Source organism: Olea europaea, unplaced genomic scaffold (assembly GCF_002742605.1).
Source record: "Olea europaea var. sylvestris unplaced genomic scaffold, O_europaea_v1 scaffold1185, whole genome shotgun sequence".
Taxonomy (NCBI): Eukaryota; Viridiplantae; Streptophyta; class Magnoliopsida; order Lamiales; family Oleaceae; genus Olea; species Olea europaea.
The window spans coordinates 192,400-243,399 of NW_019229260.1; the positions used below are offsets into that span (position 1 = coordinate 192,400).

Below are 51,000 nucleotides of genomic sequence, written 5' to 3' on the forward strand. Positions count from 1 at the left end.
GAATGGGTTGATTAGAGAGGTTGATGTGACGAGGGGTAATCATGATATTTCTTAAGTTTACGGCGGCAAATCCGATTTGGGGGTCTTAGCTGAACTCGCATTTGCTTGAGGTGGGCCCTGCGATCGTTTCTCATGAGGTCAGAGTTCGATGGTGAACAGGTATAATTTTTATCACAGTTTCTATCTAAACACAAAGCAGGTTCTATTTAAACACAAAAAAAACGCTTGATGGAAATTAAAATATTGTTTAAATTTGGCTGTCCATGATTAATAAATTTCCAATAGACCCTTGTGCTGTCTTTCAGATTTCAAATGTTATACGACCTCAAATACCTTCTGTCCTATTTCGTGACTTCAAATATTGCATTGAGAAGCTAGTAATATACGGGGATTACGATGGAGCACAAACGTACTGTTACATTTCAATTTTTATTAAAGTAAAACGTTTCTTACACTGAAATGTTCATTACACAAGCAATTGCAAAAAATATGGCCTCCAACGACCAATGAAATTGGTCGATAAAGGTACATCTTTTGGTTGCTAAAAATCTTTGGTGACCAAAATTCTGTTGTCGCTGCATGGTCACTAATTCACTGTCGGTGAAAATCTTTAACGACCAAAAAGAAGAAGTCGCTGAATGATATACCTTCAGCAACCACCAAATGGTTGGTAAAAGGGCTCGGTTTGGTGTAACAAGTTGGATAATGTGATGTCACATTTGCTTTCTGAAGAATGGTTTTTTTTATATACACAGGGGATATCACCTATTGCCAACGTACATTGTTTAGTGCATAATAATATTAAATATTGTTTGGTGGTGGTGAAAGTTTATTTCTATTATGACCGTGACATTGTAATTCTTGGCTGCTATATATGTAACACAAAAATAATTTGAGCTACGCTATCTGGAAACGTGTAAAGTTAGTGATGGTACCGGAGAAAAAGGTAGGCTCCAGAATGACGATATGCTCAACATGTGGCGGTAGAGGTCAAGTTATGAGAACTGAATAAACACCTTTTGCTCCAGTGATCATTTGCTTCTAAGATCATGATTTGTATGTCACCAACAGGAGTAGTGGACAACATTCATGCTTTACTTCATTTGATAAAGATGAACAATTGACAATCCAACGGAAAAGAAGAAAAGAAAAACATAGTACTTTCTTATTGAAGTATATGCTGAAATCTAGAGACTGTGGAGCTAGTAAGCAGTTTTTATTTTGGTGCATACTGTTTTGATGTTCTGCTCAATGAAATCTTGGTTCTCAAGATTTATATCACGTGCTACCTTAAGTGTAGGTCAATGTACATTCGTGTAAGAAAGGCTCGTTTACTACTCTTTAGTATCATTTTACCAGATAATTGAGGACGATGCAATGACCAGTGACATGCCTTTAATTTGTTCAAAAATAATGTTTTCAACTTCTCTCAGCTGGTAATATAATATATTAATAACTATTCTCTTAATAAACTGCACTTGTTGGATGCTTTAGATCTGCCAGTATAAATTGCTTAAAGAAAAGGTTTTTCATAACAGTTTTCAAGGTTCCAGTTTGCTGATATCTAAAAGCATAGCAATCAAATGCATTCGCAATACCATTAAAACCAAAGTAGACATGAATGTAGCACCTATTTCTCAAAGGCTTCTGATAATAAGAGTGAAAGGTAGACGTTTAATATGACTTCCAAATTGAAGATCTCACTCTTGAAGCTTTCATAATCTAAAAATTTCACCCCAGTCCAATCATAATATGATGCCTACTCCTCAAATATATTACAAATCAAATAATCTCTGAATACAATTTCATCCAGCATATTCATGAAGTCATCAACCAAAACCAAAAACGAAACAAAGAAATAAAGATCAACAGTGTTTACACAATTAGATCAGATTTCTTAAAATTCTTACAAGATCAATCAATCCAGTACAATATGGATAATCAACAATTACTCGACATTTGCATTACATCAAAAAATGAAAATAAAAATAAAAATATATCCTTTTCTGTGTGATCAATTAAGTTCCAGATTACGATGTCTAACGATGTGAATTCTTATTTTGATTAATCAAAATAAGATAAATTAAAACACCTTTTAATTTATCATTAATTTACCTAAATTAATTAATTTTGATCCATCATTCTGGATTGACATCTAACAATGTGTGGGGAAATCACATGTGACAGAAATGTTATGTGGTATGACAAAACTAAACTTGTTCGTTTACCATGAAACTATAATCCATTTCTCAATATGATTCGATCAATTACGAGATATGAAGTGTGCCAATTTCGTTTATCGATCATATCTTTCATCCCACTATTAAGTCAATTTAAGTTAAAAAATATTTTTGACTTATGAGTACACGTTTGCCAAGATCTTTATCAACTTAACTAAACCAAATGTAGATCATAATCTCCCAAGGTTAGGGAAAAATTTCGGCACATGATGGCATCACTTGTCCTTTGCAGCTCCATCCACGAAGTGTACTTATCAAGGTGGCTAAGGGGATCTCCCTCTCCGTTGTATGCTGTCATATGGGGAATCTTCGATTTTTTTGGTAATGGCTCGATGAGGACATTTTCAGTGAAAGGGGAATGTCGCTTGGTGAGGTAATCTTTGAAGCACTCATTTCGGGCTCTGCTTGCTCCAAGTGACATTTAAGGTCGGTTTCAACGTGCCTTCGCATAGGGGTTAGCGAGTGCTGAGTTCCTAACTTATCAAACACATTGCCAGTTCTTCTAGGGACGGGCTCCGTTGCAGAGACCTGGCTTCTGACTTCGTCAATTCGATTTCTGGAAAATTCTCCTCTTGAGAAGTGGAGGATCCTCCTGGTGGGAGGATGTCTGGTCCTTGTCCTTGCTGGGGATTCCACCTTAGTGTCTGGTGGGGACAAGTGGGCTTGATTTCTTTCCAATCGATCAATTGCATTTGTTAGCTTTTCCAAGGCTTCCCTCATGGCAGTCATTTGCGGGTCGTTTGTCCGATTTTGATCTTGCCGTCTTGGGGAATTGGGTGGAGTATCGGTCTTATAGAGGCGAGTATGAGACTGACTTCTAGTTCTGGAACTACGAATCATGACTCTCGTGTTTTTTGTGGGGATGATGGGGCTATTTTTCACAATACAGGACCTCCTTCTAGCGCCAAACTGTTGATGTCAAAATTTGTAAAGATTAATCTCGAGTCAACTTTAAGAAAAGGGGTAATCTTCATCTATTATGAAGAAGACCAAAATGTATGTTTAGAAGATTAAATTGTATATTGTGTTTGTAAGAAAGTTCACCCATCCTTAGGAGAATTGTCTCCCTACTATTTATACATGGCTACAGCCGAAATTACATCAAATCAATTAAATCAGTTATAGGACCGAGCTTGAAAATCAGGTCGTCGAATTCTCCTGTGATTGGTTGACGAGGTCGGTTGTCATTTGCTAATGTTCTTCTCAGGTAATGATGACCTGCAAGAAGTTGGGGATTCGAGGCCTTGAATTGGTGGCTTTGGACAGTGATGACGTCACCCTTTACAAGTGTATATGATTGAGAGGGTGATATGACAAGACATAAGGGATCTGCAATCATTATGTCTTTTGAGATTACGACAGCAGTATGATCGAGTTGATCTCCCATGGCCGATCTCACATGCGCACGAGGTGGAGCCTGCAAGCCACAATTATGAGACCGGAGGTCGGTGGTCAACACCAAGGTATGCCTACTCTCATATAGGGCATTAGGATGACCTCAAGTCGAAGGATTAATTTCACTACCAAACTTTATCAACTAACCATTGGCACATAGATAGTTATCCATGTAAAATCTCTCCATCGAGTCTCCAATATTTTGCTCTCTTAACAAAATATCTACATGCTCACATAAGTGTCACCACATTTTAGATTGTGATTTTAGTTACTTACTTCACAAATAAGAAATGTTACACGTAATGATCTATCTGTAATAACGATATCTACAATTCACTATTACTTATGATCCCGAATGATTTAAGATTCAGTTATATATAATTAGTATCTCACAATTATAACTTCTTGTGATTAACAAATTATTAAGATATAAATTTACGGACTCTATTATTAAAATTAATAGAATATTCATTCAATTAAATAATAGATCTATCATAAATAAACTACATTAGTCATATTAAAAGTATTTACAATCTAAATTGATTTGACTTAGAGCGTAATATTTACAAGGTGGGAAGAAAATAAAGTTTTAAAGGTTTGGGATTGTGGGTGGCACATATAGAAAATTGAGTATAATTTGCAAAAAGAAAAAAATAATAATAAAATAAGAACTTTGGGACTGCAATCGCAATTATTATTATTTTTTTAATTTTTGCAAATTTACTGTTTTCAATGTTTAAACTGATGAAATTAAATGGTACGAGGGTTTTTCATAATTAAAAAGTTATATTTCGCACAAAAAGCTTCAAACAAGGACCTTTTCTACTATTCCAATAATTATGAGTTTCGCACAACGTCTAATGGATAAGAATGTTTCCTACTATTAAGCCTTAAATTTTCAGAAAATACACATGTACGCATATATTTAATTAATACAAATTACAAAGGAATTCGAATGAGACAGAATGTGACCTTTTCATTAAAAATAAATAAATAAAAATAGGAGTGAAGGAGAGTGGCACTTCTCTCATTTTCATTTCACACACCTGAATGTCTTACTTGAATTGCTACAAAGTTGATTTTTCATATATATTAACTCAATGCAATTGATACAAATTTGAATTTTACTATATACAAATTCAAAATCATTAATAAAAGATGAAATTTCATATGTGCTAGAACCCAAAAAATAAATAAAAATCTCAATAGCATTAAAGTCAAACAAAATATGAAATAATTGAATAAAAAAATAGAAATAATACAAAGATTTAGATTTGGATTGATTATTTACAGATTTGGAGAAGAAATTTTTGAAGAAAAAGTAGTTGAAGCAGCTCCTGATTTTGTTTGCTTGATTTAGAGTTTGGTGGATTCAGATTTTTTTTTTGAATTTAGAGCTTTATCTTTCTGATTTCTACACTGGATTTCTTACTATTTTTGAGGTGAAATATTAGTATTTATATTTTAGCCTATGTTTATAATGATTCTTAAAAACCACCCGAAAATTTAGGTCCTTTATATAAGTTGCCCTTGCATCAAATAGCCATTCGATAGAATTATTATTATTATTATTATTATTATTATTATTATTATTATTATTATTATTATTATAATTGATTTTATAAAGATGAATTTTTTTTTAATTTTAAAAAATCCGTGGTTAAAAAATAGTGTAAATTTGTTGATTCTTTTATCGAAAGAATGTGTTGTTAAACATGAAATTGAGAAAATAAATTTTAAAGAATTCCTACCAAATATGGACTAATTTTAACCGATCATATAACATTAACAAATAACTGAAGTAATGGACCAATTGTCATTCCAATTAGGGTAAAGTTTAGTGGCCTGATTGTAACTGGATTGAAGGTTGAATGACCTCTAGTGATATTAATTTTATTGATTTGCATGGACACATTAGTGAATTCATCTAGCACGTTAACAAAAATAAATAGAATAGCTCAAAGATTTTAAATTAAAATTTAGTGACTCGATTGCTTCAAGTTGAAGTTCAATGATCCAATAGTAATTAGGTTGAAAGTTGAGTTACCTCTTCGATGTAATTAACCTCTATATTATCAGATTCATTGATTAGACTTAAAATTTAAAGTACGGGCCTCGATGTGAAAGTTTACTAGAAAACTATAAGGCACGATTTTATTGATTTAGATGTAACATAATTGGTTTTGGGAGATTAGATTTTGTAAAGAAAATTTAATAAAACAATGATATCAAAACTGATTGGTGCAATACGACATATAAATTTTGATTTGTGAGGTACTTAACTCAATTGGTTAGAATTGTGACGAGTGTAGGAGATGGTAACATTTTTATTTATATAGTCATAATTAATAAATTTTGGTATATTTATTGCATATGACAATTATTTATGAACTAATACATTGAGATTATTATTAGTATATTTGAAATAACTATATATTAAATGCTCGCATACTCACTCACGCTTGATTAATAAAATATTTGTCCCTAACTTCCAAATTAGTAATGCTAAAGGGACAATTTATGTGGCATACTATAATTCATTTGGACCCTATTTAATTGGCAATTTTTTGTGTGATCCATTAAGCTCCAGATTATGATGTCTAACGATGTGATTTATTATTTTGATTTAATCAAAACAAGATAAACCAAAATACCCTTATAATTTATCATTAATTCACCTAAATTAATTAATTTTGATTCATCGTTTTGGATTGACACCTAATAATGTGTTAGGAAATTACATGTGGTGGAAATGTCACGTGGTATGACAAAATTAAATTTTTTCGTTTATCATGAAACTATGATCCTTTTCTCAATATGATTCGATCAATTACGAGATATGAAGTGTGCCAATTTCATTTATTGATCATATCTTTCATCCCACTATTAAGTCAATATAAGTTAAAAACTATTTTCGACTTATGAGTACACATTTGCCAAAATCTTTACAACTTAACTAAATCAAATGTAGATCATAATCTCTTACTATCTAAAAATGTCGAATCATCTAATGATCGTTCACAATCTTGATATGATTCTTGACATACTTGAACGATGTCGTATTAACGACTCTTGACAAAGCAATATCCAAAATACCAAGTGTTGAAGTCAAAATTTTGTAAAGATTAATCTCGAGTCAACTTTAAGAAAAGGGGTAATCTTCCTCTGTTATGAAAAAGACCAAAATGTATGTTTAGAAGACTAAATTGTATATTGTGTTTGTAAGAAAGTTCCTGTCCTTAGAGAACTGTCTCCCTATTATTTATACATGACTCCAGCCGAAATTACATCAAATTAATCAAACCAGCTACAGAACTGAGCTCGAAAGTCAGGTCGTTAAATTTTCCTTTGACTGGTTGACGAGGCTCGTTGCCATGTGCCAATGTTCTTCTCAAGTAATGATGGCTTGCAAGAGGTTGGGATCCGGGGCCTTGGATTGCTGGCTTTGGATGATGATGACATCATTCTCTACAGGTGTATGTGATTGAGATGGTGATGTGACAAGACGTAAGGAATCTGCAATCATTATGTCTTTTGAGATTATGGCAGTAATATGATCAAGATGATCTCCATGGCCGATCTCACACGCATACGAGGTAGAGCCTGCGAGCCACAATTATGAGACCGGAGGTCGATGGTCAACAGATTGCCCCCCAGGTTAGTGCTGTTTTAAAGGAGGATTGGCCTCTGCTGTTGGCCCTTCTTTCTAGAAATGTCTTTAATGTGGTTCCAGGTGTCACATTTCTGCAAGGGGTGAGCTGTACAGCATTCTTGGTGGCTTCCTTGGGAAGCCTTTATCAAAATGACGTAGTTTTGGTTGGGTGAATCTGGTTTGTCCATTTTCTTTCATTTCTTTCATCTAACAGCTAAAATGAAGTCCTTTGATATTCTTTCTTTTTAAATACCTCTTGGCTTTTCATTTCACTTTTTACTTTACACAAATACTCTCTCTTGCGGAAATAAGGAACCTTCAGTACGCCCTTTCTTCCATTTTTGAATGAGGTCATCAGCTCCCAATTCCCAGATATTCTTCTGTTTGCCTTTTTCATGAGCTCTGACGAGTTTAGAGTACACTTCTGGAGAAACCAGCAAGAAGTGTTAGTACCTCTCACCCTTAACCCTTGTCCCTATTTTGATTGTTAACCGAGTAGATCTAGAATGCCCTACGAATATGGAGTTAGGCGAAGAGGGGTCGAGGGAGGAGGTCGGATCCTATGGGGAAAGTGAGGGGAATGATTCGGAGTATGGAGTGAGCACGTATAGGTCGGTATTAACTGCTGATATGTTAGCTAGCTGGCGTGCTAAGCATGACATTCTGAGCTCGATAATAATGATAATCCCTGAACACTCTGACTTGGCAGACTCTTTCCCAGTGGGATGCGTCGCCCTGAACTCTGCCATCTTACATGCCTGGCTAAGACTGCGTGTTCCTAGAGTAATCAGCAAGTTCCTCTCCTTCTAGGGAATAGCTCCCACCCAATTATGCCCCAATGGATGGTGAACTCTAATCGCCACCCTGGTCCTGTGGAATAAGCTAGGGAATCCCGAGCTGAGTATAGAGCAGTTTAATTCTCTTTTCACATTCAAGGAAGACGGGAAGAATTCAAACTGGTGGTATACCAACATTAGGTCGAGGACGGGCAGTCTCTTAATTTTAGATACCCCCTCCTCAATTAAGAAGTGGAAGGAGGAGTTTTTCTATGTGTCGGAGGAGTAACAGTTTTACCCTGTAGAAATGAACAGGGTATGTCATTCCTACACTCTATCATTCTTTGTGTAAGTAACTATCTTTAGATGCTTTGGTCGAGGTGACTAGTGAAGTAGTACTTAACTTTTGTTGTGTTTTGCAGATTACAAGAAAGCAACCTTGACAAAGGACACTCAAAGGCGAGCTAAGGAGACAAGGACCTTGTTGAATAGACAAAGGTCGTGTAAGTATGTGATCTCTCTCAAGTCTGTCCACAGTTGGAGTGTCTACCTCCATCCTAGCTAGCTCAGGTGAGGAGTAATTTAGTTTTCATAGAAGAACTAGTTAGTATTATTTATTTATTTATTTAGAGAATAAGTGTTGCTCTAATCTTTTTTTTTTTTCAAAAATGCTGGGCTACAAGGCTGCTAAAGGGAAAAAAGAGGGAAGCTCTAGCTTAGATTGTCATCCCTTCTGAGGAAACGAAGGAGGAAGTTTAGCCTCTGAAGAGGAATCGTTCAACTATGCCAGTTCCTATTGCGGTTCCGAAGGCTGCATCTTTGGAGCTACCGAGCTCCTCCCCATCAGTTCTTCTTGTTACACTGTCTCTATCTTCGACCTCACCTCAAATCAAAGCTGCTGGCAGCTCAACTAGGTCACAAGAGAGGTGCCCAGACTTACAAAGGTCGAGCTTAGATGGACTTTTGGGACGTCGGCCTGAGATACTGTTGGATTACCTCTATGCTTCTTTTCTATTGAGGGAGAAGAGAGCTATGCTTCCCCACCTCTGTGTGATTTTTCCAACCTACTGACTAGGAGGTAGACAGACAGAGAACAAAGCTTTTTGGCCAAGATGCCAATTGGAGAGGCTATAGTCACTGTTCAGCTTCATGGCCACTGATCTGTTTTGTACATGATGGCAGTAGCAGATAAATTATTTTTCTATACCAGTGCATTGTGATTGCGTTGGCACCTCATGCCTCATTTGTGACTTATCTTTTTCTATTTGACTAGATGAAGGTTGAGCCGGAAAAATGCTGAAGGCCAAGGATCAGGCTGTCGCCCTTTACGAGGGTATAGAGGTGGAGCAGGCTAGGTAAGCAGCTAATGAGAAGGATTATAAGGACAAGCTTAATAGGATGGGCTTTGAGCTAAATGCTAGCTTGTCCTCCGAGCATAGGCTTAAAAAAAATAGAGGCGTTAAGAGTCTAGGGGAGAAGGCCAATCAACTGGCTAAACTTGAGAAATAAAGGATGGATGAGGAGCGTGCTTGGGCTGGAAAGGTTGTCCAAAAAGTTGAAGAGGCCAATGGCAGGGCCAAGGAAGCTATTTAGAGGGTGCATAAGGCCGAGGCTAAGGCTATCAAAGCTGTGGAGACATGGAGGAAGTCTCCTGAATTTAACGCCTTAGCTTAGAACGTTTATGTGGTGGCCCTAGAGGAGCTCGTCAAGCATATTAATAAGGAATGTCCTAACTTTGACGCTGCTTTCCTTGAGAAGGCACTTGACGAGCAGAAGAAGGATTTGCAAAGGCTATCTGAAGCTGCAAGAGTTGGGGTGTCCCTTTCTAATGAAGATGCTGAGCCTAACTCCCTAGTTCCCCAGGAACCTCTGGCTTTCTAGGATATCCTGTCCCTATTTTTGAACCTATGTACTTAATATTCTGAGCTTCGGTGAATATTTTTTTTCTTTGAACTTGTTTGACAATGGTTTTACATTGCAACCTGTAAGTCTTTGGTTAATGTAAGGAAGCTTTTTCTTGAGATGATTCTATCGAATGCTTTAACTATTGTTTGATTGAACCGCCTCCTTTTGAATGGTTTTGGGATAATTTTGCTAACTTAGTAATGAACTCATCTATTTCCATCGTGGTCATGACGTAGTAATACAGGGGTTACAGAAATCTTTTAGGAGGGGCCTCATCTAAGTGTCGCAGGACTTGCGACTTTAGCTCGATCTGCGTATGGAGCAGGGGTTTCAATAATTCCTTAGGAGGAATTTCGCCTAAATGTCGTAGCACATATGACCTTAGCTCGGCCCACACAAAAGCACGAATTTGAATAATTCCTTAGGAAGAATTTCATCAAAGTGTCATAGCACATACAACCTTAGCTCGGCCTATACAAGAGCAATGCTTTTAAGAGTTCCCTAGGAGGAATTTCGTCAAAGTGTTGTAGCACATATGACCTTAGCTCGTCCTGCACAAGAGCAGGGCTTTGAAGAATTTTTTAGGAAGAATTTCGTCTAAGTGTCACAACACTTGCGAAATTAGCTTGGTTTCGCGCAAGACATTCAGAATAAGGGGTTTCTTTTATTGATGCAACCAACATTACAAATAGTTTTACATGCCTTGAAAGACTTTTCGTGTTCACTGATAGTATTGTCTCAGGTGTTTGACATTCCAGCGGTTGGGTAGAGGCCTACCCACAGGTCTTCCAATTCATATGCTTCTTTTGGCAGGATCCTTGTTATCAGGTAAGGACCCTCCAGTTAGGGCCTAGAGATTCATATCCGGCCTCTCTCGTGGTGAGGAATACCTTGCGTAAGACTACTTTGAATTCTCGTTTTTGCAATTTTTGATTGTAGTATTTAGCATTTCGCTACTTGTACACAATGTTCCTGAGTTCGGCGTCGGTCCTCTTTTCTCCCACAAGGTTGAGTTCATTGTGAAGAGCCATCTGGTTTTCCTTTTCATTGTAGGTAGCCATGTGAAATGATGGGATGTTGATCGCTATTGGAATCACAGCTTCCACACCAAAGGCCAATGAGAAGAGTGTTTCACTTGTACTGGTCCTCATGGTGGTGAGGTATGACCACAGAATACTAGAGAGTTCTTCAGCCCATTCCCGTTTAAGCGCATCAAGTTTTGCTTTCAATGTGTGCTTGATGATTTTGTTAATGGCCTCAACTTAGCCGTTGGCTTGCGGGTCGTTTGGTGTGAAGAAGTGTTTCTTAATACTGAACTCTTCACAAAAATTCGAAAGACGAGCGTTGTCAAACTGTTTTTTGTTGTCGATGACGAACGAGTGAGGTATGCTAAATATGCATATGATATTTTTCCATATGAAATCGATTATTTTTTGTTCTGTGATTTTGGGGCACTCCTATGATAGAGAACTTAACTCTACCTTTCCCCGTAGGAATAGGTGGTTGACCCACCACTTTGCAAAGGGCCTGGAGATAACTAATGGGTTCAACTCGTATGGTGGCGTTTTGATGATAGGGATGAGACACTGGCATTTATCACATTTCTTCACAAAGTTTAGGGTGTCTCACTTTATTGTGGGCTAAAAATATACTTCACGTATGATTTTGTGGGCTAAGGATTGTCCATCAAAATGGTTTTTACACATCCCCTCAAGTACGTCTCACAGGGTGTACTATGCTTCTTCTTCATTCAAGCATCTCAGCAGAGGGGTTGAGTATACCCCTTTGTAAAGGACATCGTCCATCAGGGTGTACCTGACCGACCTAGTTCAAAGCCTTTTTGGTTTGGTCGGATCTTCAGGGCATTCTCCTGTTTTAAGGTGTGAGATGATTTCATCCATCCAGGTCGGCTTATGGTCTATCATCATAAGAGTCACCACGACTAGTTCGGTGGTAGGCCGTGTTATTCTTTCCACAAGAATGCTATCAAATCATTCGATCCCTTCGCTAGTGGCTAAACGAGCTAAAGCATCGGCGTGATTGTTCTGGGATCGAGGAATCTGTTTGATTTGAATAGCTTTGAAATTTTTGAGTTCTTTTCTGACAACTTGGCGGTAACTATCCATCCTATCTGCTTTGCCCTGATACGTTCCGTTGATCTGGTTGATCACCAGTTGGGAGTCATTGTGCAAGATCAGGCTGGGAATTCCCAACCCAACTGCCATCCTTATTCCAGCAATGAAATCTTCATATTTGGCTTCGTTATTCGAAGACTTAAAATCAAAAGATAGGGCTTCACAAAATAGTCATCGGTCCAGACTAATTAAGATAACTCCTGCTCCAGACTTGTCTCCGATTGACGAACCATCAATGAAAAGTTCATAAGGGGCTTCTGGTGGTGATTCTTTTCTGGGTTCATTGCTGAATTTCGCAACGAAGTCTACGGGGGCTTGACCTTTAATAGAGATGCGGGGCCTATTTCTTATGTCGAATTGTCTAAGCTCTATTGCCCATCTAACCATTCTTCCGGATGTATCTAGCTTTTGCAAGGTCTGCTTTAATGGTGATTTGGTATGGATCTCTACGGAGTGCTCCAAGAAGTAGAGCCTCAGTTTTCGGGCTGCCACAAACAACGCATAAGCTAGCTTTTCCAGTGGGGAGTAACAGAGCTCGACATCCTGGAGTGCCTTGCTTGTGTAGTAGACGGGGTATTATGTTCCATCTTCATCCCGAATTAGGACAACACTAATGGCGTGTTCTGTAACGGCTAGGTATTATGTTCCATATGCTTTCGACTTTGAAAGCACAGGGGGTTGAGCAAGCTATTTCTCAAGCTCGTCGAAAGCATCCTAATATTCCAAAGTCCATTCAAACTTTTTTCCTCCCCGTAAAGTATCGAAGAAAGGTTTGCATCAATCTGTAGACTTTGATACGAATCGACTGAGGGCAGTGATTCTCCCCATTAAACTCTACAATTCATTTAGTCTAGCTGGGGCTTTCATATTGATAATAGCTTGTATCTTTTTCGAATTTACCTCGATTCCCCAGTTGATCACCATGTAGCCCGGGAATTTTCCCGAGCTAACTCTAATGGCGCATCTTCTTGGATTCAGCTTTATTCCTTACTTTCTTAGAATATGAAATATTTTTGCTAGATGCTGGCAGTGGTCTCTAGCGCAGGTACTTTTGACCAACATGTCGTCAACATAGACAGCCATGGTTTTTTTCGATATGTTGGGTAAAACATAGAGTTCACAAGCCATTGACAAGTGGATCCAGCATTTTTGAGACCAAACGGCATTACCCTATAGCATTAAAGACCTCGATCGGTAACAAACGAGGTATGTTCCTGATCTGGGCCATACATCGGTATCTGATTGTATTCGGAGTATGTGTTCATAAAGTTGAGTAGTTCATGTTCAGCAATGGCATCCACCATTTGGTCTATTCTTGATAGAGGGAAACTATCTTTGGAGCATGCTTTGTTGAGGTCGGTGAAACCTATGCACACCCTCCAGTCTCCACTGTGTTTCTTCACGAGGATCGAGTTTGCAATCCACTTGGGATATTTTGCCTCTCTTATGAACCCATTGCGTAGTAGCTTCTGCACCTCCTCGTTAAGTGCTTCGTATCTGTCTAGATTTAGGATACGACATTTTTGCTGCCTTGACCGAACTGCAGGGTAACATGCAGCCTGTGGCAATCAATTGTGGGGTTAATTTCTTTTATGTCCTTCGTGGTTCCAAGCCAAGACGTTGAGGTTTCACCCGAGAAAATTCACATTTTCATTTCGGATTGAGGGCTGTAGCTCGTGCCCTATCTTGAGTGCTTTCGATCGGTCACCAGCAAAAGCTTATACTTCCTCCAATTCTTCCACGGGTTCTCCTCCTTGGATTTTGGTGCAAGGGTCTAGCGAACCAAGTTCGAGTTCCCATGTGCGGGCTATATACACTCCTTGGGGAGTGCATTGATGGTTGGTATAGGCTTTCAATTGACATCCTTTGGCAAGTTCTCTATTCCCAGGCATAGGAAATTTGATCGAATAATGGTACAGGGATACCACGACTTTCAAGTTGAATACCAAGGACAATCCCATGACAGCTTCATATGGTGATGGGGTATCGAATAATATGAACTCAAAGCTTATTTTGATTTGACGAGGTGCTGATCTGACCTCAACAGTGAGCTTGACTGACCCTTTAGCCGTGGTCAGAGCTCCACTTAATCTAAGGACCATATTAGAGTACGATCGTAGGAAGTTGGCAGGTATGCCCATCCATCTGAGAGTGTTATTGAAGAGAATGTTGATAGCACTTTCTGTGTCCACCAAAACTTTTGGGATGGTTGTGCCAGCCACATGTATTAAGACTATAAAGATCCTGGGATAGGGGCATAGGTTGGCTTCTTCTTCCTCAAAAGACAATTGGTCGTCTATGGGTTTCTTCAGGTGCTTTTCTATTATGCCAATCTTGGAGAGATCTGCAACAATGGGTCTCTTTAGTCTAGCTTTCCCAGTTCGCATGTTTGGCCTGCCCCTTAACATGTTGATATGGGGTTTGGGCAGGTTGATGTTGCATGCCCTAGCTTTGGCTTGGTCTTCTCGTACTATTCCAGTCCCATAGAGAGTGAGAGCTTCACACAGTAATGATAGATCGACGTGTCGACCTTTAGCTTATGTAATATAGGCCGCCCCAATATGGCATTGTAATTGGATGGCAAGTCGACTATCACAAAGTCAGCTAGAATCCTTCTTTGACGAAGAGCTTCGCCCAACTCTATGATGAGGACGATCTGACCTTGGGCCTCGATAGGATCTCCAGAGAACCCTTGCAGTTTCCTTGGATATGGCCGAAGATAGCGTTCCGATATTTCCAATTACCTTAAAGTTCGGGAGCTCCCGGGCCACTAGCATGGCGATTATCAAGGCATTACTCTAGTCCTAGAGGATCACTTGGGAATCCTTCTCCGTGAACAAGAACCATTCAAGATTTGTACCAATCTAGGGGTTTCGTTCTTCGTAGTTCGACATGATTCGTACATTTCGAGCTTGTTAGCGCTCGCCCTTCTGGACCCTTCAATAGACTGATTTCCTCTAACCATCATTCTAATATCAGCCCGTAGGGATGGTTTGCAATTGGGAACTATCTGCTGAGCTCTTTTAGCAGGTGCTTGCTGCGGGGATGGCCGTTGAGGAGGTTGGTCAACTTTTTTTGGCTTAGCAATGAACTCTTACAGCCGTCCTCTACGAATCAAGGACTCAACTTCCTCTTTAAACTCTCGACAATTGTCAGTGTTATGTCCTGCCATCCTATGATATTGACAGTATTGCCCTTGGTGGTATCCCACTTGCCCGTTTTTCTGGGCCACCGGCCTGCAGAATGTTTCTTTATTGCTAGTTTGCATGAACACCTCTTCTAAGGTGGTTTTCAGTGAGTGATATTCTCGAAATCTGTACGGCTAAATTTTAGGTTGAACTCTCTCTCCCATCCTTCATTCTTTCGGGCTGAGGATTTCTATTCGGCTTTTTCTCTTTCGCCGTATTGCTGAGGTCGGGGTCACATCTGCCTTCCTCTTGATTAGAGGTTGCCTCCTCGGTGCTTATGTATTTCTTAGCTTGGTTAAGGAACTCATGGTAAGTTCAGGATCCATCGTCATTTATATACCACCAAAATCTCATTCTAGGCCTCAGCCTAGCGAGTACGGTGGTGTCATCAGATATTTTTTCCACTTCTATGGATTGTTCGTTGAATTTGCTGAGATAGCTTTTGAAGGATTCACTTTTGCCCTGTTTAATGCTCACCAACCGTTCTTTGGGCATGGTCCTGGCTTTGAAGCCCATGAACTAGGCCAGGAATGCCGTGGCTAGGTCGTTCCAATTAATTACCGACCTCTGATGTAACCTTCTGAACCATCTCTGAGCTTTATCTCCCAAGGTTAGGGAAAAATTTCGGCACATGATGACATCACTTGTCCTTCGCCGCTTCATCCACGAAGTGTACTTATCAAGGTGGCTAAGGGAATCTCCCTCTCCTTCTTATGCTGTCGTATGGGGAATCTTCAATTTTTTTGGTAATGGCTCGATGAGGACATTTTCAGTGAAAGGGGAATGTCGCTTGGTGAGGTAATCTTCGACACCGCCTTTTTTTTTAGCCTCCAGGTCGACGGTGCGTCTTTTCAAAGCGCTCATTTCGTGCTCTGCTTGCTCCAAATGACATTTAAGGTCGGTTTCAACGTACCTTCGCATAGGGGTTAGCGAGTGCTGGGTTCCTAACCTGTCAAACACATTGCCAGTTCTTCTAGGGACGGGCTCCGTTATAGGGACCTAGCTTCTGACTTCGTCAGTTCGACTTCTGGAAAATTCTCCTCTTGAGAAGTGGATAGTCCTTTGGTGGGAGGATGTCTGGCCCTTGTCCTTGCTGGGGATTTCAACTTAGTGTCTGGTAAGGAGAAGTGGGTTTGATTTCTTTCCAATCGATCAATTGCATTTGTTAGCTTTTCTAAGGCTTTTCTCATGGCGGTCATTTGCGGGTCGTTTGTCCAATTTTGATCTTGTCGTCTTGGGGAATTGGGCGGAGTATCGATCTCATAGAGGCGAGTATGAGATTGACTTCTAGTTCTAGAACTACGAATCATGACTCTCGTGTTTCTTGTGGGATGATGGGGCTATTTTTCACAATACAGGACCTTCTTCTAGCACCAAACTATTGACGTCAAAATTTGTAAAGATTAATCTCGAGTCAACTTTAAGAAAATTGGTAATCTTCCTCTCTTATGAAGTAGACCAAAATGTATGTTTAGAAGACTAAATTGTATATTGTATTTGTAAGAAAGTTCATCCGTCCTTAGGAGAACTGTTTCCCCACTATTTATACATGGCTACAGCCGAAATTACATAAAATCAATTAAATCAATTACAGGACTGCGCTCGAAAGTCAGATTGCCGAATTCTCCTGTGATTGGTTGACGATGTCAGTTGCCATTTGCCAATGTTCTTCTCAGGTAATGATGACCTGCAAGAAGTTGGGGACCGGGGCCTTGGATTGGTGGCTTTGGACAGTGATGACGTCACCCTCTACAAGTGTATATGATCGAGAGGGTGATATGACAAGACATAAGGAATCTGCAATCATTATGTCTTTTGAGATTACGACGATAGTATGACCGAGTTGATCTCCAATGGCCGATCTCACTTGCGCACGAGGTGGAGCCTGCAAGCCACAATCATGAGATCGGAGGTCAGTGGTCAACACCAAGGTATGCCTATTCTCATATAAGGCATTATGATGACCTCAAGTCGAAGGATTAATTTCACTACCAAACTTTATCAACTAACTATTGACACTTAGATAGTTATCCATGTAAAATCTCTCCATCGAGTCTCCAATATTTTGCTCTCTTAACAAAACATCTACATGCTCACTTAAGTGTCACCACATTTTAGATTGTGATTTTAGTTACTTACTTCATAAGTAAGAAATCTTACATTCAATGATCTGTAATAACGATATTTGCAACTCACTATTACTTATGATCCCGAATGATTTAAGATTCAGTTATATATAATTTGTATCTCACAATTATAACTTCTTGTGATTAACAAATTATTAAGAAATAAATTTACTGACTCTATTATTAAAATTAACAGAATATTAATTTAATTAAATAATAGGTCTATCATAAGTAAAATACATTAGTTGTATTAAAAGTATTTACAATCTAAATTGATTTGACTTAGAGCGTAACATTTACAAGGTGGGAAGAAAATAAAGTAAATAAAGTTTTAAAGGTTTGGGATTGTGGGTGGCACATATAGAAAATTGAGTATAATTTGCAAAAAGAAAAAATAATAATAAAATAAAAACTTTGGGACTGCAATCGCAATTATCATTATTTTATAATTTTTTGCAAATTTACTGTTTTCAATGTTTAAACTAATGAAATTAAATGGTACGATGGTTTTTCGCAATTAAAAAGTTATATTTCGCACAAAAGGCTTCAAACAAGGACCTTTTCTGCTATTCCAATAATTATGATTTTGGCACAACGTCTAATGGATAAGAATGCTTCCTACTATTAAGCCTTAAATATTCAGAAAATGCACATGTACGCATATATTTAATTGATACAAATTACAAAGGAATTCGAATGAGACAGATTGTGACCTTTTCATTAAAAAAAAAAAAAAGAAAAAAAAAGAAAAGAGGAGTGAAGGAGAGTGGCACTTCTCTCATTTTCATTTCACACAACTGAATGTCTTACTTGAATTGATACAAAGTTGATTTTTCATATATATTAACTCAATGCAATTGATACAAATTTTAATTTTACTATATACAAATTCAAAATCATTAATAAAAGATGAAATTTCATATGTGCTTAGAAAAAAAAATCTCAATAGCATTAAAGTCAAACAAAATATGAAATAATTGACTAAAAAAATAGAAATAATACAAAGATTTAGATTTGGATTGATTATTTACAGATTTGGAGAAGAAATTTTTGAAGAAAAAGAAGTTGAAGCAGCTCCTGATTTTGTTTGCTTGATTTAGAGTTTGGTGGATTCAGGTTTTTTTGAATTTAGAGCTTTATGTTACTGATTTCTACACTTTATTTCTTACTATTTATGAGGTGAAATATTAGTATTTATATTTTAGCCTATGTTTATAATGATTCTTAAAAACCACCCGAAAATTTAGGTCCTTTATATAAGTTGCCCTTGCATCAAATAGCCATTCGATAGAATTATTATTATTATTATTATTATTATTATTATTATTATTATTATTATTATTATTATAATTGATTTTATAAAGATGAATTTTTTTTTAATTTTAAAAAATCCGTGGTTAAAAAATAGTGTAAATTTGTTGATTCTTTTATCGAAAGAATGTGTTGTTAAACATGACATTGAGAAAATAAATTTTAAAGAATTCCTACCAAATATGGACTAATTTTAACAATCATATAACATTAGCAAATAACTAAAGTAATGGACATAAAAACCACCCCAAAATTTAGGGCCTTTATGTAAGTTGCCCTTGCACCAAATAGCCAGTCGATTTTTATACACACACACACACTGAGAAAATGAATTTTGAAGAATTCCTACCAAATACGGACTAATTTTAACCAATCATATAACATTAACAAATAACTAAAGTAATGGACAAATTGTCACTCCAATTAGGGTAAAGTTTAGTGACCTGATTGTAACTGGATTGAAGGTTCAATGACCTCTGGTGATATTAATTTTATTGATTTGCATGGACACATTAGTGACTTCATCTAGCACGTTAACAAAAATAAATAGAGTAGCTCGAAGATTTTAAATTAAAATTTAGTGACTTGATTGTTTCAAGTTGAAGTTCAATGATCCAATAGTAATTAGGTTGAAAGTTGAGTTACCTCTTCGATGTAATTAACCTCTATATTATTTGATTCAATGATTAGACTTAAAATTTAAAGTATGGGTCTTGATGTGAACGTTTACTAGAAAACCATAAGACACGATTTTATTGATTTAGATGTAACATAATTAGTTTTAGGAGATTAGATTTTGTAAATAAAACAATGATATCAAAACTGGACGGTGCAATACGACATATAATTTTTGATTTGTGAGGTACTTAACACAATTGGTTAGAATTGTGACGAGTGTAGGAGATGGTAACATTTTTGTTTATAAAGGATTTTGGTATATTTAATTGCATATGACAATTATTTATGAACTAATACATTGAGATTATTATTAGTATATTTAAAATAAATATATATTAAATGCTTGCATACTCACTCACGCTTGATTAATAAAATATTTGTCCCTAACTTCCAAATTAGTAATGCTTAAGGGACAATTTATGTGGCAAATTATAATTCATTTGGACCCTATGTAATTGGCAATTTTTTTGGGCTATAATTCATATTAATCAAATGGTCGTAGATGGAGACTGAAACCTGTATGGGGGTGGCCACATTGCATAATCATTCTTGTGCTCCTTTAAGCTACATAGACCTTTGAAATTGAATAATAGCTTATGTACCAATCAAGATTAAATAACTTATAAGTATAATTTTATATTAATTTCAAACATGGAGTGCGTGCTTTGCTTGCAGTATTGAACTTGAATTCTTGTCACAAAACATGCAGTACCCATGTATTATAATATAAACATTATCTCTCTATATGATATATGTTAAATCAAAGATATGTCCAACAATAAATTCAATCTGATTTTAAATATAAATACTCTTCTTTTTGCAATATATAAATTCTATGAAAATCTTTTATAAAGTCTAATGTCAACATGGAAAAATGAAGAAAATTTAAGGTTTTCTTCATCATAACAGCGTCAATTAAAAATCATAAAAGTTCATTTTGTTACAAGGTTTATGCCACTTGTATATCAAGAAATATACATCAATGTGTCCACCACCTCACATGGAGGGGGGCTCACTCCAAATAAAACATATTTTATTCGGAATAGGCTCCCCTTCAAATGAGGGGGGTGGACACTTTTATGTACACCCTAATGTACAACAAGCATTTGCAAATGGTAAGTTTATTAATGTTTATTAGCGAATGACAATTGTATTCCTGCAGTTCTAGAAATTATTATTACTGTATCCCTATTTCTGAACTATAAATATAGGATTTTGATTCTTAATAAAGTATACACAAGTATATTGATTGCTCTCTATTTTCTTATCTTTTCTCTCTTTTTATAACACATTATTAACATGAAAGTTTAATTATTTAAAGTTTAGAGAAGAAAATCATTTTTTGAAGCATAATCATTTATCATAGACATGTGAATTTTATTGTGAATTCACAAGCACATAACGAATTTACTACAAGTAGAATTTTTTTGTGGAAAGGATTTCTTTCCATTATAACTATTGTTGTCGTTAACTGCTTCTCTTATTTTCATTAACAAATAATGATTTCTTCCACTATTACAATTTGTTTACTTCTTTTATTGTAAATATTCAAACAGTAAAACAATAAATTTTTTTATGAGGCTTTTGTTCTACACATATATTTATACTTTAATTCATGATTGTAAGCATGCTATTCACGTTTGTCTGTACAAACATTATTCATTAATTCACGCTTTAATTTACTTACTTTATGCTTGAATTTATTTGGTAAGACATATTTACGATTATTATTAAATGTTCCATGTCTTTAACATGATTAAATATTTTTAGATGTTCTTATATAAATTTTAAATTAATAATTTATCATGTTGTTGCTCCTGAAGTATCACAATTTTATGATTAATATTTCAGAAGAATATTAATTGTAGATCTATCTATTATAAATAATTTATTGTTGCTCTTGAAGTAATATAACATTATAATTAATGTTCTTGAAGAATATTACTTGCTTCTGAAGAGCATGATTATATTTTTCAATATTCCAGAAGGATATTATCATATTGCTCTTGAAAAAATAATAATAAAATGTAAACGTGCTCCTGAAGTAGCACATGTTTCGAAAAATATATTATTTTTTGAATTTATTAATCCCGGAAGGGAAACATATGACTTATGTTATGTTGGCAGTGGCTACTTGGTTAATTATTATGTGATATAGTATTTAATTATATTATTCGAAATTAATTATATTTCTTTATTGTGTAATTAATCAAATGACAATATCACAAAATTGAAGTTTGCTGCACTTGAAATATCTGGCAAAAATGATCTATTATGGGTACTTGATGCACTCGATATTGATATTTATCTTGTTCAAAATGTTTGGGAGAGATAATAAAAGAAAGAAATAAAAAATCTCTACAGATCGTGCAAAATCACTTATTTTCCTTCATCGTAATCTTCACGATGGATTGAAAATTGAATATCTCATTGGAAAAAATCCACAAATTCTTTGAAAAAAACTAACGGAAAGATTTGATCATTAGAAGATTATAGTCCTTCCCAAAACCCACTATGAGTGGATGCACCTTCGTTTGCAAAACTTTAAAAATGTTAATGAGTACAATTCTGAACTGCTCAGAATATGTTCAAAATTGATATTGTGCAGAGAAAAAATAATCGACAAATATATGTTGGAGAAATTTTTTTCCACCTTTTACGCCTCGAATATGCTCTTGCAACAACAATATAGTGAGTGTGATTTTAAGAGGTACTCAAAACTCATATCTCGCTTGCTTGTGGTTGAGCAAAATAATAGATTGTTGATAAAAAAAAAATAAAAAATCATGAATTACATCCAACTAGTTCTGTACCATTTCTTGAAGCAAATGATACTGATGTTGCTTGAAGCAAATGCAATATCAAGACAAGGACGTAGAAGTGGACATTAAGTGAATCATGGATGAAATAATCAATATGCTATCAGCAACAAGGTAATAATTTCAAAAGGCACAAGCAAACGAAAGTAACATATCCAAAAAAGGAGCACGAAAAAAGTTGCTTTAGAGGGGAATGAAAGTGCATTGGACACGTACTTGTCATATGGCAAAATATCTTATGGATCTTTACCAAAATTCAATCAAGTGAAAGGAAAAAATGGAGATAAATTTTGCTAATTATGATATTCCAATTGATGTGACTTATCTGGATATCTTTAATTTCTTTTCTGATTCAAATGAGAATATTGACCATTTGATTGAGGGTAGTGTGATGCAAGATATAGATTAACTTATTTTTTATGTTTCTAATATTTCCTTTTATTTTAGACATTTAGTTTGAAATTTTATTATTATTATTTTTTTTACTTTTCACAAAAAATTTGAAACTTTATTATGTATCGTTAATTTCATAGTATTGAATTATGTTTACCATTTTTAAATTTAAATTCAAGCTTCTTTAAATATATCTATTTTATTATATTGATATATTCATAGTGGGTTGTTAAGACACTTACTTGATTGATAGTGCAAGTATATATATCATTTTTCAAGACAAAATTTTTTTTTGGACTTAACACTACCATAAAATATGTTAATATGATATCAGGTGCATTAAATATCATTGAATGGTCCAGAAGAGCTTCTATTATTTACTAGATAATACAAAATTGTATATTGACGATACACTTTATTTAGCAAATTTAGCTTAGTTTTTAATATATTTGCTACAATATATATTATATTGAGATGATACAAGAAAATAATGTTGAATATTTTTGCATAACTTTTTTTTGCATCTAGGTAAGAAGTAGATAAAGGAAAATTTTTATGTACTTTTAATTGACATGTATTACACATTTATAAAATGGTTGAATCAAATAATGACACGAATCAGAAGTTCATTGACAAAAAAAGTTTTATACTTTGACATGATTGACTTGAACATCAGGAGCTATAATGATGCGTCAAATAATAAACAATTCACATGGACATCCTTTAAAGAACCAAAAGTTTCTTTTACCAATAATTATCCATGTGTAGCTAGTTTGCAAGGTAAGTTCGTCATTAAACATTTGACTACAAATGTCAATATTGAATTTTCAACTTTCTTGAAAAGAATTCATTGAGATATATGTGTGTCAATACACCCGTCATGTGGATCATTTCGTTATTTTATGGTATTTATTGATTCTTCTATTAGATAGTCATATATTTGCCTACTTTCCATTAGGAATGTAGAATTCGTTAAACTACTTGCTCAAATCATAAAGTTACGAGCGCAATTCTCTGATTGTTCAATCAAGACTATTCATGTTGATAATGCTCGTGAATTTAGATCACAAGCATTCGATGATTATTGTATGTCATTTGAGATTGTACTTGAACATTCAATTGCTCATGTCCATACAAAAAATGGTTTAGCGGAGTCATTTATTAAACGCTTACAACATATTGTTAAACCATTACCTATGAAAATAAAATTCTCAACTTCTATTTGGGTCATGCTATATTACATGTTACATCATTGACTCGTATTAGATCAATTGCCTATTATCAATATTCACTTTTATAACAAGTATTTGGTATTGATATTTCTCACCTACGAATTTTTAGTTGTGCTGTCCAAATCCTTATTCACCCCCCACAACATACTAAATTGAGTCCCAACGAAGAGTTGAGATTTATGTGGGTTTTCATTCACCATATATTATTATGTATCTTGAATATTTAACGGGTGATTTATTTACTGCATATTTTGCAGATTTTCATTTTGATAAAATAACTTTCCTAACTTTTGGGGGTGGGGGGGAATTACATCATGAAAGATTAGGTAAAATTTTTTTTTTGAAATGAAATAACTTTATCTCACTTCGATCCCCACTTTAATCAATGTGAGTAAAAGGTTGAAAATTCATTCAATTACAAAGAGTTACAAATCAATTACCTGATGTATTTGTTTCTAATAAAAAAGTGATAAAGTCATATATTCCAGTAAAAAATATTTCATTAAAAATTGATATCCTTGAAGGACAATCTACTGTAGCAGATGAATATCAAGTAGGTCAGGAGCGTGGCCGATCAATTAATTCAAATGACTCTGTACTTTGAAAAAGAAAAATACAAGAGAAAAATCAACGAAAAATTTCGAAAGAAGTAACATTAGAAAATATTAATCAATTAAATATTGAAAATATGGTTCTTGAACAACCACAATTGTTCGAAAATAATGAGATTTCAATAAATTATATATTATCTCATAAATTATGGAAATGAAGTAATGTTGTTATAGATAATATTTTCGCCTTTAACATGACTCTTGATATTATGTAAAATGAGGATCCTAAATCACAGTCTATTAAAGACTGTCAAAATAGAAATAATTGGCCAAAATGGAAATAGATAATACACGCAGGATTAAATTCCTTAGAGAAATGAAAAGTGTTTAGACCTGTAGTTCGAAAACCTGAAAATGTAATCCATGTAAGATACAAAATGACTTTTTGTACGTAAGAGAAATGAAAATAAGAAATTACAAGATACAAAACCCAACTTATAGTTCAAGGTTTCTCACAAAGACTAGAAATTGATTATGAGGAAATATATTCTCCCATAATGGACATCATCACTTTTAGATTCTTAATTAATTTGACTGTGTCACAAAAGCTTCATATACGCCTTATGGATGTTATAATTGCCTATTTGTATAGTTCACTTGATAATGATATGTATATGAAAATTCCTAAAAGACTTAAAATGCCAGGAACAAACGATACATGTCCAAGAATAATGTTACAATTAAATTGCAAATATCATTATATGGATTGAAACAATCTGAACGCATGTGGTATAATTGCTTTAGTGAATATTTATTGAAGGAGTGTCATAAAAATAATGATGTCTGCTCATATGTTTTCATAAAAAAATAGATATTTGATTTACAATTGTGGGAGTTTACGCTTGAAGAGCTCAAAAAATTCTGATTATTTGAAAAATAAATTTGAGATGAAAGATTTGGGAAAAATCAAATTCTATCTTGAGTTGTAGATTGAACATTTTTCAGGAAGATTATTTGTTCATCAATCTACTTATACAGCAAAAGTCTTAAAGCACATTTATATGGATAATGAACATCCATTGACATTATCTATGGTTGTTCTTTTCACTTGATGTGAAAAAAAATCTATTTCTTCTACTTGAAGATGGAGAAATGGCTCTTGGTCACGAGGTATCACATTTTAGTGTAATTAAAGTATTAATTTATCTTATAAATTGTACTCGACCTGACTTAGTTTTTTTTTTTTTTGTAAATATCCTTACAAGATATAACTTTACACCAAATCAAAGATATTGGAATGATGTTAAACATATTTTTCATTATCTAAAGTGTATTATTGATTGTGATTATTTTATTCTCAAAAGTCAGGAACTGCTTTAGTGGGATATGCAAATGCAGGTTATTTCTATGACTCGCATAAAACTAAATCACAAATAGGATATGTGTTTATACGTGGAGGAACAATTATATTGTAGAGATCTGTAAAGCAATCTTTAAAGGTAACATCTTCAAACCATTCTGAAATTGTTGCAATCCATGAAGCATGTTCAAAATGTGTATGATTGAGGAACATGACCCATTATATCCAAATATCATATGAGTAAGTATTCCTGATTCTGCTCTATAAATATAGGGTTTTCATTTTTAATAAAGTACATGCAAGTCTATTGAATGCTCTTTATTTTCTTATCTTTTCTCTCTTTTCATAACACATTTAACTCTTATCAAAAATAGTTTTTATTTATTTATTTTTCCAGCCACAAGTATAAAACTCATTGCGACTAATTCGGTGAAGAAGCCAACAACAACACATTGCGATACGTTCCCATTATCGTAAAAGCCTGCTTTGGTCCATTTCGGTTAAGAGAATTTTTGTAGCTTGTTAATCACAATTGATGAACAATTACTTATAATTACAAAGAACTTTTCAAAGAATGAACTATTCAACACATTTCTCGAACACACGGCATTTATCTACGGACATAAGCATTCTCCCTCACTCCCTTATTTTATGTAATATTTGCAATTTAATTAATGTCTTGATTATAGAAAAAAGACAAATCACACGAAAGAGTAGATATAAAAATTTACTCTCTTCTGTCTAATTTTTTTTTTGTTGGCTAATAAGTCCTGCAAAATTACTTTACAATGTTTGAAGCTTTGCTATTTTCTCAAGACTTTACTTGCTTTCCTTCTTATGTAGTTATTGCTTTATTTTCAGTATAGTGTAAAAAAGAGGAGTTTGGCTCTGGTGAAGACGAACTCCCTACTCTAAAAGATTGATCGGGAAGCGGGGGGAGGCTCTTGCGGAAGCTTTGCCGGCCAACTACATAAGATATTCCATTCCAGTCCTCCCTAGCTCTTTGCTTTCTTGGGCAAAGAATTTTTGTTGATAATTAGTTAGGGGGCAAAAGATTGATATATTTGATACATGTCGTTAAACAATAACTCATAATTAGTTGAGAACAGGAGATAAAACTCTAAAATTTTAACTTCTTTTTCTTCTTTTAATATGTTCGACTATTCCTGAAGTGTCGGAACATATGAATTTCAGTCTATTGAGAAGAGAGATGGTTGGACCCTATACCATGCAAGTTTTTTCTTCTTGAACATAGAATTTGTTTGGTAAGTACCGAAAATGTCGTGTACTAGAAATTGCATTAGTTTGACCTTAGGGGCATTGCAATGTCGTGTGAGAATAACTAAGTAAATAGTTTTTCTCCATGTGGAAACTTTGAATTGGTACAACCAAGATTTGTTGCTCTGTCATTTTCACTTATGTATGCTAATTAACCCTTATTGTTATTGACTAAAAATGCAAGCATCACTGCCATTATGATTAAATTTAATTTCATTATGATTAAATTTAATTTGTCATCACTTCACATACGAGAGCTGTGCATGATATGGAAATCATGATTAAGGGTTTGGCTGAGCTCCTTCTCTCTCTCTCTTTTTTTTCTCTTTTTTTTTTTTTTTTTTGGGGGGGGGGGGGTTTTTGGGGATTTTGTAATAGTGATTTTTTTTGAAAGATACGTAATTAGAAAGCATGGAAAAATTTTGGGTTTATGTTAAAATTATTTTACCGGAAGAATGTATGGTTAAAAGTAAATCTGAGGGAAAAGGAATTTTTAAAGAACGTGCCCTAAACATGAACTAAATTTCTTCGTCGAGCTCTCGGTCATAGTTTTTTGGTCTCAAAATTCTTGTAATACAAGATTCTTTCTATTCACAGTGTGAGTTTGACAACTTAGGTTTTAATAACTTGTGAAAGAGATTATCATAATCCCGTGATTCAATCAGATGCAAAATGTAAAAAGTCCAATTTCATGGTTACTGGAAAAGGGTTTTCTATTATTTTTATTTTTTTTTCTTTTCTGCTTAAATGAAATAAAGGTTAATTGATCTTTTCCTTTCTTATTTGATTATGATATGGAGTTTTAAGAATACTGATACAAGATATTACTCAGCATCTATAATTGCATTTTTTTAGATAAAATAATTCAATATAATAACGTAATAGACAAATGTCATCAAGGTCAAGTTGCATAGCCCAATTTTAAATAAATATGTAGCCAAGCCTACACGTAATGGCAGGTTGATAATCCACATATATATAAATACATTATTATGTCCAGCACTAATATTAGCCTTGACTAAGGTTAATTAATTTACTTGTAAGTAAATTTTTAATTATTTTTTCTTGACGAAAGTTAAAAATAAGTAAATTATGACAATAAGGTGAGAAATTACGTATAAGTAGTTAATATTTTACTTCTCAGACTTTGTAAGACGAATAGAAAAGGTTGACCCAGGGATATACAACTGGGGAAAAATTAATCTTATTTCCTTTGTAAAAGCAATTACTTTTCTGTTGATGGCTGCTTAATTTTTCTTATTCAACACTGGTGGAGGCATAGACCAAGAAACCTTCTATAACAGAAAACATTGTTTGAAGGGTCACCCTTGCTTTTTCAATAATCTAATCCACTGCTTCAATATATATATATATACAAACATTAGTCTATACAAGCAACACACACAGAGAGAGAGAGAGAGAGAGAGAGAGAGAGAGAGATGAAGACATGGAAAGTGCTGTGTTTGTTAATGGTAATGATCCTTCTGATGAGAGGAGAAGGGCAATTGATGGAGAATTTTTACAGTTCAACTTGTCCAAATGTAGAAGCCATTGTTCAGCAGGCTGTGGCCACGAAGTTTAGCCAAACATTCGTTACAATGCCGTCCACTCTTCGTCTCTTTTTCCATGACTGTTTTGTTGAGGTAAGTAGTTATTCTTGACTAAGAAAAAGGAAATTTCATATACTAGCATGTACCAAACATGACCGTCATGTCCTAAAACCTGTAAAGATGTTTACTTTTCTAAGTTGTGTAAATATCAGATTACAAAGTAGGACAAGGTAACTTCCCAACAGATGATTCAATGTTTACCGCAAAATATTAGAAAATACTGACAATTTCTTATAGAGATCATAGGAGCAGTTTGAATATCCAAGTCTATACAATTTCATGATCTCATATTATATCTCAAAGTTTTTCAACTGAATCAAAGGATGCCACAGACATTAAATTATGCATGAATATGGTTAATTGTCTAAAACTTTGATCACAATTTTAATGATGTTTATGCACACAGTTGAGAAATGAGAAAGGCAAATATCTGATGTTGAAATAAGTGAAATTCGCTGACATGTGTTACCGTTAAAGAATCGAGCTGTTCCGCTGGATTCATTTGATCATAAATAACTTTATCTGTTCTGGTTTGTAGGGATGTGATGCTTCTGTTCTTATAGCTTCACCAAATAATGATGCTGAAAAGGATGCTCCAGATAATCTTTCCCTGGCTGGAGATGGCTTTGATACTGTGATCAAGGCAAAACAAGCAGTCGAGGCACAGTGCCCCGGGGTAGTATCATGTGCAGACGTTTTAACCATTGCTGCTCGAGACGTGGTTGTTTTGGTAATAAAAAAATGTCCTTCAACATCATCTCAATAAATATTTTCTTTAATTCATCGACTCTCTTGACGTTCTTTGACTTCGTTCTGTATTTGGCAAATTTGTTCAGGCTGGAGGCTCTCCTTTCGCCGTGGAACTTGGAAGGCGAGATGGACTCATCTCTAAAGCATCTCGAGTTTCTGGAAACTTACCAGAGCCGAACTTTGATCTCAAAACCCTTAATACCATGTTTGCCAAACACAATCTCTCGCAACTTGATATGATTGCACTGTCAGGAGCTCACACTGTTGGCTTTTCCCACTGCAATCGTTTTGCAAACCGCATTTACTCATTTTCAACATCGTCCCCTGTCGACCCAACCCTGGATCCTAACTATGCACAGCAGTTGATGCAATCCTGCCCTCAAAACGTGGATCCATCCATAGCTATTAACATTGATCCTGTTACTCCTCGAACATTCGACAACACATACTTCCAGAATCTGGTCGGAGGGAAAGGGTTGTTCACTTCAGATCAGGTTCTGTTCACCGATCCAGCATCCCAACCTACTGTAAATGATTTCGCGAGTAACCCGTCCGTCTTCAATGGAGCTTTTATCACTGCAATGAGGAAGCTTGGCAGGGTAGGTGTTAAAACTAGAAATAAAGGAGAAATAAGGTTGGATTGTACAAAGTTCAATTCATAAATCAATTTCCCACAAAAAATTTAAAATAAAAACATTAGAGTACACCCCAAGTAATACTCTGGACAATAATGTATTAGATTGTTAGGTTTCCATTTGGTGCAGACAATCTGTGTTCTGGTTTTTTGTCATTCAATTATCACGTAAAAAACCAGTGTTGAAAATAATGTTGTTCATGTAAAATTCATATCTGTAGAATACAAAATACAAACAATTTTTTTCCTAGTTCAAGCTTTTAGATAAGGTGGTTTAATGTGATATCTTATTCCTCGTACTATGTGATTTTCGGGCAATTTAAAGGCAAATGCCAAAAAGCTGTTTACAGATTGTAATGAAGTAATACTGTTCGAACAGGAAGTACAATCTTGTAAACCATAATGTAGGACATGAAATTGAAGAATATTTGAAACAGTAGAGTAACAATAGATTTGTAACTGGCCTTTGGAATCAAAATTTCTCCAAAGATTTTCAATTAGTGAAAAATACAGACAACAATTGAACATAAAACTGTAAATATAGGCCGTCTCTCAATCTCTCGGGACACCCTTTGACAATCTAATTGCACCAGCAAATATTATTCGTACAATAGTAGATCAGGGTATGCAGCAAGTAAAAGTCATGTTAAAGGGTCCTAATCACAACATTACTTGTTATTTGAAGTGGCATACTATTAACTATTATACAAGATGTAACCCTCTTCTCTCTCTAGCTGAAAGATGTACCCTTGGATTGTTCTCCCCCACAAATACTTTTTAGGAACGCTGCTAGTCAATGAATTTCTCACATGCTTGTAAAGGCACAAGAAAGTTCTAGATCTTCCATAGACAATCTTTGTCCGATACACAAGAATCATGCATCAAACAACTGCAACAATGCAAATTCCAGACATTATCAAGGAAGTCAAGAAGTAGCAAATGGCACCTTCTCACTCCAGAGGTTCTTAAACAGAGACAAAACTCGATAAAACTGATTTCAAACTTTGTTGTCTGTGATGGAGGCCGTGAGCTTGCTTCTCTGCTTCACTGTCATATATATATGCTGCTGGCAATGAGACCTGAGAATATTAGGGAACCTGCAGGGTTTAGTATATGTGGTAAGGTAGCTTAGACAGCATTGGACAATTTCAAGGAAGAAAAAGAAGCATGTTTGGAATTGCTTAACTTTTTCTTTAAAATGGGCATACATACTTTTTATTCTCAAATTCCATAAAACCCACTGTTTATAAGCACTTAAAAAATGCAATAACTAAGAAGCACTAATGTATTATCTATTGTAATGTCCAACACAATCTAATGTTACATAGCAAACACCCACAAAAGGTACACATCTGGGAAAAGGTGGCTTGAAATTTACCTGACAATTCTCTTAGATAAGTAACCGCCACCAATGCTGCCCTAGAAGTTCCAAATGCTAATCAAGGAAACAAGCATGTGGGTATTATCATATCCCAATGACTGGCTTATCTGACCCAAATTATCAATTACAGTCAAACCAGAACCAGAACCAGAACCAAAAAGGGAGAAAAACATAAGCCAAAAATCTGTCATTATCAATACTTCCATCAAGGTAAAATCCTCCCCTCAATGTGGCCGCATTTTAATTCTTTCAGCTCCTGCTGCAGCCGCTTGAGCTAGTTTTGCTTGCAATTGAACATTTTTATTATTATTATTATTATTATTATTATTATTGCCTCTCTGAAGCTGGAAGCAAGTCTACTTCATTTGGCTTTTCATCTTCAACCTTGTTGAATATGATTTCCTAAGCATCACTTATGGATTTTCCAGGCTCTTTTTTATGTGACTCGAGTATAAGTGCCTCTTCTGCTGGTGGTACTCTCAACTCCCCAGGAAAACTCTTTTTGACGGGTATCACAATGGGGAATCACAATAGAAAAAATCAAATTGTTGTGAAGATTATAACAACTGTGTGGCCCAAATCAACTAGATCCTGGGCAACCGTTACCCCCAGCAAATAATCAGCCAAAAGAAGGCATTTGCTATAGATAATCGAGAAACTAAGGCATTCTGACGATCAAATTTGTTTGTGACCTCCAACGGTTCGGACAATGAACATTAGAGCAATGAAAACCATTGTTGGCCCGATTGCAACCATAAAAATGAGTGAAGCATGATCCGGGAATGCATCACTGTGTATATCTGAGTCAAAATTGCCCCAGCCAACCCGGCAAAACCCTTTAGTATCCCACGACAGGATCCTGGCTTTTGGGGAAGTTTTGCACACAAGATACAAGTGCGGCATTGTTGAAGCATGTTTGCCATTTGTTCCCACATATATTAGAATGCACATCTGCATGTGAATGGATAAAGTCAGTCAAATAATCAATAATTTCACTTCTATTTATTATTCTTTCCCAAAATATAATAAGTCTATAATTACCACGAGACGATCATATTCCTAATTCGAATTCATATGGCTAACATGCATTGACATTTAGAATTATCACACATGATCGTATACGCCACAAATAATATTCCTAATATTTATTGTTCAGGTGTTCCAATAACAATGTTCTACCTACCGTGAGTTTTCTAACACTACGAATAATCAATTTATTATCCTAATAGTGCACAAACATTAAAACAATATGAATATACATATTAATGGAATCACAACGCAAGAACTAATATAAAAATATGGGGTCTTGAATTAAAAAACTAAGAATCAAACATTTTTGTCATCTATCCAATACACAAGAAATTTAACCTAACATCTTATTGTATGAAATACATAAAAAATAAAAGAAAGTTATCACCCGAATAATTAAAATATAAAGAGAATCTGGAATCCTTTACTAATGCCTTCAATTTCGGATCCAGGCGATGAAATCTTCATTTTTCAATGTATTTCTCTCTATTTCTCCTCAAAGTCGGCTTGCAATCTAATAGAGACTAGGTTTGGATAAGTTCTCCTATTTATATGATCCCAAAAAGACTCCTTACCAAAATAAAATAAGGAAACCTGAATTTTTTCGCGTTTAACCTTCAGGCGTGCGCCTACTGTATTTTATGGTGCGCGCTTTAGTGATTTGGGGTGCCGAACTTTTGGAATTGAGACATGTGCCTCGCCTGTAGGCAAGGGCATGCACCTTGGTTGCTTTTAGGGCCAAGTATGCAACGTGATCCCTGAACTTTCTCCAAGGTCTGTTCTCGTTTTTTCTTCACTCTTTTCTTGTACCATTTGCTTATTCTTCATTCTAATATAGTTCCTATATTTCGAATCTTCATTTTGCATCCGTGCCCAACATTTGAATTGTTGCATTTTAGTCCTCGAACTTTATATTTGATGCAAAGTTGCCCTTTTTCTCGTTTATTTTCCTTATTCCCACATCTTCCGTCGATTGTTACCTACAAACAATATATAGCCCCCGTTTGTTTCTCATTTTTGGAAGAACGAGAATGAAAAATATAGCCATTACGAGCCCCACACAAGAGATAAAAATTTAAATTTAGTGACTTGATGTGATGGATAAAGGTGATATTTTTCATTTTAATGAGGAAATAAATGGCTCAAACAAGGCCTGTATAAATTTAGTCTTAGCTAAACCTGATTACCCAAATCAATTCAAGAAAGATAACTCCATGGAAAGATTAAAAATTAAAAATCAAAGGGGAAAAATTAAATTGTTCAATACTCACTGCCCACAGTGGCAAAACCGGTGCTCGACCAGTGACAATAAGCGAGACCAAGCCATATCCAGCAAAATTCTGAATAGCACCAATAAGAAGAGCGGCCCAAGGTAAAATCTCAGATAAACTTCCAGCCACGAATCCAACACTATCTCCCAAATCCGTAGCCACCCCCAATCTTCAAACTGCTTCTGATTATAGTTTAAAGAACTTTTTATTGTGGGTGAAATGCTATCAAATAAATACCCAATCCCCGCACAAGATTGTATCCACATTGCAGCAACAAAAACCAGCCATCTGTATTCTGTTGTTGAACAATGAAGATAATCTCTCCTTCAAACCGGACACCGTCAATTCACCAACTTTCCAGTAGATCTAGCACTCAAGATGTATATAGAATAAACGTAAAAAGCCTATATATATTGGGTTTTTCTTGGGGTATTTTTTTTTTTATATTTATATTTATTTATTATTATTATTATTATTTTTTTTTTTGCGGGCACACATATGAATATTAATGGGGAAATGGTATTTCGGGATTAATGGAGAAAAATCAAGGATATTTTGATTTGCAATGGAGTTTTTGTTGGCTTGATCGATATAAAACAATAAGAATCAGTGGAGCATTGATGAAAATAATTTGTGATCTCTGTCCGAATCATGTTGAAGCTGCCATTGTCTTTCTTTATCCTGTGACATACCCATATTCCTGCGTTGCTCAAAAAAACGTGGGTAGGTTCATGTTTTCTAGTCATTTTAGGTACTTTTATTACTTGTATTTTATTTTATTTACTTATTTGGTTATTTTTGATTGAAATGAGTTTCAACACAAAAAATACATGGGAAACGTTTCTTTACCATATATTTTTTTCCTTAAAAAATGAATATATTATGAATCATGGGGATTAATGAAGAAATATTTACCGTATAAATAATTCAAGTAAATCCCATCATAACTTGACAAATTCAGCCTACAACTATCCACTTTAGCAAACCTAAATTTTGCTCGAATTTCTCAAACCCTGACAATGGAGGAAAGAGGTGCTGCAAATCGAAGTGGATTTGGCAGTGACGACCTTGGTGGTAATAGGGGAGGTCCCAGTGACCACCACTTCGGTATGTAGATGGTTTCACCGTGGATCATGAAGGAAATGGAATTGAAAAAGCTTCTTAGTATTTGTTGGCAAAGCCTTCTGAGTTTGTAATTCCTTCTTTAAAAATGTCATGTGATATTATTATAAACATTTCGAGCAAAATGATGCTCCAAGGCTCTTCATGTATCTAGTGTTTTGCACCATTCATCAGTTTTCTGGAGACCAGATGACTAGACAAAGCTTGCTAGTTTTTGAAATCGTCATCATTATTTATGCCTTCCCTTTTCTTGTTTTGTCAGTCATTTCTGATTGTCATCGACTTTCCAGTATCTTTGTCTATTTGATTGCAATAAGGGCTTGACAATGGATATGATGGAGACATAGCTTTTGCTAGTTCTCTACAGACTTAGGGAATTTTATACTTAATTTGAGTTAATTTTGTTTATTTCAGCAATGGACTTGTTTGAAACAACTGGAAAGGAAGAGGACTAAATTGTGCTATTTCAAAAGAAAGGAAGGCTTGAAGAAAAACATACATTAAATGGGCTTCAAAGTTGGACTTTGATTGGAATAAATCCAATCAAGCTGCAGGAAGTCGAAAACAAAATTGGGCTGGACTTTCTTTAGTTTTTTTTTGGTGTTTTATCCAAAGAAATTCACTCCAAATTGGACTCCAACTTATTACGGCTGTCGTAGAGATAAATATACACATAGGAAGCCCCCATGCCATATCTCCCAGTGGCAAAGGGGAGGACGAATAGGGCTCAACGCGGCAGTGTGCAGAGTTCGATTCCCCGCAAGGTGGAATTGACTTTGTTGCAAGCGGGAGTTACTATATGGGTTAATAGCCTTGGTCTATCCATGTGCTCTCCACACTGGCTCCTGAGAGGCACATCCTGCGATTTACCTCCTCCACAATGACCCAGGGCAGGGTGGGTGGAGGCCCCTAAGGTTGGGGTTCAACCTTTTTTAAATATACACATAGGAAGCTAGGGATGAGAGGGGGATACACATTAGAAAATACGACACCAACTTGGAGGAAAAAGGAGAAAAACATTGAAGGCGGTCGTTAGGAGACAAAAATCAATTGTGCTGCTGAAAATCTAATATATCGGCACCAGCTTTAGGACAGAGAATTAGAGTTAAACTTTTGGGAGACAAATTGGGCTGCTGCAAACAAGAGAACACGGGCTGCCGACTAAAGTTAATTGATATGTATACACAATAAAAACGGCAGCCAAGTAAGAAAGGAAAAAGTCAGAAATTGGGCACCAAGAAATACACACACGCAGACAAAGGAAGAAGAAGAAACGAGTTGCCTGCTGGAATGAAAAAAACAAAAGAATTCAAAACCACACACACACACATATATACACATAGAGAGAGAGAGAGAGAGAGAGAGAGAGAGAGAGAGGCACACGAGCAGAGAATTGAAGTTTATAAGATTACGAGTGCTGCCTTTTTATCATACACACACAGAACAAAGGTAGAAGCTGATAAAATACGAGGAAGAAGACAACAACTTTAATCACGTTCAGTCAAAGTTTGGTGGTGTATTGTAACTTGTGTGTGTTTAATTTCAACAAGATGCTTGGCTAAACTTTTAAATATTATTAGGATGTGATGAACCATTGTTATAAAATTTTTAGTTTGAATAATTAATTTGACGATAATTTATTTAATTGTTTGGATATTTATTATTGTTTCATTTGTTTTCAATTAAATGGCTATTAATTGAATTGTTGTGAATTTTATTATCATCGAGAGAGGTAATAAGATCATTAGCACATTGTAATAAATATTTTGAGGTTCGGTAGAGGATAGAGATATATCTCTATTCTTCATATGGTTGTTATAAGATGTTTTAGCTCATTTAATGCATTTATCATGTTCGCATCTTTCATTAAGAGATTGAAAAGTCACATGAGGGGAATACATTTAATTGCTATCAAAAGAAATTTTTAAATAAAATAGGAACATTAACCAATAAGTATGATTTAAATTGTCAATTTAATTTGTTGATTAGTAAGGGGGATTCTACATCTTAGCAATATGTCTTTCAAATTTGATAAATTTTTACATTGCTTTCAAGTTAGTTAATAGATTTAATAGTGATAGTTACAATTCAATATTGCTATTCGATTAAGGGAATTGTTAGCTTTAACTCGATCAAACACATAGTTCTTATGGGTTCGACACTCTACACACTACTATATTACTTGTTCATGATCCCGTTTACTTTCGGGTAATCAAACGATCAAATTTTTGGCATCATTGCCGGGGACTATAGTTTTTTGATAAGTGTTAACTAATTTACCTTTAATTTGAATTTTATTTTATTTTAATTTTTTTTAGTTTAGTTCATTAATTTAAAAAAATACTACAGTGTTTTCTATTTTTTCCTTTCAGGACTTTGTATGCAAAGTTCGAAAATCGGAGATGTTGCTCAATTTGATTCAAAAATCGAGGGAATGTTCAGGTCTAGGAGAAGAGAGCATTTATAAGGTCACCAAAAACAGCAAGTAGAGCTCATGGCAGAATAAAATCTGAATCAATTAGCCATCGACGCTAATCTGGGTGTAGCGCAACCAAATGAAGTTGTAGCCAATGAAAACGCTAGGTTGATGGGAGAGTATATGGTTCCACTGATCGTGGAGAGCCAATCCAGTATAGTACATCCGGCATTTGGTCAACCAAATTTTCACTTGAGAATAGATGTGATCAATATGTTTCAAAATGCACTGCAATTTTTTGGGAAAACTACTGAAAATCCTAATGTTCATAACTCAAGATTCTTGGACAAGTTAGCAAGAATAGATTATGCAGTTGTTTCAAGCAAAGCAATTCGGCTGAGGCTTTTTCCTTACAGTTTGAGAGATTCAGATAAGGAATGGTTGAATACTTTTCCTCCACATAGCATCACCAATTGGAATAATCTGTGTTAGGAGTTCCTGAACAAATATTTCCAACCTAAAAGGATTGCCAGGTTGAGAGACGAAATCACCACATTCTCTCAACTTGACTTGGAGTGCTATTATTATGAAGCTTGAGAAAGGTAAAAGGGGCTGCTCCGTTAGTGTCCACAACATGGATTGCAAAAATGGCTCCAAGTACAATATTTCTATATTGGTCTAAATCCGACAAGTAAGCCTAATGTTGACTCCACATGTGATGGTTCCATCACAAAGAGAACAACGGATCAAGTATATCAAATCATGGAGGATTTAGCATTCACTAGTGCATTATGGCCTATGGAAAGAACAAGTGTAAAGAAAGTAGCTGGGATACCCGAGGTAGATCCATTAATAGCAATCTCAGCACAGCTGGCAACTTTAGCTAAAAAGGTGGATCAAATGAAAGCCATTCAAACAGTCGGATAAAAATGCAAGCACTATGGACGAAATCATGAAAGTGTTGATTGCACCATGGGTGGTCCTTTTGCTCAATCACTAGAGGATGTAAATTATGCTCAAAATTTTCAAAGACAGCAATACAATCGGAATCCTAACACCTATTACCCTATCTGGAGAAGTCACCCAAGTTTTCAATGGAGCAACAATCAGGGAGCTCAGATTGCACCACAATAGACTGCACCGCCAAGTTTTCAACAGGCTGAAAATAAGTCTTCATTGGAAGATCTTGTCACTAAATTGGCGAAGATCTCTACACAGCACATACAAAGAACAGATAAAGCCTTGCAATTTCAAGGAATTGCCATCAAGAATTTGGAAAACTAGATGGGGCAAATAGCAAAAGCATTCTCAGAAAGACAGTAAGGAGCATTGCCAAGCGACACTGAGATAAATCCTAAGCAGCAAGTAATGGCAATAAAAGTTGTAAAGAATGAGGAGGTTGGGGCAATCACTACACGAAGCGGGGTTCAACTTCCAGAAATTACAATTGAGAGACAGGTGATAGAAAATAAAAAGGCACCTTTTGCAGATGAGGAACAGGGGATAAATCTGAACAACTATAAAAGTAGTTCCATTTCAAGAGCTAGAAAATCTACAGGTTAAGGCAACCACTCCTATCTAACCTTATGTGTCTCCGGTCCCATTTCCATAGAGATTGCAAAAAATGAAGCTGGAACAATAGTTTGAAAGGTTCTTAGACATTTTCAAGAAGCTTCATGTCAACATCCCACTAATTGAAGCTATATCTCAAATACCGAACTATGCAAAGTTTATGAAGGAGATCCTATCCAAAAAAAGAAGGCTTATAGATTTTGAGAACATCAAGTTAAATAAGGAGTGTAGTGCCATCTTGCAGAACAAATTACTTCCTAAGCTACAAGATCCAAGAAGTCTCAAAATACCTTGCTTAATAGGGAATAATTTGAATTTTAATTGTTTATGTGACTTAGGAGCAAGTATAAACCTAATGCCTTTCTCTCTATACAGAAAATTAAAATTGAAAGAACTAAGGGACACATCCATCTCCCTTTAATTGGCAGACGGATAAATTAAATACCCGCGAGGAGTGGTTGAGAACGTGCTCATTAAAGTGGGCAAATTCATATTTCCTGTTGATTTTGTTGTCCTAGATATAGAGGAGCCATGAGATACAACATTATTTATCTTAGATAGATCCTTCCTATCAACAGCTGAGCTTTCATAGACTTTGAAAGTGGCGAACTGACATTGAGAGTAGAAGATAAACAAGAGAAGTTCAAGATCTACACTAATATCGAGAATCCAATAGATGGAGAGATCAACAAAAAGGTTAAGGAAGAGTGCAAGTACATTGTTGAGACAGAGCAACAAGGATCGAAGAAGATAAAGCCTAAAAATTTAGAAAACTTTTGACCAGAGGGAAATGGAAGGTTCAAGGTTTGGTGAGCAAAACAAGGATGCAAAGTCGAAAATTGCAAGGAGTGCAAAAGCTCAAGATACTTTTTTAAATTACCCTGATTAGTTCCTCCGTACAATCTAGCTAATGACTATAAATTAAGTGCTGATTGGGAGGCAATCCAATTTTCTAACTCTTTTATTTATTTAGCTTTTTGTATCGCATAGCATATAGATTTGTTTTTATTATTATGTTGCATTAGATTTAGGCACGTTTTAATTTGTAGGGTATCACCATCCTTAATACTCCCCTTATGCCATTGAATTTATTGATGGTATTTTGATAGTTTGAGCTAAGTAACACATGCTCTAGGTTATTTGATTTTCAATGTTTGATTTGAATCGTTATATGCAAGAACATGACGTCGCAGAACACTCAAACCAACATACACTAAGGGAAAAGTATAATGAAAAAAGACATCACACATTCAACAAAAAAAAATTGGGGAGTACCTTCTTCATTTTCTTCCCTGCCTTGTTATGTGCTTATTTATGTTTTACAACATTGAGGACAATGTCGATTTTAAGTTTGGGGGTGGAAAAAAACTTTCAATTTTTTTTTTGTTTTTCGTATGTTTTTATGTTTTTGTGTATTTGTTTTAGTTAAAAAAAAGAAAAAAAATTGAACATTTCAAAAAAAAAATGCAAAAAAAATAAAATAAAATTATTTTATTCAATTGTGTGCTTGTGTGGGTTAGAAAGTCTAGGTCAACAATGATGATTTAATTTGAAATTTGGTATTGATATATGAACTATGGATATGTTGCACGCTAGATTGATTGAAGTTTAACATTGCAAAACTTGATATTATACACGCACTAGAATTGAGTTTGATATTGTGATGAAATGAGTTGTTTTATACTTTTGATATGTTGAATTAGTTTGACATAGATACTTACCTAAATCATATTAAATTAATTATCCTTAGACCAAATTTAACACAGTTCGGGGGTGATTTTACTATCATAGGAAGATGCAAATGTGAATGTGGATTCCTTGTGTGAAAAAAGTTTTGTGTGGATTGTTTTAGACTAACATGATAAAATTGGACGAAAGTCTCAAATTGGAGGTTGATTTACTTGAATAGGTATGTGATAAGGGGTATTGCACTAATCAAGGCATATATTTTAAAATTTAAATCTTTGCTTTGAAACCTTTATTACTCGAGTAATTAAGTCTGCAAGGGTATCATAAAACCTAATGCACTAAAGTCATCTGATTTGGGAGTTATCGGCCTAAAGCTTGTTACAGGGGTCATTTGGAAAACAATCAGAGATGAAATTGCCTTAAAAAATTAATAATAAAAATAAAAAATAAAAAAGATAATTGTTTTCTTCGAAATCTTTTTGACTCGGGTTATTAAACTTGTAAGAATATTTGAAAATCTGGTGCCCTAAAATCATTTGACTTGGGAGTCATTGGTTTAAAGTTTGTTACATGGGTCATCTAGAAGTCGTTTTGATGAGTGTTTTAGACTCCTATTTATCTATAACTTGATTTTCAAGGTTTTTATAAATAAGTTACGGCTTGTATTGTTCACGTAACATTCAACAATATTTTGGGAGCTTCAAATCTTAATTAAGAATATTGAGATCTTGTTGTAAATACAATTACTATTGATTATAGCGAGTCCCAATACTGGTTCAAGGGAATTTGACTTTCGATTAATGATAATTAGCCTAATTGAGTCTTGACAGTCGAGGCAATCAAATAATTGGAGAATCCTTATTCATTATATGTTAACTTGCAACTAGTGGCGTCAACCTGAATTGGAGAGGGTGAAGATAGTAATGAAAAATTCAACCTTAGATTACACGCAGGGAAAATAGTGAAAAAGAATAAGTTTGGGGATGTGTGAATCTTACGAGAGATGAAAGGATATATTTGACTATAAAGGCTCAGGAATTGGAACAACTTATGAAGTCATTAATGTTTACTTAGTTCTTCACACACACACACACACACACACACACACACACACACTTCTGTTTCAAGCCTTGCTTGACTTTGATAAGATGCCTTCAATTTGGACGAAAGATGAAAAGCTATTTAGGGATCCAAAAGCCCAATTTTAAATTCATCTACATCTATCAAATCAAATTCTTCAATATATTCTAAAGGAGAAAAGTTCCTTTGCTTTGTGGTTAAGGTTGGAGCAACTTTGTGCGATAAAAAACTTGACTAGTAAGTTATACTTGAAGCAACCTTTGTATTTTCACTGGATGTCCGAAGACACGCCATTGGATGATTACTTAATTATTGCTCAAAGAAATTGAAGCTGATTTGAAGACATTGGATGTTAAGTATGATGAGAAGGACTTGGTGTTGATGTTGTTGTGTTCATTATCACCATTGTATGTGATTTTTAGAGATACTATTCTCTAAAGTAGGGATATTCTCACTATGAATGAGGACTATGATGCTTTAGTATAGAAGGAGAAGATGAGGTATCTTGCAAGTGGATCTGGGAGTCTGGTTGAAGGCCTAGTTGTTTCGAAAGAAATCAAGATAAAAATATTAGTAGGAATATGATGGATAGATCGAAATCCAGATATATAGAGAAAGTATGTTATTATTGTAAGAAGAAAGGGCATATCAGAGTTGATTGCTATTCATTAAAAAGATAAAAATCAAGCTACTGGAGCTATTGATAAAGGAAAACAACTTATTAACACAGTGGAAGCTGATGTTATGGAAGATAAGCAAAGTGAAGGAGAGCTTATAGTGATTTCTAACATAGGTTCCAAACATTGTGAAGAATAAGTTCTTAATTCAGCATTTACTTTCCATATATGTCCCAATAGGGATTGGTTTATAATCTATGAAAAGTTTCAAGAGGTGCAGGAATTTTGGCAAACAACATGCCTTGCAAAATTGTCAGAGTTGGTATAGTTAGAATCAGAATGTTCGATAGTACTCTTAGAACACTTAGAGTGTGTTTGATTGATATGAAAAATATTACCTAGAAAAGAAAATATTTTCCATCTTTTGTGGAAAATAAAAACCACCTCTACACAAGGAAAATGTTTTCCTCAAAAACAAGGAAAATTAGGCATATTTTCAAAAGTTGGAAAATGTTTTCCATGGAAAAAATAGCAATCAAACACTCCAAGTAGGAATTTGGGTGGAAAACTGATATTTTCCATGAAAAATAAATGTAATCAAACACACCCTTATAGATTCTAGAACTGAAATGTAATCTCATATTTTTTAGTACACTTGACTGAAAGGGTCATAAATACATTGGTGAAAGTGGAGTATTGAAGGTAAATCGGGGAGCTCTTGTTGTCATAAAGGAAAGATTTTGCAATGTTCCATAGTTTTAGGGGATTCAATAGTTTTAACCTCTTTTTTGATTTTGAGGAATTGTTATAATAGCTGGTCCTGATTTAATAAGAACGGTTTTATAAAAGGCTCTAATTTTTTCAATATTTCTAGGCATGAATTGAAATTAAGGGGGAAATAAATCTTGAAGACATTCATTTAGAGATGAATATCTATGTATCCTTGACCCTTCCATTTCAAAAATAGGCAATTGAATTGGTTTTGTAAAATAATGAAAGGCTTTGGAAGGATTGATTTATGGTATTTTTCCAGAATCCATTTGAACAACCTTTTTGAAATTAGAAGGTTTTGATTCTTCATGGATAGCTTTTTGAGTAGGTTTTTGGAAAAATGTTTTTGATGCAAAGGTTGTTTTTTGAGAGATTGAAAAACTTGGTTTATCTTTCATTGATCCTTGAATATATTCATCAATTGAAAATAGAGGAATTGAAATCTTTTTCTCATTTTTTTTTGTTAAGCAAATACTACTAGTGTGGCTTGTTTTATAACATAAAAAACGAGAATACACATAAAGGAGGGGGTCATAGACCAGACCTCCAGTAAGTAAAAAAATTACAAATTTCTCAAATGAAGCGCAAATGACAATAAATGAAACGTGAACCAAAACTAATGAAGATTACTTAAGGGTACTCCTGAGGATAAATCTTCGGGTGATAGTACATAGACATTGATTGAGTCATGCGTCTGGTCTGAAACACTTTTGAGTCGTAGTAGTTTACATAATCGGACTCACTTACTGGAGAAGGGTCTCCTACGAGAAGGGGTCTGTCTAGCTGAAAATTTTCGTCCGAGCGACGGCACACAGAATGTCAGGCAAAAAGCATGTGCGTCTGATCTCATGGTGTTATTCACATGTGAGATTGACTCGTTGATTGAAGGTATGGCTGCCTTAATATTCTCCTCACAATCTCCGAGACCTATGCTATCCATGTCACTCTGAATTAGAGCACCCACTTTATCCTGTTTAGGCATGATGGTAGGGCTAGGTGATATTTATCATTGAAGAGCTTGCCAACTAGGTCATCAATGGCATCCCTCGTGGCAGCTCCCATCTTGATGCCATGGGTCTTCTTGAAGTGGTTAATCAACATCTGCTTCACCTGAGGCCTAGCCTTCAGGCCCCTCAGTGTGCCATCGGTACCTGACATCTATGGTGAATGAGAAACCTAGGAATCGGTCTCAATAGGAGCCTCTGGAGTAGGCTGAACAAGTGGCTAATCAATAAGTACTACCTCTATCAAAGTGTAAGCAGTAGCTACTGTACTGACAACTGGTAAAACCATAACAATAGGAAGAGCCACTGAAGAAGTAATTGATTGATTCTAAGTAAGAGCCTAATGAGCATTTGTGCTAATAACTGTTGGAGCTATAATTGGCGAAGGAACCACAGAAGGAATGACTGACTGAGACTTAATATGTGTAGAAGGCACAATAGTAGGACCAACAGTGGTAGCTGGCGGTGCTATAGAAGAGTCTGTTGAAGTGCTAGCATAATGCTGTTTTCCCTGATCTCGCTTAACTGGTGTTCATCTTTGGCGAGGCTCCACAACTATCTCCTTTTCATTACCCCTATCTTTGGCCGGTTCAAGAGGTATAGGAGCAGGGTCAGTATAATGTGGTACAATAGGTGGTGGTTGTGCAGGGCACGATCTGATCATACAATGCTCGTCAGTTCTGATTCTCCTTTTGAGAAGAAGAAACTATTGACATTCTCGCTATTTACTCAAGAGAAGATTTATTTTGTATAAATTCTCTAGCAAGGAAATCTACTAGATCATTTCATTTTCATTCTATCTTGCAAATATTTGTTTTGAAACAAGATTTTTGACATGTTTTTGTAAAATATCTTTTGAAGCTTTGTAATAAGTTTTCAAAATAATTTTTTTGTTAATTAAATCATCTTGAAATTTTGAAATACATAAAACTATTGATAAAATTTCTTTCTTGATTGTTATATAATTTTTTTTGAGGACTAGTCTAAACTCTTTAATGAAATCTAACCAACTGTTTTTGACTAGACTCTTTTGAAATCTACTTTATTACCCGACCATATCCTATCTCTGACCTATCTAGCTCGACAATAATGGAGGCAAAAGGTTTATAATTAAAAGGCATGAAATGCTTTTGACGGCGTCTTTTACTTTTTGAACAGCTAGAGTGTGCTAGTGACTCCAGGACAATGGATGCTTTTATAACTTGTGAAAAAGAGGAGCACATAATAGTCTTATATTTTTGACAAAATCAGCCACATAATTGATGCAGCCTAAAAAGTGCTGCAAACCTGTTTTATCTTGAATTTCATTTGGAAATTTGTTGGCAAACTTAAGACTTCTTTGAATTGGTGTAAGTGTTTCTAGATGTATGTAATGTCTTAAGAGCTTGAATTTGACAAAGAACAACATTTTGTGCTAGAGACTGCTAAAATATTGTTCTTAATAACATTAATGAATGTTTTAAAATGCTTGAAATATTGTTCTAAACTTTAGATTAAAAATATCTATGTAAGCAATGATAAAATTTTGATCAAGATTAAAAATATAATTCATAATTTTTTTAAATTCAAAGGGAGTATTTTTTAGACTGAATGGCATGACATTGCATTCATAATGCCCAAATGGAACATTGAAATTAGTTTTATATTTATCTTCTTCATTGACTTAAATCTACCAAAAGCCAAATTTCATATCGAATTTAGAGAAGATAACATCTCTAAATACTCTGTTTAACAGATGTTTCTTTTGAGTCTAAGAGCACCTCTTTCAATTTCGACAGAATTATTGACATAGAATATAGAGCAACTCCATGTTGATTTAATTGGGTAGGTAAGTCTTTTTTCAAGTAAATCATTGATTTTCTTAATACAATGATCAAGTAATTGTTTATTCACTTGAATAAGATGAGATTTTGTAGGAATCATAGACTCATGTAAATCAAAATTTTATGAAAGAGAAATGACATGTTTCTTTCGATTCCAAAAGGCATTTGGAATAGTGGAACAAATTTCATTCTCAATTCTTCTTTGAAATGATAAAATCTTTTCAATATTTGAGGGATTTTATAATTGTTCTTCAATCCTTTGAAATCTAATCTCTTCTTTGAGAAATTGAATGTCTTTTCTTTAAATTGATTATTAATAATTTTTGAAATAGATATTTCTTTTAAAGAATTAACATCTTTATAAGAAGGATGATTTATAAATCTGAAAAATATATCTTGATAAAAAATATTTGTAGTAAGACATTTTGATTCTACTTTAAATGGGTAAATTTGAAAGATGAAAGGGGTACCAAGTTTAACTTCTTGATCTAAATCTTTGACTAGTAAAATATATTTTTAAAAAAATAGATATGAGCTTTTGAAAGTTTATATTGAATATTGAGCTTCTTACCACTAGCACAGTAAAGATGCTTGGTAGTTTTTTCAAAATATTTTGTAGGGATTAATCCTTTAGTAATGCAATTTTTATTTGCTTTATAATATATTAAAACTCTAGAGGTGAACTTAAATTCTTTATTGACTACAATGGTCATATTGTAGTACCATTTTTAAAGTTAACGATTGATAACATTGATCTTTTCTTCTTCAATTTGAGACATATCTTCTTCTCAAGAAGAGGAAAATGAGGAAGAGTCATGATTTGGAACGTATTCTTGTTCTAAAATTTTTAGCTTTCAAGGAAACAATTTCCATATGAGCCTCTTTCATTTGACGTTCAAAAATAGAAATTTGAGATTTCATCTCATTAACTTCTGATCTTAATTCAGAACTAGAAGTTTTTGAAGAATTGGATTGTTTAACACTAGAATAGAGTAAATTGAGAAGTTCAAGTTTAACATCTTCATTTATTTGAAGATTATTAATCTTTCTCTTCATAAGACATTTATTGGAGTAGTGACCTATTTGTCTACATTTTCAACCTATAATATTTGAAGTTTTAGAAAATCGTGTCTTTGGAAATTTTTATAAGAATGAGAGGGTCTTTGTTTGTGAAATGATCTTTTTCTAAGAAAAGAAGGAAAACTTTTATTTTTCAATATTGAAGATCGAAGAATGATTTTTTTTAAATCCATATTGACCACAAAATGATCCAAGCTCTTTACGACCTTTAGATATCTCAGATTTTAGTTTTGCTTTGAGTTTGATATCATTTCATAATACTAATCCCTCTTTATTGACAAAATTGATAATTTCGCCATGAGGAGAGCATATGGAATTGTATCATTATGCTTTAGTTTGATAGAATTCCTAACCCTTTTTGTAAAGAGTTTTAGGAGTGCAGATATATATCTTTCTTTCCAAGAAGATTGATCACAACTTCTCGAAATAAGACTCGAGCAAGGAAAATATCCTTGTACTAGCAAAGATCATGATGTTCTAGACAAGTGAGATTTAACAAAATCTTAGATGTTCTTTCTTGAAGAAGATCTAGGGTTCCAATAAAATGTTTGAGGACGAAATATACAAGAGTATTGAAACCATCATTTTGATTTTGACCATCTACAGCTAGACAGATGGTATTGCGATCTTCATCATTTAGATAGTTATTCCCTCAGCTTTTAATTTGTCCGTGAAACCACAAACTAAGTTTTCGAAAGCTATATTATGAGGTATATCTTGACCCATATAGGCTACACGACACACTCGTATAGTTTCGAGTATTTTTTTTATTTGATGGACTTTGCTATTTGTACACTGATTTTTGACATTTTGGTTGACACTTGTATTGTTGTCAAGAGTCAATTGAATGAAAAAATTGTTTGAAATTTCAACCGTCTAATAGAATAATGACACGTGACAAAGTGTAAACTAAAGTGTACACCATAGTGTACATGTATCAAGGTTGATATTCCGTCAATCCATCAAGATTCCTTTCAATGATTTCATCACCGTTATAAAAAACATATGATTTTTCTTTTCCTTATATAACATATCAGGATGTGAAGGATGGGAATAATAATTTGGAAGTTTTGAATTTTGGTGGTTCATTTTCAATAAATTGATTTTCAAGTTCATCGACAATATTGATAATCTTTGATGATCCAACTTCAGAAATGTTTACCAAGTTCTTGTAAAATACTGGATTATTTAGACAAAGTGCCTTTACCCATCTTAGGTGTTAATTTTGAATCAGGGTTTTGAAAATTAATGGTTTCTTTTCATTTGGTTCAGATGAGGAGACCTTAGAATCAGAATTGGCTTCAATTTTGGATAATTGGGAATACATAGACTGAAGAACAATATTTGTATAATTATTCTGTGATTGAATACTTTTGATATCCTTAGCTGCAGTCTTAGATTCTTCTAATCTATTAGCAAGAATTTGCTTGAGATGTGATGCAATAATATCAAGGTTTCCATGTGAAACAAATATTTCTTCCATTAGAGGATGTTCAGATTGAAAACTTTAGCCAGAAGGAGTTTTTCATATTTTCTTATTGACATGGGTATTTTAAATGGATTTAGTTTTTGCAATTTTTTGCCAAAAACTTTGAAGTGTGCCCATTCATAAAATCTAAATTCTTTAGAAGAATCATAAAATTATTCCCATAAAGATTCAACTTCTTCTTTTGTAAACATCTCTTTTAAAGTGTCTAAAATTTTTGATACAAGGAGTTTGATCATCTTTGAATTCAATTTTTTGTAGAAGAAATGACATTACATTATCGATCTAATCTTTTAGATGGATTCAGCAACATATCAAATATAGTTGGAGAACTAGAAATGTTCCAATTCATTTTCTTTATCAGAAGTATATTGAGTCTTGGGAATATTTGGAGTAAAATCAACTCCTTTCAACTTATTTGAAGAATTTGAAAAACTAGATGATTGAAAATGATTTTCAGATCTACTTTTGGATCTATATGTATAGAGGACTTTTGGGGATTATCAGATGTAGAAGCTTTATCAAAAATCACCTTAACTTGTTCATTAGGAAATGAAATAATTTGATCTGAAGTAGTTCAAATAGAAGTAGGAATTAGGTTTTGAGCATTTTCAAAATCCCATTCAAGTCCTCTGGATTAAAGATTCCATGGTAATGACCGAAGTTTAGTATCACTACACATGAAAATTATAGCCACAAAGTTCATATTTTAGTTCCCGTGACTCTATATGTATGTAATGAATTTCCATATTTAAATATGAGATGTAATTCGTTATTACTTATTTACTAAAATTTGTCTTACATGTACGTGTTAAATCTTTTATAGATAACTATAAAGATGGGTTTGAGGTGGTCCGTGGTGGATTGTACTCGCGTTGGTGAAAAAGGAAGAATAAATTATGTTGTTTAAGGATTTTTAGTAATGTTCATCGTATTTTTTTTAAAACTAGCTTCAAATCTTTGCATTTAAAAAAAAATATTATATTTTTCTTTTGTTTATGAAAGTATTCTTTACGGTATATGTATAATGATCTCAAAGATAATAATTTGGATTGTTACAACATGGTATCAAAGTGTGTTTATGTTTTAGTAGACCATTTTTTTTTTCCTCTCTTTTTAAAGTGTTTTTTTTTTTGGTAACGAGATAGGCCTCATGGCCAAACCGTAATATTATACGTGCTATCCACTTTAGGTGGACATCTGCCAACTTATGCTCTTATGGCTTTCTATAAACTTAAGTCATTTTTAAGGTAAATATCAAGGGTTTCAATCATGGAAATCGCGATAAAAAGCTATGAAGGGATAAGTCAGCAGATGTCCACCTAAAGCAGATAGTATGTACGATATAATAGCTTGGATATGATGCCTAGGTTGTTACAATATCGTCATAGTCAATATTTGTGACATGATCTTAGGGACGTGGATCAGGATTGTGGAAGAGAACAAAGCTATAACTGTCATAGTACTCATTCTCTTTCTTGCGATGAGGGGCGTTTCTTTAAAAATATTAAAGTAAATACTCATAGTTTTGATGATTACTTAGATCTTGGAGATTTTACTCAATGGAATGCCTTTACACAAGGAAATCGGTTAGTAACTGAATACATCGTCAATTTAAGGAATTTCGAATAAAATGTCACATTATTGAGTATGAGATCTTGATTTTGAGTAGGTTTAGACAAGGTTTAAGAGATGATCCGAGGCATGAGCTTTTCCTTTGGGTGTAACTACACTCGATCACTCTTACTCTTTAGTCTAAGATTATGAGTTGATTATTGGTAATCCATATAAAAAGCATGGTGGCAACCGTGCATCCATCTCATCTGAGCAGCTTTATTTTTAAGTCTATTATAAGACCTTCCTTGTCTAATGTTCCTCTTGTGTTAAAAGATAAAGGTAAAATTCTTGAAATTCTAAGGACTTTTTCTCACTTCCAATGTTTCAACTATAAGGACTTTGGCCACATCTCTTCCAAATGCCTTAGTCGATCTTTAATCATTGAAGAATAAAAGAATGTAATAGATGAGCCATTAGAAGATGTAGTCTATAAACCTAAACTTGAAGATTTAGATGATTTAGATGACAATGAGGAACCTCCTTAGGTGGTATACGAACTCTTCTTGAGAATCTAGACACTATATCCTTTGTTCCCGACACCTCTCGATTACGTGTTGTATGTCGAACCTTACCCCACCCAAAGAGGTTGATGATTTCATTAGTCACTTTTGGAAAACCCACTTTGATGTAGGACCAATGGAAAATTCAGTAGAAAAATTATAAGCAACAAAAAATAAGTAGAGATGATGTGATCCAAGATGCGGGAATCACGAAGGCAAGTCCGAATTAAGACCCATTAAGTATCGAAGAAGGCCCGATGACACGATCGAGAGTGAAATGAGTTAAACAGGTAATCGAGATGCTCGTCAAAGCCATTATTATGACACCATGTTTGGGACGTAAAATGGAGCAAGTTTCATGTTGGGGTCAAAGGCTGAAGAGCTTTGGATCAACGTGATAAAGGTGGATGATATGAAAAACGAGCAGTGTGGATTAAAATGGGCATAACTTTTAGCTTGGGTGTTGAATTTTCGCCCACTAGTACAATTCGGAATTGTCACAAAATTTC

At 34.5% G+C, this 51,000-nt stretch overlaps 1 protein-coding gene and 1 pseudogene across 1 annotated transcript; one reads left to right on the top strand and one right to left on the bottom strand.

The window, feature by feature from the left end:
• The first annotated feature begins 28,427 nt into the window (after nt 1-28,427).
• On the top strand, nt 28,428-30,283 carry LOC111373958 (peroxidase 55-like). The gene is made up of 3 exons (XM_022996562.1): nt 28,428-28,682; nt 29,188-29,379; nt 29,486-30,283. The coding sequence occupies exons 1-3, from the start codon at nt 28,479-28,481 to the stop codon at nt 30,059-30,061; spliced, it is 972 nt and encodes a 323-aa protein (XP_022852330.1). The 5' UTR covers nt 28,428-28,478; the 3' UTR covers nt 30,062-30,283.
• An 84-nt stretch (nt 30,284-30,367) lies between these two features.
• LOC111373946 lies at nt 30,368-44,139 on the bottom strand (annotated as a pseudogene).
• Nucleotides 44,140-51,000: the final 6,861 nt, after the last annotated feature.

What these genes read in the sequence shown, in the direction of transcription:
- LOC111373958 (XM_022996562.1), top strand. Translation starts at nt 28,479, where the DNA reads ATGAAGACATGGAAAGTGCTGTGTTTGTTAATGGTAATGATCCTTCTG. An exon ending in TCCATGACTGTTTTGTTGAG is followed by an intron (nt 28,683 to 29,187) that starts GTAAGTAGTTAT and finishes TCTGGTTTGTAG; the next exon opens with GGATGTGATGCTTCTGTTCT. An exon ending in CTCGAGACGTGGTTGTTTTG is followed by an intron (nt 29,380 to 29,485) that starts GTAATAAAAAAA and finishes AAATTTGTTCAG; the next exon opens with GCTGGAGGCTCTCCTTTCGC.